General features: G+C 40.7%; 1 protein-coding gene across 1 annotated transcript; it reads left to right on the top strand.

The window, feature by feature from the left end:
* The first annotated feature begins 38845 nt into the window (after positions 1–38845).
* Positions 38846–56616, top strand: XB5760648.L (provisional ortholog of phospholipase A2 inhibitor and LY6/PLAUR domain containing L homeolog). The gene is made up of 5 exons (XM_018226653.2): positions 38846–39003; positions 49667–49786; positions 52188–52337; positions 53946–54086; positions 54461–56616. Exons 1-5 carry the CDS (start codon positions 38952–38954, stop codon positions 54649–54651), a joined length of 654 nt encoding a protein of 217 aa, XP_018082142.1. The 5' UTR covers positions 38846–38951; the 3' UTR covers positions 54652–56616.
* Positions 56617–72089: the final 15473 nt, after the last annotated feature.

Consider the following 72089-nt stretch of genomic DNA (forward strand, 5'->3'; position numbering starts at 1 on the left):
AAGAATTCTTTCCGGACTTCCATATCAATAGATTTGGCTAAAAAAAATGTTGCTTCTGTTTGCAGCTAAAATAAAATCAGTAGCTTTGGGTAATATATTGGGTTCATATAAGTATTTTTTTGTAACATAAAGAAATATGGTGCCTAGAGATTATTCCCAGCAGAAGTTTAAAGGGTAACTGTTATGTAGAAAAATGGAAGTATGTTTCAGAAGTCTTCTAGCTGATAATAGAGGGGCTGCCATAATGAAGATGGGCCATTGGGTGTTATTGTTTGGCCATTCTAGACTTTTCTGGTGACCCGGTTAACAAGGTTAGGATCAGCTGGGTCCTTCAACTGCATCAGCTGCTGTTGGTATAATGGCCCTGTGGACCTTGGAGGTCGGTACAAAGAAATAGTATTCGCCCATCAATAAATTCCTACTATAAACAGATTGTTGTGTTTCATCGTTACTTCCTTCCTCTCTCTCTCTCTCTCTCTCTCTCTCTCTCTCTCTCCTGTACCAGGAGAGTTTGTTTAAACAAAGATAATGAGCTCTGTATAAACAAACCATTCCCACCCCAGCTGTCTGTGTCAGGCCTTCAGATAAAGAGATAGTATTTGTCTATATGGACTTATAAATCAATAAATTCCTACTGTAAACAGATTGTTGTGTTTCACCTTTACTTCCTTCCTCTCTCCCTCCTAATCCAGGGGACTTTGTTTAAACGAAGATAATGAGCTATGTATAAACAAACCCCTCCCACTCCAGCTGTCTGTGTCAGGCCTTCAGATAAAGAGATAGTATTTGTCTATATGGACTTAGAAATCAATAAATTCCTACTGTAAACAGATTGTTGTGTTTCGCCTTTACTTCCTTCCTCTCTCCCTCCTAATCCAGGGGACTTTGTTTAAACGAAGACAATGAGCTCTGTATAAACAAACCCCTCCCACTCCAGCTGTCTGTGTCAGGCCTTCAGATAAAGAGATAGTATTTGTCTATATGAACTTAAACTAAATTCCTACTATAAACAGATCATTGTTGTGTTTTACCTTTACTTCCTCTCTCTCTCTCCCTCCTGTACCAAGAGAGTTTGTTTTTTACTAGGGATGCCCCGAATCTATTTTGGATTCGGCCGAACCCGTGAATCCTTTGCGAAAGACTCGGCGAACATCGAACCGAATCCTAATTTGCGTATGCAAATTAGGGGAGGGAAGGGGAAACCATTTTTTACTTCCTTGTTTTGTGACAAAAAGTCACGTGATTTCCCTCCCCGCCCACAATTTGCATAAGCAAAATAGGATTCGAATTCGGTTCAGCCGGACAGGAGGATTCGGCCAAATCCGAATCCTGCTGAAAAAGGCCGAATCCTGGCTGAATCCCAAACCAAATCCTGGATTCGGTGCATCCCTAGTTTAAATGAAGATAATGAGCCCTGTATAAACAAACCCCTCCCATCTCAGCTGTCTGTGTCAAGCCTTCAGATAAAGATATAGTTTTTGTCTATATGGAATTATAATCAATAAATTCCTACTATAAACAGATCATTGTTGTGTTTCACCTTTACTTTCTTCCTCTCTCTCTCTCTCTCCCTCCTGTACCAAAAGAGTTTGTTTAGACGAAGATAATGAGCTCTGTATAAACAAACCCCTCTCATCTCAGCTGTCTGTGTCAGGCCTTCAGATAAAGAGATTGTTTTTGTCTATATGGACTTATAATCAATAAATTCCTACTATAAGAAGATCATTGTTGTGTTTCAACTTTACTTTCTTCCTCTCTCTCTCCCTCCTGTACCAGGAGAGTTTGTTTAATTGAAGATAATGAGCCTCTGTATAAACAAACCCCTCCCACATCAGCTGTCTGTATCAGGCCTTCAGATAATAAAGAGTTGACTTGTTCTCCTACTTCCACAGCAACAGAAAGAACATATGTTCAGTAAAAGCCCTATATTGATGACACCGCCATTACACTAAAGCAACTGTTACAAGTGACTATTTAACTTTACTTGTTTCTTCGTCGTCATTTCCTGTATAAATTATATAGGGGTTAAAGGACCTTCCTGTTCTGGAATGTCACAGAGACTATTATCCACTGTTACTATAGGCACCATCTCTCCCTACTATACCTGCTATTCCACAGTCACACTCCCTTCCCAGAGACTATTATCCCACTGTTACTATAGGCACCATCTCTCCCTACTATACCTGCTATCCCACAGTCACACTCCCTTCCCAGAGACTATTATCCACTGTTACTATAGGCACCATCTCTCCCTACTATACCTGCTATCCCACAGTCACGGTCCCTTCCCAGAGACTATTATCCACTGTTACTATAGACACCATCTCTCCCTACTATACCTGCTATCCCACAGTCACACTCCCTTCCCAGAGACTATTATCCCACTGTTACTATAGACACCATCTCTCCCTACTATACCTGCTATCCCACAGTCAAACTCCCTTCCCAGAGACTATTATCCACTGTTACTATAGGCACCGTCTCTCCCTACTATACCTGCTATCCCACAGTCACATTCCCTTCCCAGAGACTATTATCCCACTGTTACTATAGGCACCATCTCTCCCTACTATCCCACAGTCACACTCCCTTCCCAGAGACTAATATCCCACTGTTACTATAGGCACCATCTCTCCCTACTATACCTGCTATCCCACAGTCACACTCCCTTCCCAGAGACTATTATCCACTGTTACTATAGGCACCATCTCTCCCTACTATACCTGCTATCCCACAGTCACACTCCCTTCCCAGAGACTATTATCCACTGTTACTATAGGCACCATCTCTCCCTACTATACCTGCTATCCCACAGTCACACTCCCTTCCCAGAGACTATTATCCACTGTTACTATAGGCACCATCTCTCCCTACTATACCTGCTATCCCACAGTCACACTCCCTTCCCACAGACTATTATCCACTGTTACTATAGACACCATCTCTCCCTACTATACCTGCTATCCCACAGTCACACTCCCTTCCCAGAGACTATTATCCTATATTTTTATAGCAATAAAAATACAGTCGTAGTCTTACAGAGTTTTTGTATATTAGATGGATTTGAAAGCTGGAAAGAGTCAGAACAAAACAATTAATTCACACACTATAAAAAAATAAATAATGAAGACCAATTGAAAAGTTGCTTAGAATTCTATAACATAATAACAGTTAACTTAAAGGTGAAGGTTAAAGTGCCCTTGTGCACTGAGTTCTAATACAAACCACCGTCTGCTTGTGCCAAACTGACATGTAGGTGGGTATTAGCAGTGAGGCCTGTTTGTTAGTGCTACAACAGTCCCAGATATTCTGCTTATATCCAGATAACTATTCCTGGCAGACATATCTATTAGCATTCTGACTGTCCGGCTCTCGGCTGCTTCAGATAACAGCACATTCCTTGGTCACTCTGGGCCTGAAATAGACGTGGTTTCATGAAGCCAACGGTTTACTGGATGTTTTATCAGAAACAAACCATAACTATAGTATAGTACAGTGATCCCCAACAAGTGGCTCATTACTCATTACTGTTTTGTTTAAAGGGTAAGGCATTTTTTAGTAGCAGTATGCACAAAATGTCTCTGTCTTAAATATATTGATAATGGGTTGAGTGCAGAGGACTTTTGTATTTGACTATATGTATTTTGTGGTCACAGCCTCATTGCACCCCCGCCTAATGGTTTTAAAAAAATAGTGGTGAGCACAACTTTCCCTTGTTCATTACTCATTAGCAACATGTTGCTCTCTGACCCCTTGGATGTTGCTCCCAGTGGCCTCAAAGCAGGTTCTTATTTTTCAATTCCAGGCTTGGAGACATGTTTATTTGCATAAAACCCAGTTGTACTGCCAAACAGAGTCTCCTGTAGGCTGCCAGTCCATTAGGGGCTACCAATAGCCAATCACAGTCCTTATTTGGCATCCCCAGAAACTTTTTGCATAGTTATGTTGCTCCCCAACTTTTTTGTACAATTAAATGAGGTTCACAGGTAAAACAGGTTGGAGTCCCCTGGTGTAGTATGTGCCAGTTCCTTGTTTTACAAGAATTTAATAAGCCTCGGACAGTAGGGGATTGAGTTACCACAACTGGTCATGGTCAACCAGTTTAAAGTTTTTAAATTGGACTGGGATTTTAGGTTTAATCCAGAACAATCCCCCCACATACCCGGCAGCACCTGCTAAATTTAATCAACATCCTAAATTCGTCCTTGGTTTTTCTTTGTTTCACAAATTGTAATTGTAGTAGTATATGGCGGCTTTGTTGCCCATTGGGAGATGGTGACAAGCTCCCAAAATACTTTGCTATTACTATGCACATAAGTCGCCACAGGTATGTCAATCAAATCCCAAAATTGCCCAAAATGTCACTGGCAACCAGACGTATGGTAATTTACGTGCAAGGCCATGGCAAGGTATTTGTCACTAGTAGGAAGTGCAATTTCCCCCCAAGGTGAAAAAAAAATGACCCATGTGCCATTGCCTTAAACATATAGGGGCACATTTATCAAAGGTCGAGGTGAATTTTTGAATCAAAAAAATTAGAATATAGAGTTATTTTGTGTACGTCGACTAGGGAATAGTCCAAATTCGATAAGAATTTGCAAAAAAATCAAAAATTCGAATTTCGAAATTTATCATGTACTGTCTCTTTAAGGGCAGATTAATTAAAGATCGAGGTGAATTTTCGAATGAAAAAAAATTTGAATTTTGAGTTATTTTTGTGTACCTCGACTAAGGAATAGTCCAAATTTGATTCGAATTTGCAAAAAATTAAAAAATTTGAATTTTGAAATTTATCATGTACTGTCCCTTAAAAATTCTAATTCGACCATTCGCCATCTAAAACCTGTCGAATTGCTGTTTTAGCCTATGGGGAACCTCCTATAACCTATTTGGAGTCAATTGCTGGACTTTGAAAAATCTGTTTTTTTGCAAAAAACTTTTAATCGAAATTGATGGAATGTGCTATTAATTCGATTCATACGTTTTGAATTCGGCCGAATACAGACCTATACGATCGAAAACTGACCTATCCAACCAAAAAAAAACTTCGACTTAATTTTGGTTGGTCTTCTTGAATTCGAATTTCGAGTTTTTTTTTTTTTTTTCAATTCGAAATTTGACCCTTGATAAATATGCCCAATAGAGACCTGATAAGTCTGACAATGTCTCCCAATTGAACAGATTTGAAAGTGGAGGGGACAGGTCAGTGCCCACAGTCCTATTTATTATATGTTTGGTAATGGTCCAAACCCTGTTAAAATATTTTTCTTTCTTATCTTATCTAGCAGAATTCTTCTGACTTTTTGGGGGGGGTAGGTCTTCCTTTTTTGGTCATACATTTGTCTGGGCTCATTTCAATCTTACAAATACAGGAATGGAATTTCATTATCTGGAAACGCGTGATCCTGAAGGCTCTGAATTGCAGGATGGCCATCATAGGTGAATTTTTATTAAGGCTTGGGAAGGCTAAGCCTCCCCAAACCTGTTTGTCTAAAAAAAATTAATTAAAATCCTCTGACTGACCAATGTGTCTATTTGAGCTAGGCTGGGGGAGGGGCAAGTGGTGCTGCTGGAGATCAGGGCCAAGAGACAAAACAGATGCTAATCCTTCAATTGCTCGTCTGGTATGTGGGGATTATTTCATATTTACATTGCACAAAAAATAAATACCATCAATGGTCAATGGTAGTTCCACTGATCTATTCAGGTAGGTTTTAGCTAAAACTGAGAAAAGTGTGAAGTGTGATGCAGCCATTATGATACCATAGTGACCAACCAGATCTCCATTTCACACCTATGTGAGTTCAATGGAACCATTGTGATTGGATATTGGTGACTGTTTCCTTAAGAGGAAAAAACTGTTTTTCAGTTCAGTTGTTTTCAGATTGTTCACCATAAACAAAGTCTATTTTTAAATGGCTTTCCATCTTTTACTTTTTACTGTTTCCCAAATTTGAAGTTTAAGCATAATGTTCGCATCTCTGGGGTTTCAGTGATCCAGGAGCATCTGAACTGTTACAGTTTTCTACAATTAGATGATACAATTAGTTAAAACATATATGAGGAATATTAGTAACTATTGTATCAATTCAATTCACCCCACCTTGTTGATTGTTGAAAGCAAGTTTTTTTCTCAACCTCATCTACTACAGGTATGGGACATGTTACCCAGAATGCTCGGGACCTGGGGTTTTCCAGATAACGGATCTTTCCATAATTTGGGTCTTCATGCCTTAAGTCTACTAGAAATTAATTTTAACATTAACTAAACCCAATAGGCTGGTTTTGCTTCCAATAAGGATTAATTATATCTTAGTTGGGATCAAGTACAAGTTACTGTTTTGTTATTATACAGAAAAAGGAAATCATTTTTAAAAATTTGGATTATTTGGATAAAATGGAGTCTATGGGAGACGGGTTTCCAGATAAGGGATCCTATACCTGTATTATATTGTGTAATTTGAAACTGCAGTAAAAAGACAGATACTGTTTTTTGCAAGGAAACCAAACTATACCTGTGTTATTCTTTCTATGTATAAGAAAACAATAAAAGAGTGCTATGCATATCATTTTCAAACTAGTCTGGGCTTTGTCCATGTCAAGTGAAAAATGACTTTGTACTTAAAGGGAAACTGTCATGGGAAAAAAAAAATATTTAAAAATTAATCAGTTAATAGAGCTGCTCCAGTAGAATTCTGCACTGAAATCCGTTTCTCAAAAGAGCAAACAGATTTTTTTATATTCAATTTTGAAATCTGACATGGGGCTAGACATTTTGTCAATTTCCCAGCTGCCCCTGGTCATGTGACTTGTGCCTGCACTTTAGGAAAGAAATGCTTTCTGGCAGGCTGCTGTTTTTCCTTCTCAATGTAACTGAATGTGTCTCAGTGGGACATGGGTTTTTACTATTGAGTGTTGTTCTTAGATCTGCCAGGCAGCTGTTATCTTGTGTTAGGGAGCTGTTATCTGGTTACCTTCTCATTGTTCTTTTGTTTGGCTGCTGGGGGGGGAAGGGAGGGGTTGATATCACTCTAACTTGCAGTACAGCAGTAAAGAGTGATTGAAGTTTATCAGAGCACAAGTCACATGACTTGGGGTGCTGGGAAATTGACAATATGTCTAGCCCCATGTCAGATTTCAAAATTGAATATAAAAAAATCGGTTTGCTCTTTTGAGAAATGAATGTCAGTGCAGAATTCTACTGGAGCAGCACTATTAACTGATTTGTTTTGAAAAAAAATTTTTTTCCCATGACAGTATCCCTTTAACCATGCAGCGTGTGGGCCTATCAGTTAGTGGCTCTTAAGTCAGACCATGTATGGGATAGATCTCAGATTGTAGTGCATTTTTACACAAAAATTCTCCGTGTGCTCAGAATTACAACTTTTGCCAATGCTTATAATATGGGGTTGAATCAGCTGTTTCCCCGCCAGTCGAAAATCACAGGTGAAGAAACTGTTGATGTAACATTAGACTTCGCCTCCCCCAACAAAAAAATCACCCTCTGCCTATGATGGCCATCTCCCCTAGACTTAATTATAACCAAATAATCCAAACTTTTAAAAACAATGTCCTTTTTCTGTGTAATAATAAAACAGTAACTTGTACTTGATCCCAACTAAGATATAATTAATCCTTATTGGAGGCAAAACCAGCCTATTGGGTTTATTTAATGTTTACATGATTTTCTAATTGCCTTAAGGTGTGAGGATCCAAGATTTGCTGTCCTGGAAAATCCCAGGTCCAGAGGATTCTGGATAATGGGTCCCATCTCTATACATAAAATTCTGGTCATAATTGTCCAGGTATATCCAATATAGTAAATAAACATACACCCTATAATGGGTGACTCTCTCACTGTTCTGGGGCCCTCTATGGGGGTTCAGCCCCTCAGTTTGTAAATTGCTGGTCTAGAGGGAATTTTTTGAGGTTCTTCTATGTCTTGGGGCAGTTGTTTATCCTTGTTTCACCTAATATTGGACAGACTTGGCTGTACATTACAAGAAGTGTTTGTGTAGTAAATACACCAGGGGGCCCATTTACTTAGTTCGAGTGAAGGAATAGAATAAAAAAAACTTCGTATTTAGAATGATTTTTTTGGCTTCTTCGACCTTCGACTACAACTTTGAATCGAACGATTCAAACTAAAAATCGTTCGACTATTCGACCATTCGATAGTCGAAGTACTGTCTCTTTAAAAAAAAAACTTCGACCCCCCTACTTCGCCACCTAAAACCTACCAAGGTGCAATGTTAGTCTATGGGGAAGGTCCTCATAGGTTTTTTTTTAGGTCAAAGAAAAATCATTCGATCAATGGATTAAAATCCTTCCAATCAAACAATTTGAAGGATTTAATCATTCGATCGAACGATTTTTCGGTATTTGCGGTAAATCCTTCAACCTCGAAGGATTTACATTCGGCAGTCGAATATCGAGGGTTAATTAACCCTCGATATTCGACCCTATGTAAATCTGCCCCCAGGTCTCATATCTTTAGTCCACAATCCTAACACTAAGGGGCAAATTCATCAAGGGTCGAATATCGAGGGTTAATTAACCCTCGATATTCGACTGGGAATGAAAATCCTTCGACTTCGAATATCGAAATCGAAGGATTTTGTGCAAATAGTTCAATCGTACGATCGAAGGAATAATCGTTTGATCGAACGATTAAATCTTTCTAATCGAACGATTCGAAGGATTTTAATCCAACGATCGAAGGATTATCCTTTGACCAAAAAAATTTAGCCAAGCCTATGGGGACCTTCCCCATAGGCTAACATTGGGTTCGGTAGCTTTTAGGTGGCGAACTAGGGGGTCGAAGTTTTTTGTTAAAGAGACAGTACTTCGACTATCGAATGGTCAAATAGTCGACTGATTTTTAGTTTGAATCCTTCGATTCGAAGTCGAAGTAGCCATAAAAACACTTCGAAATTCGAAGTATTTTTTCTTCTATTCCTTCACTGGAAGTTAATGAATTGGCCCCTTAGGGTAATCTCACCGCCAGTCAAAATGTGCCAAAGTTAACGGGATATACCCCAGTTGCCAGGGCACATATCACTACTTATCAAAAAAAACTCTCCCGTTAATCAAAAATGATTAAAAATCCATAATGTATTCGAAAATGTATATAAAAAACATTATGCATACTGATTAAATAGAAATTATCACCTATGAGTAAGTAGCAGAGGGTATAAAGCCCGTAAGGTGGATCGTCACGGGGTAAGTGTGAATAATATTTTGTTAATATACATTTTATAGACTAAATGACAAAGCCTGGCAGGTGTCATTCAATAGGTTGCACAATACCATTAAATTATTATTGAAAATGTTTCCTTGATTGACCTGTTCAACATTCAACGTCAGTAGGTGGGATGGAGGTCTTTAAGCAGTTCGGTAGACGTTGTGAATCCAAAAAGAAGTGTGACAAAGTATTAGCATCCCAAACGGCAGAGTCAAAATGAGCAACGTCTGTTGTAGGTCCGATAATTGTGATCCTAGAACCCCCAAGTGTCAGTATCTGCCCTTCTAGAACAATTGATTCCTAAGTGTCAGTATGTGCCCTTCTAGAACAATTGACCCCCAAGTATAACTATTTGCCCTTCTAGAAAAATTGACCCCCAAATGTCAGTATCTGTCCTGCTAGAACAATTGACCTACAAGTGTCAGTACCTTACCCACCATCTTGGAAAGTGTCTGTGACACTCACATGCTCAGTGGGCTCTGATTGGCTGTTGAGAAGTAGAGATGTCGCGAACTGTTCGCCGGCGAACTTGTTCGCGCGAACATCGGGTGTTCGCGCTCGCCGGAAGTTCGCGAACGTCGCGCGACGTTCGCCATTTTGGGTTCGCCATTGTTGGCGCTTTTTTTTGCCCTCTCACCCCAGACCAGCAGGTACATGGCAGCCAATCAGGAAGCTCTCCCCTGGACCACTCCCCTTCCCTATAAAAACCGAAGCCCTGCAGCGTTTTTTCACTCTGCCTGTGTGTGCTGAAGAGATAGTGTAGGGAGAGAGCTGCTGCCTGTTAGTGATTTCAGGGACAGTTGAAAGTTTGCTGGCTAGTAATCGTTTTGATACTGCTCTGTTATTGGAGGGACAGAAGTCTGCAGGGGTTTGAGGGACATTTAAGCTTAGGTAGCTTTGCTGGCTAGTAATCTACCTTCTACTGCAGTGCTCTGTATGTAGCTGCAGTGGGCAGCTGTCCTGCTTCTGATCTCATCTGCTGACTGCTGCAATAACAGGCAGATTTTTCAGATACATTTTTGCCCTTGATCCCCCTCTGGCATGCCACTGTCCAGGTCGTTGCACCCTTTAAACAACTTTAAAATAATTTTTCTGGCCAGAAATGTCTTTTCTAGATGTTAAAGTTCGCCTTCCCATTGAAGTCTATGGGGTTCGCGAACCGTTCGCGAACCGCTCGCGTTTTTGCGCAAGTTCGCGAATATGTTCGCGAACTTTTTTTCCGACGTTCGCTACATCCCTATTGAGAAGCTAAGCTTAGGGCTCGTCACTAATTATCCAGCAGAAAATGAGCTTCCCTGGCTGTAATATAAGCTGATGCTACAGGTTTGCTGATTATTAAATTCTGATGCTAATTGCACTGGTTTCTGTGCTGCCATGTAGTAATTATGTGTATTAATTACTAATCAGCCTTATATTGTGACATTTCTATTCTATGTGTACTGTATATTGTGAGTGGGTCCCTAAGCTCAGTAAGTGACAGCAGCACAGAGCATGTGCAGTGAATCAGCAGAAAAGAAGATGGGGAGCTACTGGGGCATCTTTGGAGACACACATCTTTACTGCTAAAGGGCTGTGGTTGCCTTGGGCTAGTAGAGAAGCCAACTGGTGTCTGGGAGGAGGAGGGGAACTGTCCAGAGCATAGAGGGGGTAGTCAGGAGCAGAGAGGGGCATTAAAAAGTGGAAAATACAGGGTGTGAGCCTTGATCAAAAGAGCGAATAATTGAAAAGAAGGCATTAAGTGATTTGTAAAGAATATTTGTCCTTTTCCCTACACATGGATAAACAATTGCAGCAGCACTCCGATGTTTGAAAAAACGTTTTATTCGTGCAACAACGGCAACATTTCGGACTATTCCAGCCCTTTATCAAGCCTTGATAAAGGGCTGGAATAGTCCGAAACGTTGCCGTTGTTGCACGAATAAAACGTTTTTTCAAACATCGGAGTGCTGCTGCAATTGTTTATCCATGTGTAGAGAACCTGTGCAGAGAGGAGTTCAGCGTGCACCCGAGGCTGCAAACAGTGAGTTGTGTGAGTGTGGCACTTTACTTCTGACTTTGTCCTTTTCCCTACAGGCACCATATCCACGTCGATGGAAGTACGTGGCTGTGCAACAGAAGATTTCTGCAAGATTGGGGGACAGGAGATGGAAAGCAAGTACATGAAACTAGAGGTGGATATTTCATGCAGTTAAAGGAAAACTATACCCCCCAAACAATGTAGGTCTCTATTCAAAAATACTGAGTAAAACAGCTCATGTGTAAAACCCTGCTTCATGTAAATGAACCATTATCATAATAATATACTTTTATAGTAGTATGTGCCATTGGGCAATCATAATTAGAAAATTGCCATTTTAAAAAATAAGGGCCGCCCCCTGAGATCGTAAGATTCACTGTGCACACATACAAACCACATGTAAGGTCACATGAGCCAATTAACAGACAGAGTTCTGCCTTTTGCTTCCTCACTTCTTCCTGTTACAGTTAGTGTTGTAGTATTTCTGGTCAGGTGATCTCTGAGGCAGCACAGATAGAGTCACGAAATGGTGGTTCAAGGCAAGAGATGTAAAAGGGCAATATTCATGTAAATATATATTCCAGTTTGGTAAGATTCTTTAATATGTCATTCAATTTGATATAAACTATCTGTTGCTTAAGTATTCATTTTGGGGGTATAGTTTTCCTTTAAGATGGAGCCCTCAGTCTCCAGCTAAACCATCTCCTGTTGGCCCTTTCTTGTCTCCTCCTTCTCAAATATATCTTCTAAGCACTTAAAGGGCTCACTCTTGCAGAATGAAGGAGCTTGTTCCTTATATGTGTCAAAACATGCACGTTTGCTGTAACATTATTTTAAAGCAGTATTGCCCATACTTTACTAACGCGAGGTCTACTTTTAGTGTTGTTGTCCCATTATGATCTACATCCATAAAAGCATTGTGTAATTAAAAAAATATATCTGGAACGGTCCAATTCCTATGACGGATGAATGGCTAGTGTCAGAGGGTTGATAGTTGTCACCCCCGCCCTCTATGACGCCATAACGCTATAGGGCCCAAGGCAGGATGGACTATAAGGGCTAATGGTCTACTGTGGACAATGGTCACTCATATAGCTTATACTAGGCCATACAAACAAAAGATCATCACTCTGTTACTTAAATTCCAGAGTGTCAGCATAACGCCAGTCTGTCTGGTGGGGCCCCTTCTTGCTGAAGTGCTGCTCAAATTACTTGAAATACCACAATGGACTTGGTTAGCCAATAGCTGATTGCGAGGTTGTGGACCGTTGGAGCTAGGCACAGTATGTTACAACATTCCTTTGATAACATGTAAGACTAAGTAAATCATTTAGACATTAATTGTACAAGGAGGAGTCAGACTATGTATGGTATTGGCATACTCCCATTTGTTATCACCCCCATCTATGACATCAAAATGGGTATATAAACTTATGTTATATGGGAGTATCCTTGGAAAGCATTCGGGTACCACCCAGGTGACACACGACTGCTTCCCCAGGCAAAACCTATTGTCTTGTATTTTGGACACAATAAACTACCTCATTGTATTTGAACTTGCACTATTTCGTGGTTTTTGCTTTACGTACGAGGTCATAGAGGTACAAATATAACAACAATTGTTGGCATTCTGTTCCATGGAAAATAGTACTTAAATATTACATTTATTTATGAGAGAATTGATATTGCTATATTTAACAACTATTTCTTATGTAACCTTAACATAATAAATATCTGAATGAAAAGCATAAAAACAGGAGGGTGATTTAGACAAGTTTTTTGTTGAAGGTGTTTGAGATCTACTGATCACCAGCTAAAGGTCTACTGGTAGATCCCAACGTACCTTTTGGGCACCTTTGTTTTAAAGCATCACCGGCACCTAAAAAGCAAGCATTGGTTTAAAAGAACATACTGTATATTCTTTTCAAAGGGTTTTACTATCATTTTATTTCATACCTCAGAACATTTGGACAACAGAAAGAAGGATGAAAACATTTGCCGTGCATACAAATATTTTGAACCACGCCCATTGTATGGCCACATCCCCTAATTATCGTGTCCTTTTTACATAATTGGGCAGGTTATGGAAAGTTTGAACATATTTCTGGGGGTTTTAGGGTTCAGGTTTTATGTGTTATTACAGTTTTGCTAATGAAGGTGAATTGGCCTTTAAGATGCAAGTCACAGTTTCCCCAAGAGACTTGCTTATCTTAAATTGTTACAGTTGTGTCTTTGCTGATCTTAAATTGTTATAAAAGTATCTATAAATTCACATATTCTGCCACATATTCTGGGCTCTCTGCCAAAAGCCAATTAGGTTTTAGAAACTTTGTATCTTTTTCTGGCTGTTCAGTACAGGAGATCGAGAAAGTCGGGACATTTCAGTAACAATCCGGGAGCTGCCAAAATCGGGACATGTTAATTTTTTACATGTATCTAGCTGGGGGTTTTCCAACTGGAACTTACAGATTGGAGGGAGTTATCCAATTTCTGAGGTCATGAGGTCCAGAGAAGTCTTTCTATGATGGGCCCAACCCAAACCAATCTATGACTTCCTGATATCAATAGGCACAGTGAAGGCAAAGCTAAGGTTTTTCTACAATACTCTGTTTTATACAGGGCGATACAGCTATGGCAGCTATTACCCAGAATCCTCAGCATTCAAGGGTTCTTGGATACAGTTCTGTTTCTGTAAATCAGAAACCTGCCCTAAAAATCAGATACTGGGACAGTAGATATAGGAAGAGACACATGTATCTAAGCAGGAATAGTTTGATAGTAACTCAACTTTTCAGAAATGTAAAAAGTAAAAAAAGAGTGAATCTTTACATGAAGGCATGTGGGACAATCGAGATTATGTTAAATTTTAGTATGTTTTAGAATGGCCAGTTCTAAGCACCTTTTCAATTGGTCTTCATTATTAATTTTTTATAGTTTTTTTTAATTATTTGCCTTCTTCTTCTTCTTCTGACTCTTTCCAGCTTTCAAATGGGGGTCACTGACCCCCATCTAAAAACAAATGCTCTGTAAGGCTACACATTTATTATTATTGCTACTTTTTATTACTCATCTTTCTATGCAGACCCATCTCCTATTCATATTCCAGTCTCTTATTCAAATCAATGCATGGTTGCTAGGGTGATTTGGATCAGATGGCTGAAATTGCAAACTGGAGAGCTGCTGAATAAAAAGCTAAATAACTCAAAAACCACAAATAATAACAAATGAAAACCAAGAGCAAATAGTCTCTGAATATCACTCTCTACATCACACTAAAAGTCAACTCAAAGGTGAGATCTGATCTGCTAGAAATCCAGCAAACCCTTTCTTGGCAGCATCAACTGTATCTTTCAATAAGATCTACAATTCTGTATCTGAATTAATCATGCTCATTGCCACAACTTTTTCATGTTAACTGCAGTTTTTATGTGGTTTCTGTATAAACACTGTTTCAATGGTCCAAAAAAATGCAAAAAGACAACATTCTGTATAAAGAGTCTTTGTTGAAGAAGAAAAAAAATAAAAATAAAAGCCACAACATTTCTACTAGATCCATTACCCAAAAGTAGATATTTCCAGTGAAACATCAGACCGATTACTACTACCCAACACTGGTCGATAGAGAACCCCACATGCCCTTAAAACTAATGCTTTTCTGAAGGAACCTGGATTACTGACTCATTCTGGCCTCTACATCTTCATGGTGCAGGAGCAGACTCCAAATGATGGAGGGGCTGAAATTCCAACACTAAACTTAAACACAAAGTCAATGTAATGAGTCACCAGTGAAGATCAAAGCACAGGAATCTTTTAGGGCAGAGACATACGATCAGATTCAGGGAGATTTAGTCACCCAGCGATAAATTACCTCTTGTTGGGGCAACTCTCCTGAACTGACTCCCGCCGGCTAGAATCTAAATCGCCGGCAGGATGGCACTCGGAGCAATTCGTTTTCCGAAGTCATCCGAAGTTGCCATCCTGCCGGCGATTTACATTTTAGCCGGTGGGAGGCAGTTCGGGGAAATTAGTCGCCCCGCAGAAAGGAGATTTGTCATTGACAGACTAATCTCCCCGAATCTGAGCGTGTGTCTCTGCCCTTAAGAAACACTTCCACCTAAAGCAACTTGGGTGTCCAGTGTTGTGTTCCCAAGGGAATAGGGAATTGGTTTACTCTAGTATATACTAAAACAGGGGTCACCAACCTTTTGTACCCATGAGCCACATTTAAATGTTAAAATAGTTAGGGAGCAATACATGCATTAACAATTCCTGTAGGTGCCAAATAAGGGCTGTGATTGGCTATTGGTTGCTCCTATAAAGGAATGTTAGCCTATAGCAGGCTCTGTTTGGCAAATACAAGCACAACTTGCCTCAAAGTGAGGAATGAAAAAACAAGCAACTGGTTTGAGGCCACTGGTCGGGGATCCCTGGTCTAGTACATTCTGTTCTTAGTTCTGTTATCTAGATGCTGACTGAGTCTGCTCACTCTATATTGAGAAAAATTGTTGCTGGGTGGCATCATGTGGCTCCAGATGTGAATGTTTTTATTGTGGAGGGTTCCACCTTGCACTACAGTTTTTATTAAGACATCAATCTATGATCAATCTAAATCATACCTGGCCACTGAGAAATCTTCATCAAGAGGTAAGTGTTGTAAGGGTTTAGGTAGCTGGGATCAGTTTCCTGGGGATAGCACAGCCCATGGCACAAGCACAACTCGTGAGAGTATAGTCTCTTTTTGGCAGTTTATTATCACTTGCAGCAGAATAAACAATTCAAAATAAAATCCTTGCCACTTAATGGGCTTCTAACTAATACAGATCAGTTCTCCTAACTAACCAGGAGTAGGCCTACTGCCTGTCTCCTCAAACCAAATGAAAAGGTAGTAGAAACAAAGTTCCAACCTTGTAGGGATTCCAATATCTCTCTGTGCTCACACAGACAGCTTCCCTGTGTCTTTCTTTCTCAGACTGCAGCTCTCCCCCTCTGGCTTGAGCTGCCTTTTTAATTATTCACCTGAGATGCCTCAGGATAACACAAAAACCCGGACTGGATTAACAGTCCCGGAACCACTCTGTTAGGAACCTGGGGCATAAATAAGCTCCGTCCTGGGCTTTCCCAGGTATCCTAGTATTGACCTCACCACAGTGTTGATAATTTCTAATAGCTTTTCTTAGGGGTTTCTGGATCCCCTTGCTTTCTAATGACCCCCCCTAAGAAGCTACCAATTTAAAGTCAGTTTTAAAAAGTATTTATTAAAGGAGAAGGAAAGGTTAAAACTAAGTAAGCCTTATCAGAAAGGTCAAAAGTAATTGTAGATGGAATAAACAGCTTCAAAGGCAGTGATTTCAAACTGCAAGTGCTTTCTTTATTTAGCAGTGTAGAACACTAACTGCTAAATAAAGAAAGCACTTGCAGTTTGAAATCACTGCCTTTGAAGCTGTTTATTCCATCTACAATTACTTTTGATCACTTTGGGAGTGTGACACAAACTCCTGGAATCTACAGCTGGAAGAAGTTTGAAATTATTATGCTGGTACCAAAATCTTTGCTTTACCTGTATCAGAAAGGTCCACCTAAATATACCAGTAAACCCTCAAAGTAATGCTGCTCTGAGTCCAAAGAAACAGCACATTTCTTTCCTTCTATTGTGTACTCATGGGCTTCTGTATCAGACTTCCTGTTTTCATCTTAAACCTCCAGGGCTAGGGCTTGAGCATGCTCAGTTTGTTCTTCTTCCCCCCTCCCTTCTCTGCTGTAATCTGAGCCCAGATCTATGAGTGAGCAGGGAGAGACTCAGGCAGGAAGTGATGTCACAGCAATCTAATATGGCAGCTGCTATCCTAAACAAACAGAGACAGTGTCTAGAGCTGTTTTCTCAAGTATGGTAAACATTCTAAAGAATAAATATAGCGCTCTAGCTTAAATATTGCAGCTAATATAATGGCTTCTGTAGCTTTCCTTCTCCTTTAATGTAGCAAGTAGAAATTGATAAATTCACATGGAAGCGTTATTTCTCCAGCACAAAAGCACTTGTACACTGGAAAAGCATCTCCACCCATGCTGATGTTTGTGGCACTGGGAATGGGGTTAGTGTGCAATTCAATAGGTGCAAGTAGGGTGTGTAATCATCACACAACACTCTACTAAGGAAATGTTGGTACCAGGGCTTCTTTGGTAGGACAGGGATATAAATTTGCTTTGTTAGATGATTTTGGAAATTTCCCTTAAAACCAGATGGCATGGGAGGGAAGTTGCAATGCTTGAATTGAAATGTTGAACTGGAAATATTGATTTCAAACTAATGAATCAAGCTATCCTTGTTTTCTGTAATATATCCATGGCATCAGTTAAAACACACTTATTGCAGATGAGGTTTTTATTTTTGAATATTGATTCATATTGGCTTTTAAATACCACATTATTCACAAGGGGAACCACTATGAAATAATATCCTTCTACAGTGGTCGGCTGTACAATATTCATGGATTGCACGTGGTGTTGGATTTTCATACCATTGAAAATGAATATCCTTGTTGTTGTTAAAGCTGTGTGTCGCATGAGAATTGCACAGGTGCAAACTGAGCCACGAGTTGCGCTGAGTATTTCAGATATCTGCCTGGCATCATTTCCAGTGTTTGTAGTGCGAGACGTGCTCTCCCCTGCCTGCTTTATTTGTCTGTCCTCATTCAATGATTTCATTGCAAAATTCTAAATAAATTTGGATTTTTATATATACACCTGTGCTTACAAGTCCTGCAATATGGTGAATCATCAGGTGCGTTTTTGATATTTGATGGAGTGCGAGTTCTTTAGGCACAACTGCTCTGTGGTACAGAGGGAACCATCAAGCTACAGCCTGGTCAGGAGATGCCGGTAGCTGCAGGGTTCACGTTGCATCATTCGGCAGCGACCGCTTCACTAGGGTCGGACTGGGCCGGCAGGGCACCGGAAAAAACCTTTTGGGCCCCAGGCTCTTGTGGGCCCTGCCGGCCCGGATCCGCTCCCTAGACTCATTCCCCAGATCAAGCTTACTGTCGCAACCTCCCTTTTTTGGGCAGGTTGCAGCAAATACAAAGCGCGCACATGCGTGCAGGCATATGCACCGTGCTGCCTGGGGACGGCTTGGTGGGGGGACGGCTCAGCAGGGGACCCAGAAGGAGGCCCTGCGGCAGCAACCCCGTTGGGCCCCAGGCCCTCCAGTCCGACCCTGCGCTTCACCACACTCTGCACCACTTCTCCATACGCAAATTCGTTACCACTACGCTAATTCACTAAAATGCAAAGTTGCATCTCAGCAGTCAATCGCTTACAAATTTTCGCTAGCATTCCTTCGGCAGTGCGAGCATTTCATAGTGAATTTTCGCTAGCGTTCATTTCTGCCTAGTGAAACTTCGTTAGTACACTTACGCTTAGGTCAATTTGAATAGGGCGGGTACATATAGGTCATATATATGTCTTTATTAGAGATGTTGGTGCAAATGCTTGAAGTGGCCACTTATTATTACAAAGGTCCAAGGAAGCAAAATAAAGACAAAAGAGATCCTCTAATGTCCTAGACATGAGCCCAACCCTAAAACTAATGTGGCCCGTCAAATTAGTGAAAAAAAGTTGTTCAGACATAAATCTTTAATAGTCAGTACTTTTGAAGGCAATCCAGCTTTAAAAAATGAAAAGTCGGCAGCATTTTATACAACTTTAAAGGGGGTGTTCACCTTTGTAATAACTTTTAGTATGATGTAGAGAGTGATATTCTGAGATAATTTGCAATTGGTTTTCATTTTTTATTATTTGTGGTTTTTAAATTATTTAGCTTTTTATTCAGCAGCTCTCCAGTTTGCAATTTCAGCCATCTGGTTGCTAGGGTCCAATTCCCTAAGCAACCAGGCATTGCTTTGAATAAGAGACAGAAATATGAATAAGAGAGGCCTGAATAGAAATATAAGTAATACAATTATAAAAAAAAAAATACATTCGTAGCCTTACAGAGCATTTGTTTTTAGATGGGGTCAGTGAACCCCATTTGAAAGCTGAAAAGAGTCAGAAGAAGATAAAATAATGACAAAAACTATATAAAATAAATAACGAAGACCAATTGAAAAGTTGCTTAGAATTAGCCATTCTATTACATACTAAAAGGTAGCTTAAAGGTGGACCACCCCTTTAATTAATTTCAGGCATACAGGATATGATGTCACTGACATAAGATTGAGGAGGATGTAGCTTCGTTTTATCAGTTCGCCTGGTCTTATTTGGTGAAATAAACTCTGGCAAAACAGATAACATTCACTAAGATTCACATTTTAGGGAATTTGTAGAGTCTTGTTCGCTTTTCCTCTACGCCTGTTAGTAAATTGGCGATTTTGTGCATGGGATTTCTGGCAAATTTTCGATAGAGTCAGCCACTTCGCACGTCGCATATTGCAAAATCGTAAGGCAGTAAGAACTGATTGTTGATTGTTGTTGAGTGCAGCTATGTGGTAGTACGCAGAGGAGATTTGGGCGCATGTACCTTTAATTGAATAGGTTTTAGATATTGTATTTCTAGGAATAGATTATAAAGCTGCAATTCATTAGGAGCTGCTCCAGAACATTATATGCAAAATGCATTCTATGAGCATTAACTTCAACTCCGTCCTTGATCAGAACAGTCCTAGGCTTTATACCCTGGATTCATTGAGAAATACAACTGAGGATGGATAAGCCATTTACTTTGGCTTTCCCCAAAGATTGTGCCCACAGGGGACTCTTAAGCTCCCCATAGACGCGACGATTCTTCTTGCCGAACGACCGATTTTAGGGAAGCCCGACCAATACTTCGAAATTATCATGTGGTTAGTGGAATTCGAACGATCGTACATCTTACGATTTTTCGGCCGACATCTGTCAGGAAATTGATCGGCCAGGTCAAAAAATCTTTGTCGGTCCCAGTGCAATCTATCTATGTTTGCAGGGCCAAGTAGTCAGCTCCCCTTTGTTTTCCTGGCAAATTGGTCTTTTTAGTTGATGGTAAATTCGTACGATCGTACAATCGTTCTGAGAAGATCATGGTCTCGCGATCAGGATCTGATCTTTTAAAAATCTCAACATCTATGGCCAGCTTTAGTCTAAGGGAAGGACTAATTCCCCATTTCCTGGGTTACTCTATAGGGCAGATTTATCAAAGGTTGAAGTGAAAAATCGTATTAAAAAAAATTCAAATTTCAAGCTATTTTTTATGTACTTCGACTAGGGAATAGTCCGAAATTCGATTCGAATTTGGAAAAAAATAGAAAGTTTGTGTATATATATATATATATATATATATATATATATATATATATATATATATATGTAAAGTCTCTTTAAAAATTCGACTTTGACCATTCGCCATCTAGAACCTGCCAAATTGCGGTTTTAGCCTATGGGGGACCTCCTAAAACCCATATGGAGTCCATTGGTGGACTTTGAAAAATCAATGTTTTTTTTTTTTTTAAAACTTCGAATCGAATTCGATCAAATGCGGTGTTAATTCGATTTGTACTATTCAAATTCGATCGAAAACGGACCTATTCGGCCAAAAAAATAAATTTTATTTTTTTATATTAGACAGATTAGGGCTACTTATTGAGCAGCTTTGGCTCCACCATGGAGTGATAGAAGGACTTAGATCCCAAAAGCATTGTTGTCTAGTCAGGGAATCTGAGACAGGGCCATAGGGACTTATAATAAATCCCCCCTAGGTTTCCCAGAGGAAACAGGAGAAACTCTGGGTAGACCAATTGTCAACATTGTATGTATAGACTATTATTACACCATGGTTCTCTTCTTTACCATGCTATTTTCCCATGCGGATATGTTCTAAAAAACCAGTTCACCAGTCGTGCCAGCACAAGCAGAGTAGAATCATCAGACAGGCCGGGATCAGGATTAGAGATCGTAGAATAGTCGATGGACAGGCAGAGGTCAGGATTGGAGAGTTTGGAGTAAACAGACAGGCAAAGGTCAGGATTGGAGAGATCGGAATAGTCGAGTAGGCAAGCAAGGGTCAAAACACAGAAGATCAATCAGGATACAAATAGGATAGCACCCAGGAACAAGCTAAATTAAACCTAACAATGGGCAAGGTCCTGTAGTCAAAATGGGCTTTTTATCACGCCAGTGCGCCTGCGCCTTTAATACTAGCAGAGGCGTGATGCGCGCACCTATGGAATGTGTAAGCCGGAACTAGGGAAAGGAGAGCGTTTTTTTGAGAGAGTGTTCGGCGGGCGTCCCTGCAGCCGGCCACTAGACCACCAGAGACACTATTCATTACACTTATACTTTGTTTGCATCTTACACAGAAAGTACTTATATATATATAAAACCAACAAATGTAGAAAGATCCGAACTCACAGGTCTTATAGAGAAAAATAAATAATTTATTAGTTACACAGGACTGACGTTTCGGCCTCCCCAAGGCCTTTCCCAAAGTGCCTTTTATTCACTCACTGACGGGAAAAATCAGTTATAACAAAACTCATACAATCATTGTCACAGACAAAATCAATTAAACAATTAACACATTCATTCACCATGTATTAGAAAGGCCCTGGGGAGGCCGAAGCGTCAGTCCTGTGTAACTAATAAATTATTTATTTTTCTCTATAAGACCTGTGAGTGCGGATCTTTCTTACAGTTGTTGGAGATATTTTGTTTTTGCACCCAGGCAAATTAATTCTTTTTTTGAGAGTGCTGGCAACCTTTGGAGCTATATATATATATATATATATATATATATATATATATATATATATATATATATATATATATATATATATATATATATATATATATATATATATATATATATATATATGTGTGTGTGTGTTTATAAATGAGCACTAGAGTGGCCCCATGCAAGTCCAGGGAACTGTGAGTTTATATACTGTACTGTATATATATATATATATATATAGTAGTGTTTCTGACAAAGGCAGCATAGAGTACACAGGGAAACAAACACATGACAATGACACTATTGTGCTATCAGTCTTCGGGTAGTGCCGCAACAGGTTTGAGGGGCTGTGGAATATTTGTCTCTAAACCCACTGGCATCTAAAAGTGGCTCCTAAACCTTCCCAGCGAGTAGTGCCGTAAATGAGACTCTGAGAAATTCTCTTTACCCTGTAAGACAAACACTCTCTTGCCAGAAAGGAAGTACGGAAATCACATAAGTAGCTGAAAATACATTTGCTGTGCAAGAAAAACGCATATTCCCTTTAAAGGAGAATTCTACCAACAAACAGTTTCTTTGCATAGTGAATGAAAATGTAATTCTCAGCAATGATTATTTGTTGATTGGGCACAGCCCCCCCTTTTCTCTGACAGTGCAACACTATGCCCAACACTGTGCCCAACACTGTGCCCAACACTGTGCCCAACACTGTGCCCAACACTGTGCCCAACACTGTGCCCAACACTGTGCCCAACACTATGCCCAACACTGTGCCCAACACTGTGCCCAACACTGTGCCCAACACTATGCCTAATGTTCAACATAGTTTGATACAGACAGTGGGGCTCATTTATCAACACTGGGCAAATTTGCCCACGGGCAGTTACCTATAGCAACCAATCAGTGATTAGCTTTTTAAAGCCAGTTGCAAGCAGTACAATGAATGCAGCAATCTGATTGGTTGCCATGGGTTACCCAATTTGCCCATCGTTGATAAATGAGCCCCAGTATCTCTAAAAGCTCATCCAGGACGGAGCTAGACATGTCCTATTCTTTCTTTCCCTTTATTATGCAAGTTCCTCTATTCCCACTACTTATCCATGATTTATATCTGTCTGCTATAAGGATCTTTTGTGTAAAAGGGGCCATCTTGGCACATTGTTATTTATAAATACAGGGCCCCTCCTGCCATGAGTTAATATAAGAACCTTGCCTCAGACAGCAGTGAGCAGCTAGTTACAAGGGGGCATCAAAAAGCCGACTCCTGTATCTTTAAAAGCTGTTTTTTTGGACTGGAGTGCAGAGAGCACTATAGCACTGATTGCACTAGTGATGTAGCCCCCCTGTGACCCGCTCCGAGGCTAAAGTGTCAAGTGCAGACCGTGGGGGGGGGCAGCAGCCCCATAATCACTAATGTATAAATACCCACTTGTGACTATACTACTGCGCATTTCTTGCAATACAGGACAGTGTCACAATTGGTGAAAATGCATTTTCATGCTGAAATCTGTCCTGTATGTGCAGGTGAACCCCATGCCCATTATACTCAAGATGGACTGATGGGAACAGATCTTCAAAAAACTCTTCTTCAAAATATTAATGTCACCTATAGGTAGGGTTGCCACCTTTTCTGGAAAAAAATACTGGCCTTCCTATATATTTAGCTTTTTCCTTATTAATAACATTGGGATCAACCATTATTTTTACCAGCCAGGCCACTAAAATACCGGCCAGATGGCAACCCTACTTATAGGTCATATTTTGCTGATTATTTGTTACCTGAAGTTCCTAAAAACAACTAAATTTCTAATGCTAATGGGATCCTGCTGCACAATAATGGCAGCCCCCTTATAGAGTAACATGGGGGATGAGATGGGTAACGTAAACTCATTGAGAAACTTCATTTATGGCAAAATTATAAACAGCATGAAAAGACAATTTTATGATACATGTTTAATATCAGGTGTCAGTATCTCTTTAGATTGTAAGCTCTTCAGGACAGGGACCTCCATCTATCTTACCACATGGCACTGAAAGGGGTGGTTCACCTTCAAGTTAACTTATAGTATGTTATAGAATGGCTAATTCTAAGCAGCTTTTCAATTGGTCTTAATTTTTTTCAAATATTTGCCTTTTTCTGATGCTTTCCAGCTTCCAAATGGGGGTCACTGATCCCATCTAAAGTCAAGTGCTCTATAAGGCTCCAAATGTATTGATATTGCTGCTTTTTGTTACTTATCTTTCTATTCAGGCCTCTCCTATTTAAACATTCATGTATATTCCAGTCTCTTTTTTTAATTTTTTGCCTTCTTCTTCTGGCTCTTTCCAGCTTTCAAATGGAGGTCACTGACCCCATTTAAAAACAAATGTTCTGTAAGGCTACAAATGTATTATTATTGCTACTTTTTATTATTCCTCTTTCTAATCAACCCTCTCCTATTCATATTCCAGCCTCTTATTCAAATCAATGCATGGTTGCTAGGGTAATTTGGAGACTAGCAACCAGATGGCTGAAACTGCAAACTGGAGACCTGCTGGATAAAAAGTTAAATAACTCAAAAACCACAAATAGTAAAAAATGAAAACCAATTGCAAATGGTCTCAGAATATCACTCTCTACATCCTACTAAAAGTTAATTTGAAGGTGAACAACCCCTTTACGGTAGAGACACACGCTGCAATTCAGGGAGATTAGTCGCCTGGCGACAAATCTCTTCTTCTTCGGGGTGACTAATCTCCCTAAACTGCCTTTCCGCCAGCTAGTATGAAAATCGCCGGTGGGATGGCATGCGGATCGATTCGTTTTCCGCCCAGAGTTCAAGCGACTTCGGAAAACTAAGTGTTTTGAGAGCCTTATATAGGTCCATATATAAGCTCTGTGTTATTATGTTACTTATACTCCCTGTTTGTACTTTTATATATTTTTTTATATATCCTTTACAAATAAAGTGATACATACATATATACAAGCACATTCACTTCATATTACTGTAAAGCACCACTAGCTGGCTGCCACTCATTATGTAAATGAGGATGATGAGGATGAAGCGTCAGGCTTAGTATCTGTTGGAGAATATAAACGTCCTTACAAAGTTCCATGAAAAAGGGAGGAATCTGCGGGGGGGGGGGGGGTCACACTGATTTACACACCATCCCCCAATGGTCACTTTATATTCAGACAAAGGCCCCGCTGAGCCCTATGGAAAACAAATGGACTAAAGACAAAGTAAATGTATAAGAGTCCCGATTCCTCACTGCCATCCCCTGTTATCATGACACTTTGCTGTTAAAGGGGAATTCCACCCAAAAGCTGTTTTTTTTTGCCTAATGAAAGAAGAAACTATTCTGGACAGGTTTCCAATATACATTTGTTACAACCGTTCAGTGGTTTTAAACTTCAGTGTAAATGGAATGGAAAGCTCTGGTTGTGACTCTTGAAACAATGTAGCAGGGGTCAGGTCTCCTCCCAGTCTTTTAAAGGGGTGCTTCACCTTTACATTAACTTTTAGTATGTTATAGAATTCTAAGCAATTCTAAACAACTTGTTTTTAATAGTTTTTTTAATCATTTACTTCTTCTTCTGACTCTTTCAGCTTTCATATGGGGGTCACTGACCCCCATCTAAAAACAAATGCTCTGCAAGGCTACACATTTATTGTTATTGCTACTTTTTATTACTCCTCTTTCTATTCAGACCTCTCCTATTCATATTCCAGTCTCTTATTCAAATCAGTGTATGGTTGCTAGGGGAATTTGGACCCTGGCAACCAGACTGCTGAAATTACAAACTGGAGAGCTGTTGAATAAAAAGCTAAATAACCTTAAAAACCGCAAATATTAAAAAATAAAACCAATTGCAAATTGTCTCAGAATATCACTCTCTACATCTTACTAAGGGGGTTATTTATTAGAGCCCGAATGCTCAAAACTCAAAAAATTAGACATTATAAAATTAGAGACTATAAAATCCAAATTTTTAGTGAAAAAGAAAAAAAACTCTAATTTTTCGTGATTTGCTATACCTGAAAAAAATCTGAATCCGAAAATCCAGCATCTCAGACCCGCCGTGGTTTTATATAAGTCAATGGGAAAAGTCCTGAAGATATCCTGATCTGTATCTGTAGAAATAAGTCAAATCAACTGCACTTGCTGTGTTTTTTCCTTTCAAGGAAAAAACACAGCAAGTCCAGTTGATTTGACTTATTTCTACAGTTGTACCATGACCTGGATGAATGAGAATCTTCACAAACATATCCTGATGTACACTGGGTTTCGTGCAAAAAATCCGAATCTTTTGTGGTTCTTGGGCAAAAATCCGAAAAAAATCTGAGACAAATCTCAGACAAATTTGCACAATTCGAATTTGGTATGATTTTCAAGATGTTTTTGGTTTCTTTTTGGGGGGTTTTGTAATTTTTTGGGAAAATATATTGATAAATAAGGGGAAAAAACCAGTGCAGATTTGGTCGGAGTATATTTCTGAAAAAAATGAGACAAATTTGGATTTTGATAAATAACCCCCTAAAAGTTAATTTAAAGGTGTACAACCCCCTTTAAGCTTGTTACTCTCTAGGCCAGTGATCCCCAACCAGTGGCTCATGAGGAACATGTTGCTCTCCAACCCCTTGAATGTTGCTCTCAGTGGCCTCAAAGCAGTTGTTTATTTTTGTATTCCAGGCAAGTTTTGGTTGTATAAAAACCAGGTGTACTGCCAAACAGAGCCTCAATGTAGGTTAACAAAACAAATAGGGGCTACCAAATGGCCAATCACAGCCCTTATTTGGCACCCCAAAACATTTTTCATGCTAGTGTTGCTCCCCAACTCCTTTTACTTCTGAGTGTTGCTCATGGGTTCAAAAGGTTGGGGATCCCTGCTCCAGGCTATTATAGGCTACATACATTGTCCCTGATGTTCAGCTATAAAAAGCATCTGCTCTTCTCATACCCTTCTTTCCATTTGTTTTATCTCTGCAGATAATGAACAGGAACATTATACAGTTTGGGAGGGGACAATAGGACGTCTGGTTTGGGCAGACAAGCAGCGAGACGCCCATTCATTTTGCAACTGTGATTGATGGTCACACTGATATGAATACACACGCTATGCTGCTGTTGGGTACACGTTACTGATATATATTACATGTACGTGTTTTATTCAATCATGAACTTTTATTAATCAGCAACAAACAGATGAATTTGCAGCAGGGGCCACAGCTACAACAGGTCCCCTGAGACCCAAAGAGCATGATGGGACAGCGACTTTATATTCGATGCTGGGGTACAGCTCAACTTCTTTTCTATTCCCTGAAATATTTCTAAGCTTTTGTTTAGTCTTTTCCAGACTCACACACTGCACCTGAATCAATATTTGTATTTAGAAGAGTCTTCCATAGCTTGAATAGACCAATTACAGGCACAATTAAATCTCATGAATTTTATTGCCCCCATACGGAGGAGACAACACTTTGGAATGTTTGTGTCAGGTCAGATCTGCATTGTGTGTGGCCCCTCAGTGTTCCTTGGGGCTGTATATAATGGGGTAACATAGACTGGGCAATGGCAGCAATGGAGCCCATGTAGAGTTACTGTATCTGCGATGGATACATAATCAAGCAGCCCCAGTACAGCCATCAGAAGTGGGCAACCCAATATAGGATCTCTTATCCAGAATACGTGGGACCTGGGAGATTCCAGATAAGGGACATTTCCTCAATTTGGATCTCCATACCTTATGTCTGCTAAAAATCAATTAAACATGAAATAACTCCAATAGGATTGTCAGCTTCACTGCTGCAATTTCCCAATTACTGACCCTCTCCAGGCACAGTCACAGGCTCATTGGTACTGTAGAAATCAGGGTTTTAGGTTTAAGCCATAAGTGGTTATTATCAAAGAACAAAGATTATAGAATATGACACTAGTAAAGAATTGCTGTGTTGTAGAAGAAGCTCAAGGTTAAAGGCCATTCTGTTATTAGAATGTAGAATGTTTGCACAGAACAAGGAATACATCTGTTGTCTCATGTCACAAGTATTGATACTGCAAGGCCAAGAAAGACACATATAGTTTCAGAAACGACAGCATAGAACCAGTGCACCTTATTTGGCCATTGTACTGAGACTGTGAGTCTGTCCCTAAGATAGAAATAGTGACACACTTATGCTAAAACAAGAATGATGATTGGATGCCACTGGATCAGCCCCATGGAAGAAGAAATGGTTAAATAGTCATCTGTTGTATTGCTAATTGTTCCCTCAACATCCTCACGAGCTTTCAGAACGTATGAGCTATTATTTAATCCTCTGTATTATATTACTCTGTATTAATGTATAGATCAAATACAGCTGTCTGGTTAATATCCTCAGTGAATCTGAATGGTTCAAGTCAGGCCCAGGGGGAACTTCGGGGCCAGGCTCCATTTGAGTAAGTATTTATTTTAATCCAAGAGAGACTTACTCATTGTGGGTGAGAATCATATATCCCTAGTGGGGAATCATATCGATAGACGAGCGACAATATATATAAGAATATATTATATATATTATACATAAATTTGAATGCGACATTTCTTGTACGACAGGTACTGTCTCATGTTCAGGCCCCGTGGCACTCTCTCTCTCAGGCTCAGGTAGTCTCTCTCTTAGGTTCAGGCTCTGTAGTTCTCTCTTACACACTGGGAAAAGTCAGAACCCCCAGGTATTGGAACTCACCCTTTTACATTAACAGTCAGCGTCACTGCCACCTCATATTTGCCCTATCTGCACCAGGCACCCCTGCAGCCCATATTATGTACTTTATATGCGCATTTCAGTTTAGATTTTTAGGCCAGACAGATATGTTCTCCATATACACTGTAATATTGTATAGGGCACAAGTTCACTTGATTTCACCCCCTACTTCTTCTACAGTGACCCCTTTTCTGTCTCCCCCTCTTTCCTTCTCCTTCCCATGTAGTTTTCTGTTTCTCTCACATATTTCCCTTTGTCCTCCAACTTTCTTTAACCTTGGTTCTTCACATTCTTCTCACTAAGTTTCCCCACCTCTCCCATGATCTTGTCACTGTTTCCCCTCCGGATCCTGTCCATGATGTGGGCCAGGGTGGCTCTAGTGTAGAGCAGTGGGACTGAAATTGTAGGACTGACTCACAAAGGGGCTCCTCAAACTAGAGTCCTGCATGGAGCCAATTTCTAAGACCCAGACCCAACCCGGACCTGAACCGCAACCCACATATTTAGCCACTTTGTTCCGCTACCCAACCCGGACCCACAACTGCCTTATCCGCAACGCGACCCACAACCTGCCGACCACCATCAAACAGGAAGTGACGGTGCTGCGAACCGGAAGTGATGTCATCACTAGTGGACGGGGACAGAAACAAGTTTCGTAAAACGTTAAAAGGAGTAAAATATAGACAATATTACATAAGATACAACATTTAGATGATGCAACCTGACCTGCTGGTATACCCACACCTGAAAATCCTCCCCTCATTCCGCAGGGTGCCCACTTTTTTTGCGGGTACCCGCTGATATATAGTGAATAAAGTAGCCCCTCTTGTAAAATATAAGTATATTATAAGTTACCGAGGAGTTTCATGACCATATAAAAACACGAGGCCGAAGGCCGAGTGTTTTTATATACAGTTCATGGAACTCAGAGGTAACTTCTAATATCCTCATATTTTGCAACTGGGGGTACTTTATTTATTATAATACACAAGTTTCAGTGAGTCATGTGACTGAAATGACATCACTACTCACCGTTTATAACTGATGACATCACTACTCACCGTTTATAAGTATATAATTTACAGGATATTCATGGCTCTTGTGTATTATGTGCTTTGGTATACACTGCTTTACAAACGAATGTTCCTCTGTGTAGCTTTCATTTAGCTAAAGTAGAAAACAAACTGCGCTGTCTCCCTGCATAGTAAACTCTGCCCCAAGGAAGGATGGACGTCCTGTGGACAATTTTGATCTTCCTTTTTTTTCAATTGTTATTGTTGAAGGTGCAAAAAAAAGTGAAACAATATTTTTACTTAAATCTGTGTGTCCTTTTTCTTTTGGGCTTCTTTATACAGGTATAGGACCTGTTATCCAGAATGCTGGGGACCTGGGGTTTTCCAGATTATGGATCTTTCCGTAATTTGGATCTTCATACGTTAAGTCTACTAGAAAATCAAATAAACATGAAATAAATCCAATAGGCTGGTTTTGCCTCCAATAAGGATTAATTATATCTTAGTTGGGATCAAGTACAAGATAATGTTTTATTATTACATAGAAATGGGAAATACTTTTTACAAATTAGAATTATTTGGATAAAATGGGAGATGGCTTTTCTGTAATTCAGAGCTTTCTGAATAACGGGTTTCCGGATAACGGATCCTATATATATATATATATATATATATATATATATATATATATATATATATATATATATATTACACACATAGGGGCAGATTTATCAAGGGTCGAAGTGAATTCAAGGGAATTTTCGAAGTAAAAAAATTCAAAATTCAAAGTAATTTTTTGGATACTTCGACCATCGAATAGCATACCACGACTTTGAATTTACTTCGAATTCGATTTGAAGTAAAATAGTTTGAATATTGGATAATTGAAGTACTGTCTCTTTAAAAAAACTTCAACTTCAATAGTTCGCCAAATTAAACCTGCCGAAGTGCTATGTTAGGCTATGGGGACCTTCTAATGCATTTTTTGAAAGTTTTTGGAAGTCGAAGTAAAATCCTTCGATCGATCGCTAAAATAGTTCGAATCGTTCTATTTGAACGATTTAATCGTTCGATCGTTCGATTTTACATCGACCGCAGTAACCCCAAATTCAATGAAAAAACTTCGACTTCGATATTCAAAGTCGAAGTATTTTAATTCGATGGTCGAATTTTGAATTATTTTTTACTTCGAAATTTGACCCTTGATAAATCTGCCCTGTAACCCCCAGCACGCCAAGGCAGTGTCCATGCATCAGTCCTTACTAAGTGAAAAAAGAGAATATTATCTTTGGGGGGAAGAAAGACTATGGGGCAGATTTATCGAGGTGAATTTTCAAATGAAAAAAATTTGAATTTCAAGCTATTTTTTTTGTGTACTTCAACTAGGGAATAGTCCAAATTGGAAATTCGAATTTGAAAAAAATTAGAATATCGAAATTTATCATGTACTGTCTCTTTAAAAATTCAACTTCAACCATTCGCCATCTAAAACCTGTCAAATTGCTGTTTTAGCCTATGGGGGACCTCCTAGAACCTGCTTGGAGTCAATTGGTGGACTTTGAAAAATCAAAGTTTTTTTGGGGAATTCGATCAAATTCGCTATTCTTTCGATTTGTACGATTCTAATTCGGCCGAATATGGACCTATTTGATTGAAAATGGACCTATTCGACCAAAAAAAAACTTCAACTTAATTTCGGTTAGTAGTGATGCGTCTACACCTCTTGTCAAACCGCCCACTTCCGGTAAAGTGACAGGTGCCCCATCCCCTTATTGATATGAGTGGTCTATTAACCCTCCCCTTCCCATTGTGATTGCCCGCCCCCTCCCTTTGTGTTATTGTAGGACTGTTGATTTAGGGCTAGTCCACATGAGGAGATTCGGGGAGATTTTGTCGCTTGGTGACTAATTGCCTCGTCTTTTGAGTGACTATCTCCCTGAACTGACTCTGCGTTTTTCCCCATAGGTTACAATTACAATGAAAAGTCGCCTGCGCTAATGCACACGCGGTGATGCGTTTTCAATAGTCGCCCAAAGTTGCCCCAAAAATTCACGAAATGTCGACATTTTTTTTTTGACGCCGATGAATTTTCTCAGGCGTTTCATTAATTTATTCGCTGGCAGCGAATCGCCCAAATTCGCCGCAACTTCGTGCCTGCCGAATAAATTGCCCATCACTATTTATGAAGGAATAAATGTTTGTAAAATGAGGGGTCTGCTATAAGTAAATAGACTGAGCTAAGGTCCATGCAATAAAAATGCCAAGATGGCTGAGGGTCTGAGACAAAATGGCTGTGGATCCATGGAATAAGGCTCTGCCTGTAAAATGCTATGTTAAACATTCTTGTTGTGTCAATAACAGATAGGCTTATCACCACTAAACACATGTATATACACCCAGTCATGTACACATGCCATCTCCAAATAGCACTGAATTATGCTGAGCTAGCAAATATATTATTAAGAAAATCTATAATATTCATTTCATAGCAAATCATTACTGGTTCAAACAGAGATACACTTAAAAACACATAAAACTAATTTTATTTTTTCTTGATTAAAGATAACGTATCTGTATTAAAAACAGGAATTATAAAAATATTATACTTAGTCATGAGCTAATAAGTAATTACATTTATTTTATATTTCTACATGAATCCTCGGGCAATCACAATCGGAAGGGGAGGGTTAATAGACTTCACTCATTTCAATAAGGGGGCGGGGCACCTGTCACTTTACCGGAAGTGGGCGGTTTGACGAGAGGTGTAGATGCATCACCACTTCGGTTGGTCGTTTCAAATTTCTAAGTTTTTTCAATTCGAAATTTGGCCCTTGATAAATATTCCCCTATATATTGGAGTGCTGGGGTTATGTGTTTAGTATCTATTACAAGCCACACTTATGTGCACCCAATAAAAAGAACAGGCCAGTTCTTTCTTTTTAAATATGACATAATAAAAATGAAGTTTTTTTATATATTTTTTTATATAAGTCCCAGTGTGCATCTATATTTTGTATGGATTTTTATATATATATATTTTTTTTTTTTCGGCGATGCGCAGCGCCGCTTTTGCGCATGCGTGCCGAGCGGCACAGTAGGGGGGCGGGGGCCTGGAGGGGGGCCCTGGAAAGCAGTCCCAGTGGGCCCCCCAGTCCAACCCTGCTCCAAAGTGACTTCTAATATCCTCATATTTTACAACAGGTTGTAGTTTATTTATTATAATTCACAAGTTTCACTGAGTCATGTGACAGAAATGACATCACTAAGCTTCGATTATAACCAATGACATCACTAAGAGCCATTTATAAGGAAATATTTTCCAGGATATTCATGGCTCTTGTGTATTATATACAGTATATATACATACCTCCCAACATTTTGGGGGGAAAAAGGGACAAAGAAGTTGCAGCACGTAGCGTGGCAACATTTTTTGACCATGCCCATTTTTGTGGCCACACCCCCTAATTACCATGTTCATTTTACAAAATTTGGCAGGTTATGAAAGTTTGAACATATTTCTGTGGTTTATTTCAGTTATTACAGTTTTGCTAGTGAAGGTGAATTGCCTTTTGTGCTGTGAGTCTAACTTTTCTCAAGGGACCCGTTATCTTATATTGTTACAATGACTTATTTGCTTATCTAGAAAATTGTTACAAAAGTATCTTGTCTGCAGCTGTGGCTGTTCTGGGCTCTCTGCCAAAAGCCAATTAAGGTAGAAACTTTGTTTCTTTTTCTGCCTGTTCGGAGCAGAGAAAAAACGGACTTTCCAGTACAAACAAGGGGCTGCGGGTCAAAATCGGTACTGTCCCTCTAAAAACGGGAGAGTTGGGAGGTATGTATATATATATAGTGAATAAAGTACCCCCTCTTGTAAAATATAAGGAGGCTGAAGGCCGAGTGTTTTTATACAGGTCATGGAACTCTGAGGTGACTTCTAATATCTTCATATTTTACAACTGGGGGTACTTTATTTACTATAAAACGCACGTTTCAGTGAGTCATGTGACAGAAATGACATCAGAACTCACCGTTTATAAATGATGACATCAGAACTCACCGTTTATAAGGATATCATTTACAAGATATTAATGGCTTTTGTGTATTATATATATATATATATATATATATATATATATATATATATTCACTTCTGTAATGTAATGCAGCGCAATGAACGTTTCTTCCTAAGAAATGTATGGAACCTCAGGGAAATGGAAAAACTGAAGAGGAAAAGATAAGAGAGAGTGAGGGAGGGAGGTCATAGACCTTTAGACCAATTTGGCATCTTATCTGCCAGTGTAGGGGGTGTTTGACAGGCCAAAAATTGGGCAGATATCGGTCGGGACTCGGGGAGGTTTTATTTTGGAGGACCACATTGGATAGTTGATGTAGTTCTCATCCCATCGGTGCCCATTTCCTTCAGTTTGTCCCTAGGGCCGAACGATCGGATTAACCCATTATCTCCCTGCCTTTGGTGGGCTTTTCGCCAAACAAGGTAAGTAAATTCAATCACTTGGGGGTGCCCCCAATTAAATATGCCTTTCCTTCTCCTTTAATACTTTAACCCTTTATAAACACTTGAGTGTAACTTTGAACATTGAAGCAAATTGCTTTATTCCAGAGTCTCTCCTCCTCACTGGACATTAGACACAAATAGACATTATTTGACACTACTGTGCATGGAAGTTGATGATAGAGTGCAATGGCCGGCACAAAACCTGCTGATCCAAGTGCAAGTCACAGCAAATGTGTATGTCTGAGACAGAGACTGATGAGATACAATCACCCCGAGCAGCACCCAATCCATATTGTACCTTCTGTGTAATCATTAAATTATCATTCAAGGGAAAACACTTATCCAGCTCTTCATACTCACAGGGAGTCACATATTCATTAATGATCAGTTTCTCACTATTGTTACATACCTCCCAATATTTGACTACTAAAAAGCAGGAAAATTTAGGCCCCTGGCTATGTCAAGCCACTCCCAGACATTCCTAAATCCCACCCACTTTCCTGTAAACCCCACCTCTTTTGGTGGCCCCTCAAACTGTGGTTTCCAGTTGTAGGGCTACCTCTAGTCTCCTAGTAATGCACTTTAACGAAGCCTCTATTTTTCCTTATGTCTCTGGGTTTAGCCTAATCTCTGCAGCTATTGGGCATGTATACTCTTCTGTATGCTTGTTTATGACTACTTTGAGGTGGTTGCTAGGGTCCAACTCTACCTAGCAACTAGGCAGTGGTTTGAATTTCTTTATTAAAAAGATAACATAAAAGATAATATTCTACAGTAGTAATTAACCTCAAGGCAAAGAGAGGCAGAACCAGATTGTTAAAGGGGAAGTAAAGTCTAAAATAGAATAAGGCTAGAAATGCTGTATTTTGTATACTAAACATAAACACAAACTTACCGCACCACAAGCCTAATCAAACAATTGATTTATGCTTTCAAAGTTGGCCACAGGGGATCAGCACCTTGTTACTTTTTGCAAGACCAAGACTGTGCACATGCTCAGTCTGGGCTGCTTAGGGATTGTCATAAATGATCAAAACAGCACAAGTCAAATAATATCTGCCAGAAGCCGATACAGCAAGACTGATTAATAATCAGAATATACAGACTGCACTGGGTCCTGTGTTGTCATGTAATCTAATGTGGATTTTATAGTTTTTTATTGTATAATACGAACTTTCTCCAACTCTGCAGAAACAGTGGCTGCAGCAAAATAATCCTCCAAATAGAATCCCAGTTTTTAAATATGGCTCCATGATCTTTGTCCCTGCAGCTGGAGTTGGAAACAGTAAAGGGGGTTTAAAGACAAAAATAAATTCCAATACAAATCTCTACACAGTCGCCGACTGCTCTACAGGGAAACAAACAAAGCTGCTTGAGTTCTGCATGGCTGGGAAGTAAGGCGGGGGCTCCCCCTGCTGTTCATAAGTATGATTGTTTCCCTGCAGAGCAGTTAGGGACCGTCTGACAATTCCTATCCACAGCCGTAAATGAAGGGAGAATTTCACTGCATACAGTCAGGTTTCTTATAAAAACAGTACACATTTTTTAATTAAAGTATATTGGAGATAGATTTCTTTTTCAAGAAAAAATTGGATTTTATCTTTTTGCCTTTACATGCCCTTTAAAGTGTAACACAAACCTAAGAATTAAACCAACAGCAAAGCTGGTTTGTTCTACAAGATACATTTGGGGTACATTCCCCACATTCTAAATTCTTAGCTTATAATAAATTCTCAATAATTTTTTTCCTGCCCTGCTATGGGATCAATTCAGGTCCCTCAAGCAAACACTAACAGTTCCTTTGTAACTAATATATCCTTTGCCAGTAACAAGAGCCTGGGAGCTGCATGTAGTTCTCTGGGGTTCATTTCCCAGCATGCTCTCTAGAGCGGGTACACTATGACTACAAAAGTCAGAAACTGATTTAAATATATGTTAATCATTAAAGTACATTTTTTGGATGGCAGACTATAGCCATAAGATAGAATAGAACAGAATGCCCAGGTGTCAGTGGGCCCTCCTGCTTCTAAACATTTGGCCTATTCATGGTCATTGTCTATTTCTATGAGAATAAAGAGGCTAAATAGATGGAATAATAGGTTATAGTATGTAAAGAAAAGAGAATAAGAGAATAGAGTTTGAGTGAGGAAAGAAAGAAAATAATACTTAGAGTGGGCCCCTGGTCTGAGGGTTTTTGGCTGGCCCCTGGTGTCACAGTCCGACACTGATCCGATGTATTAAGGACATGCACAGCTGCACTAAACCTCACTGCTGCGTTTACTCAGCTCAAGGCAATGCTGCTAAGGGGAGCAGAAAAGGAGAAGGGGAGGGGGTTGGCGACCCTTGCCTTAAGGTCGTTCTAACAGGTACAGGTCCTGTACAGGGACCTGTCAGGGCCACCATTAGAAATCATGTGGCCCCTGGGCCCCACCCACTCCCCAAGCCCCACCCCAGATCCCACCCACTCCACACCAGTAAAAAGGCCACACAAACATCAGCGTTAAAAACGGTAACCCCCTACCACAAGTTAAAAAACCCATTGACGGTCAGGGCCCCCCTACAAGTTAAAAAAAATTATTGGTGGCCAGGGCCCCCCTATAAATTGAAAAAAAAAACCATTGGCACCAGGGCCCCCATAAAGCTTTTTAAAAGTGCAGCACAGTTGGGCCCCCCTTTAGGCCTGGGCAAGGTACAACAGTACCCCCTGTGGCCCCCTGAAGGCGGCCCTGGGACCTGTTATCCAGAATGCTCTGGGGTTTTCCAGATAACAGATCTTGCCGTAATTTGGATCTTCATATCTCAAGTCTACTAGAAAATCATATAACCATTAAATAAACCCAATAGGCTGGTTTTGCTTCCAATAAGGATTAATTATATCTTAGTTGGGATCAAGTACAAGTTACTGTTTTATTATTACACAGAAAAGGGAAATTATTTTTAAAAATTTGGATTATTTGGATAAAATAGAGTCAATTGGGAGCTTTATGGATAGCACTTTTCTGCATAAGGAATCCCATACCGCTATACAGTATGGATGATGTGCCAGCTCACTAGGGAAATATCTGTACAATTATGTGCATAATTCATGAAATATTGAATATCTGCTATTTACAGGTATATTTAGCATGCCCAACCAATGGCATCCTACTTCCATTTGTCAAATACCCTGTTAGCCTGGTGAGACTTACAGTTCAGCAGGATTTATATAGGCTGAACATAAGGACATATAACCCAAGGGTCACAGCGTTCATTCATTTCTCTCCCACCAACTAAAGGCAAAAAAATGAATAGGACTAAAAATGGCATATTTTATATAGTGAACTTATTGCACGAGGCTAAAGTTTCAGCTTGTCAATAACAGCAATGATCCAGGACTTCAAACTTGTCACAGGGGGTCACCATCTTGGAAAGTGTCTGTGACACTCACATGCTCAGTGGGCTCTGATTGGCTGTTGAGAAGCTAAGCTTAGGGCTCGTCACTAATTATCCAGCAGAAAATGAGCTTCCCTGGCTGTAATATAAGCTGATGCTACAGGTTTGCTGATTATTAAATTCTGATGCTAATTGCACTGGTTTCTGTGCTGCCATGTAGTAATTATGTGTATAAATTACTAATCAGCCTTATATTGTGACATTTCTATTCTATGTGTACTGTATATTGTGAGTGGGTCCCTAAGCTCAGTAAGTGACAGCAGCACAGAGCATGTGCAGTGAATCAGCAGAAAAGAAGATGGGGAGCTACTGGGGCATCTTTGGAGACACAGATCTTTACTGCTAAAGGGCTGTGGTTGCCTTGGGCTGGTACAGTAGCCAAAAATATCATGTGAAACATTTCTACCTACTTTTTTAGTAAGGCTTTACATCTCCTTTAAATGTATTTTTATAGTGGCACAAGCATTTAGGGTAAGGCCAGACGAGGAGATTTGGGGAGATTTTGTCGCCTGGCAACTTATCGCCACGTCTTTTGCGCGACTATCTCCCCGAACTGCCTAAGCGTTTTTTCCCCATAGGGTACAGCGCAAAATCGCCTGCGCTAATGCACACGCGGCGCTGCGTTTTCAATAGTCGCCCAAAGTTGCCTCAATTTTAGGCGACTATTGAAAACGCATCGCCGCGTGTGCATTAGCGGGGAGATAGTCGCGCAAAAGACGTGGCGATAAGTCGCCAGGCGACAAAATCTCCCCCGAATCTCCTCGTCTGGCCTTACCCTTAAAAGAAACATAAACCAGATATGTCACAGCCAAGAGACCAGCAACAATCAGTTCCAGTATATAAATAATCACAGCAGCTCCTGAACCCTTACCCTTATCTATAAAGGGCAACTTTCCTTTTAATGATCTGTATTTCTGTCTTAAAATAACATTACTTTTATTTTAACTGCAAATGTTGATGTTAAACAGCTAGAGAGGGAGAGTGTTTGTATGTGGGGGGTGCTCTGAGAATTGGCTATATAGGTATATATTTAAAGAGTTATTATCCCCCAAATTGGTTTCTAAAACCCACTGGGCTGGGCTACATAAAGGCTGGGAATGGTCTTAGCATTGGAGCCCTGCTGAGATCCTCCCAACCAATGCAAGGCTTCACTTGGTTTTATTACCCCTTCCCAGGACCCCTTTCCCTCCCACTCCTGCACAATGTTAAGCCAACGCCCCTAACAAAGAAGCAGAACACAAGGGAGTCAACCTTGCACAGCTGCTGTACTTCTGCTCCACTCTCACTTCTGGGGATCCAGGAATTATGGGGGCCCTTCTCCTGTTCACCTGTCTTCTCGCTTCCATCATAGCCAAAGGTGAGTGATTTGCATGTACTATCTCTTTAAGGAGAGTCACTGCAACTGTCACCTAATAACTGACTCTGCCCTGATGCACTAAAAGGGGGCAAATGCTGAACACACTGAATATACCTTTGATACAATGAGAATTTGTTGTTTTGGGTTAGTTTACTGGATTTCACATTTTCATTGTGTTAAAAATGATGTGAAAAATATTTCAGCAGCATTAAATAATAACCTTTATATAACTGTATCCAATATGTGTTGCTGTCTATCCTCTACTGCCATTGTACAGCTCTGCGCTATATGTTGGAGCTTTATCGACTGTTTCTTCATAAAAGTGCATGCCCATGGGATCAGTGAGACAGCTCCAACTCTTTGTGCTGCACACATAGCCATTAGATTGTTAGCTCTGTGGGGCAATTGGATGCTCAGCTTCAATAGATGTTTATAAAACAGCTGTATCGGTGATGTAGATGTTTGTAGTGTGTCCCTATTCCTTTTATAGACGGTTTTATACCGCTTCCATCCAAAAATACTAATCTAAGCGGATAGGAGGGAGACTAGCGGTGCTAATGAACTGGAAAAATTAGGCAGTTGCAGATCTCTTACACGTGTCCCTCTCCAGGACAAGAACAACTCCAGGGTTCCTCCATATCATACGCCAATTTCACCAGCTGCTGGTACTATTATCTTTACTACTCCAGGTTACACCAGTTTATTAGACCTGCCATTTCTTGGACCCTCCAGAAAACTGTCGGCTGGTGGACTATATTTAGTTGACAGTTGGAATGATTAACAGTCCAGTGATCAGAAGGTCACCCAACCCCCTCCCAGGCTGGTACAGATGCATCTGGTGTAGGTTAAACAACAGGAACATGTTGAGTGCAAAGGAATTCCATGCAAATGAGTTGTATCAGCTACACAATGTGCTGCATGGGTTGTACAAGATGTAATAGTGTTGCATTAAAGCGGTTGTTCATATTTAAATGTACTTTTAGTATGATGTAGAGAGGGATATTCTGAGACAATTTGTCACTGGTTTTCATTTTTTATTATTTGTGGTTTTTTAGTTATTTTGTTTTTAATTCAGCAGCTCTTCGGTTTTATCAATCTGGTTGCTAGGGCACAAGTTACCCTAGCAACCATGTACTGATTTGAATAAGAGACTGGAATAGGAGAGGCCTGAATAGAAAGATGAGTAAGAAAAAGTAACAATAACAATACATTTGTTGCACTGCAGAGCATTTGTTTTTTTTTTACATGAGGTCAGTGACCCCCATTCGAAAGCTGCAAAGAGTCAGGAAAAAAAAAGGCAAATAACTAAAAACAACTATAAAAAATAAATAATGAAGACCAACTGAAAAGTTGTTTAGAATTATAACATTCTAAAAGTTAACTTTAAAAGGGTTGCAAACACTTTTTTCAGATCGGTTGGTTTCAGATTGTTCCCCAGAAATAAAGACTTTAGATAAGTACTTTTTTATTTTTTATCTTTTTTCCAAAATCTAAGTTTTAAAGTTGGATGTTTGTGTCTCTGGTGTTTGAGTCTGGCAGCTCAGTAATTCAGGTGCAGATTTAACTGTTACAATTTGCTCCATTAGTTGATCCATTTCTCAGCAGCATCTCTGGAGTATTAGTAACTATTGTATCAGTTCTAACAGCTGCCTGTAATGAAACCCAGAAATTCTATTCAGCAGGGACAAAGATAAGAAATGTATCAGTTTAGATCAGTTTACAGGGTCGGCGACCCCCCCTTCCTATAGCTTCTTAAGGGCAGAGACACACGGTCAGATTCAGGGAGATTAGTCGCCCAGCGATAAATCTCCTCTTCTTCGGGCGACTAATCTCCCCGAACTGCCTCCCCTGCATTCCTGCCGGCTAAAATGTAAAATCGCCTACAGCACTCGGAGCGATTCCATTTCTGAAGTTGCCGGAAGTTGCCTCACAAGGAAACTTCGGGCGACTTCAGAAAAAAAATCGCTCCGAGTGCCAGGGGAAGGCAGGGGAGGCAGTTTGGGGAGATTAGTCGCCCCGAAGAAGAGGAGATTTGTCGCCGGACGTCTAATCTCCCCAAATCTCCCTGTGTGCCCTGACCTTTAGGGGATTTGGGGAAATTAATCACCTCTTCTTCGGGGCGACCAATCTCCGAACTGCCTTCCCGTCGGCTACAATGAAAATCGCTGGCGTGATGGCACTGTGAGCGCTTCATTTTCTGAAGTCGTCTGAAGTTTCCTCATAAAGGCTTTTCAGGAAGATTAGTCGCCCGAAGAAGAAGCGTTTTGTCGCTGGGCGACTTAATTTCCCTTAATATAATATTATAGTTTCAGATGTTACGATTTTATATAATGGTTTTGGTTTCTCGGAGTTACCTTAGGCTTCTTATCTTATCTCAGATGCATCACTAAAGTAAGTGCCCTGGGGAGGGGTATGAAACGCGTAGGGCCAGTGGAAATATTGTTCCTTTTTTGAATGAATCTATAATAAATAATATATTTTTTGATGTTATCTTTGTCGTCCCTTGTGGAATTTTTCCCTCAAGGAATAGATATTCCAACAAGCTAGCGCAGGAAAGGAAAACAAAAGCCGTGAGACTGTCATTTGGAACACACAGACCATATATCCTGAGTCCATTCATACAGCCTGGTGTCTGTCTCTGTCTAAGGGGTCCTGGGGCAAAATATTCTTTTGTTATTTATCATGCAACTTGAAGCTCCCCAGTCACATGATACTAAACTACAACTCCCAGCACCCACAGCACTAACAACTGTCTTGCACTGCCTTTTAAGGGGTGGTTCATCTTTAAAGGAGAAGGAAAGGTTAAAACTAAGTAAGCCTTATCAGAAAGGCCCATGTAAATATACCAGTAAACCCCCAAATAATGTTGCTCTGAGTCCCCTGTCAAATGAAACACCACATTTCTTTCCTTATATTGTGTACTCATGGGCTTCTGTATCAGACTTCCTGCCTTCAGCTTAAACCTCATTGCCCTGGGCAAGAGCATGCTCAGTTTGCTCCTCTTCCCCTCCCCCCTCCCTTCTCTACTGTAATCTGAGCCCAGAGCAGGGAGAGACTCAGGCAGGAAGTGATGTCACACCATGTTAATACTGCAGCTCCTATTCTAAACAAACAGAGAGTTTCTAGAGCTTTTTACTTAGTATGATAAAACATTCTACAGAATAAATATAGAATTCTAGCTTGCACTATTGTGGCTCATCTATTGGCAATAAAATGCCTCCATAGCTTTCCTTCTCCTTTAAGATATTTTTCTCGAAAAAGTCAGAGCCAAAAAACGCTGTATGATTAACGCTCCAAAAACTCGATTTTATTGAATTGTCGCAGCAAAAACTCGACTTTATCAGATTATTAACAACTTCAGACACTGACTTCTACATGACCTCGACAGGCTTGAGATGGAGTATTTCAGATTTGGATTTTTTGCAGCTTTGCGGTATGATAAATTTCTAAACATTCGAGTTTTGGTTTTTCCATGAAAAATTTGAGTTTTCCCCCTAAAAACAAAATCGAGGTTTAATTAATGGGTCCCTAAGTGTTATTGACACCTTGTCTTTCTAACACAGTCTCACCCCATATAATACATATACATGAGTAATCATACACATATATAATAATACACATATAATAATACACATATATACTCATACTCATATATACTCATATATACAAAGGAGGGTACAAATAGAGATTAATGCCCTGAATCTGTAGGTGGGGGAGATCAGGGGTTAGCAGGTATATGAAGACAAAAACAGAGGCAAGATGGTGACAGTAAGTCAAGATGACAGTAAGTCAAGATGACAGTTAGTCAAGATGACAGTAGCTACATGTTATCTTAGGGCTGTCTAACTGAAAGCCCCTGCGCCAGTTTTGACCCTCCAACATGACCCGCACAAGGGCTGTACAGGTATGAGATCCGTTATCGGGAAACCCGTTATCCAGAAAGTCTGAATTACAGAAAGTTCGTCTTCCATAGACTCCATTTTATCCAAATAATCCAATTTTTAAAAAAAATAATATATATTTTCTCTGTAATTATAAATGGTACCTTGTACTTGACACAAACTAAGGTATAAGTAAGGTATAATTAAACCAGCCTATTGGGTTTATTTAAAGTTTACATGATTTTCTAGTAGATTTAAGGTATGAAGATGCACATTACGGAAAGATCCATTATCCCGAAAACCCCAGGTCCCGAGCATTCTGGATAACAGGTCCCATACCAGTATTGACTTTCTTTGCGTGACATAATCATATAATAATCAAGCCCCCAGGGGAATATATATAAATATATTGTGAATACAATACTCACTGACATAGTTCCTGGCGACTGGGAATCCAAGGGCTGCGCTGAATCTGCTCGTCACTCACCATCTCTCATGATAAGAACAAAACACAAAGCTCCCTCCTTCCTCTAGAGCTGCTCTCAAGGCATTTCATAGCCTGCTCTCATAGAATGTACATCCTTACTGTCTCTCTTGGGGGCACAAATACAATATGGTCAGGGAGGAAGGAAGTAGGTGCACATACAATGGGTGAATACAGGACAGGAAAGGAGGTCTGGACTGGGAGTCAAAATAGGCCCTGGCATTCCAAGTACTCAGAGGCCCAAATAGTCCTCAAGCAGCCCACTAATTAGTGACTGTCTATGGGACCTTACAGCAGACCCTCTGGCATTTGCCAGAACCCACAGATTTCCAGTCCAGGCCTGCAGGAAAGTGTGGACAATGTAAACTATATTTTCACCCCTTCCTGCTCCCCAAGATTGTATTAAATCCTTACAATTTATTCGATCCAAAGCCTCTGAGCCCTCACTTGCATGTACTTTGTTCCATGGGTCTGTGCAGGAGCTCTGTGTGATGAGCTACACATAGGGTTGCCACCTTTTCTGGAAAAAAATACTGACTTTCCTATATATTTATCTTTTTTCCCTATTAATAATATTGGAATCAATCATAATTTTTACCGGCCAGGTGGCAACCCTAGCTACAGACCTGACCGGTAAAAATGTTATTAATAGGGAAAAAAGATAAATATATAGGAAGGCCGGTATTTTTTTCCAGAAAAGATGGCAATCCTGGCTACAGAGTTTGTGCAATGTACTGCAGTGGCACTTGGGGGCTGGAAGATAAGTGGCAGTTTAATTCTAACCAAGTGGACTGTCAGGGACCATGTGATGTAGTGCAGTGACACATGGGGGAATTGGGCAGAAGGAGAAACAAGGTTTCTATGTAAAACAGATAAAGGGGAGCTCCCTCTTCTCCTGGAGGCCCAGTGCAAAGGTGATTTAGGATGACAGTTGGGGTAAACAGTGATTTGGTATCCTAGACATTCTTGTACCAGCAGTTCTTGTCCCGCCGGCCATTTAAATTCCAGCTGGCGGGAAGGCAGATTAAGGCAGTTCGGGGTGATTAGTCGCTAGGGTTGCCACCTTTATTAAAAATTTTACCAGCCATTGGGGGACGGGCACCAAAAGGGGGCGGAGCTACATGATGTGCCGCTAAAAGGGGCGGAGCAACATCGCACAGCACTGGAAAAAAGGTAAGTTATTTTTTAATTTGGGGCAGGCCAGGGGCTTTTTTTAAAGGGTATTTCAAATTACCGGCAATTGCATTGCCGGTAAATTTGTAATACCGGCCCCGGCCTTGGCAGGTGTTTTACTGGCTAGGCCAGCCGGGTGGCAACTTTATTAGTCGCCCCCAAGAAGAGGAGATTTGTCGATGGGCGACTAATCTCCCGAAATAGCAGCATGTGCCCTTACCGTTAAAGGGGTTGTTTGCCTTTAAGTTAACTTTTAGTATGATATAGAGCAGTGATCCCCAACCAGTAGCTCATGAGTAACATGTTGCTCACCAACCCCTTGGATGTTGCTCCCAGTAGCCTCAAAGCAGGTGCTTATTTTTGAATTCCAGGCTTGGAAGCAAGTTTTGGTTGTATAAAAACCAGGTGCATTGCCAAACAGAGCCTCAATTTAGGTTGACAATCCACATTGGGGCTACCAAGTGACCAATCACAGCCCTTATTTGGCACCCCAAGAACATTTTTCATGCTAGTGTTGCTCCCTTCTGAATGTTTCTCATGGGTTCCAAAGGTTGGGGATCCCTGATGTAGAGAGTGATATTCTGAGATAATTTGCTATTGGTTGTCATTTTTTATTATTTGCGGTTTTTGAGTTATTTCATTTTTTTATTCCGCAGTTCTGCAGTTTGCAATTTCAGCCATTTGGTTGCTGGGTCCAAATTACCCTTGTCACCACGCATTGATTTATATGAAATAGGAATAAAACAGAGCTCAAATAGAAAGAGTATTACAGAGCATTTGTTTTTAGATGGGGTCAGTGACCCCCCATTTGAAAGTTGAAAAGAGTCAGAAGAAAAAGGCAAATGATTAAAAAACTTTGTTGAAGACCAATTGAAAAGCTGCTTAGAATTAGCCATTCTAGTACATGCTCAAAGCTAACTATAAGATGTACCAGCCCTTTAAAATATGTAAATAGATGAACCAATCAGAACGCAGAATTGCTAATGCACATGGCATTTTTCTTAAAAAAAATAGTGATGACAACATACCTTAAGCATTTTCTCTACTTCTCAGCATTCCTACACTAGCCCCTCTGTATCATGCCCAGCCCCTGCCCAACTGGTTTATATCGATTCTCTGCAGCAAAATCATTGCTTTGTCTTTTCCAGCAGCCGACATTCCATAGGGAGTCAGTGAAATAATCTTCATAAATCAATACAGTGCAATCACTTTGCCCCTGAACCTGCTTCACATTTGTCTTGATAAACATTGTTCAATACGGGATTCCGCCCAGGCAATAATGAATGCACTGAGGCTGCAAGATCGGTTGGGGTGTAATTTGGTTGTTGTTTATAGTTCTTTATGGTTCCGTTACCTTCTACTTTCCCAAGTCCATAACAAAAGCAGGAATGCTGGGATTTACGGCTTCCCTCCCATGGGCATTGAATACACAACTTTGGCACCATCCCCCATGCTTGCCCTTGCCTAGTTGCCTGCTAAACATGACCTCAAATGAGATTTGTAAGCTAATGCCGACCTGGAATTCTGGATTCTCTTTCCCATTATATTTTCCAACTTGAAGCCTCACATTGAGAATGATGGCAGTTATTGGATCTTGAAGGTGTATAATTACAGGAAATATTCAGAATATTCATAAAGTCTAGAAATTGAGTCGTTGAGGTTGAAACTGAATAATACACTGAATCTGTAGGCAGTGATCTCTGGGGTAATACTGGAAACACCTCAATACTTTGTGATGTAGCAAATGCGGCAATGACTCAAGTGTGTGGATGGACCCCTAAAATTATTGGCAAAAATTAAAAACTGGACTGAACAATGAGCTTTTATTAGAGAGATGTGTTGTCGTCAATGGTTGATATGACTAGTGATGAGTGGGTTGACCTGAAACTTCAGGCCTCACTGATTGGGTGGCTTTTGGCCAAGAAGATGAATCCAAGGTGCTGGTTCAGGCTGGTGGTGGGTCAAACTTCAAGCAGGCCTTCTCCCCTTTTAAAAAAAATGCAGAAAGTCTAAAGCAGTGATCCCCAACCAGTAGCTTGTGAGCAACATGTTGCTCCCCAACCCCTTGCATGTTGCTCTCAGTGGCCTCAAAGCAGGGGCTTTTTTTTCAATTTCTGGCTTGGAGGCAAGTTTTGGTTACATAAAAACCAGATGTACTGCCAAACAGAGTCTCCTGTAGGCGGCCAGTACACATAAGGGCTACCAATAGCCAATCACATCCCTTATTTGGCACCACCCAGGAACATTTTTCATCCTTGTGTTGCTCCCCAACTCTTTTTACATCTGAATTTTGCTCACGGGTGAAAAAGGTTGGGGACCCCTGGTTTAAAGTTTGGTGATACGTTTTTATTGGCTAACTGAAGTAACAATTGCAAGCTTTCGGAACACACAGGCCCCTTCATCAGGCAATATGTTGGCGCTATATAAATACATGTTAATAAAATACAAATGAAAGCTGAAAAGGCACATTATATATACTGTTAGATCACTGAAAAAGGGTTTATGGACAATACATTAGAAAGTTACAGATAGACAGAGATAACTTGTAGAGATAATAAAAGTAATTAAGGGTGGGTTGTAAAAAAAAAATCCAGGGGTCTGGATTCAGTCAGATCACATAGTTTGAACTAGACCCAGACAGAATAGGGGAAGGATAACACAACAGTGCACAATTAGAAAAAAAGTGAAGATACAGTTAAGGTTTGCACTGGGTGGGATAACATATGGAACCAGATCTACTTCACACATTCATATCAGATTGTAACAAATAAACTAAAGGAACTGTGACCTGTAAGAATAAGACAATATTTCAGCCCAAATATTGATAAGCCCCCCCCCCAAGATGAGCACTTTAGCTTCCTTGTGAGGCAACTTCGGGCGACATCGGATAACGAAGCACTCCGAGTGCCATCCATCTATCCGGCGGGAAGGTTTTACGGGAGATTACTGTTACTTCTGCGTGAGTTTGCGCCCTAGGTACGTGCCTACCCCTTGGCCCGGCCCTGTTAATAACATTGGGATCAACCATAATTTTGGGAAGTAGCAACTTAGGGTCAGGTTGAAATATTTCTGACTGGCTCATCACTATTACCTGCTGATGTGACCAATCAACACTACAATTTGGCCATCAACATGTGCCCAACTGCCCTGGTATCTTGAGGATTGGCTGTGAGGAGTCCATGTTACATTGCCATTCAGATTAGAGAAGATGGAGATTGTTAAGACATCGTTATTTTGTGTTCCTGTCCTCCATCCCTAGTCTTCATCTTCCCCAATGATGTTTTGCTCATGTACAGAACTGGGAGTCACATATGATCAGGCTTCTGGCACCACATGACCAGCACAGGATCTGAGAGCTTCTTCCTGGAAGTGGTCAATTCAGTGGGGCAGTCTGGGAAGAAATTTACTGGACCCTATTTATAAACTTCTGAAAATGGTCAATTATGGTCAATTTTTTTTTTATTTTTCACTCTGGCCGGTAAACATGACGATGGATCCCAATGTTATTAATAGGGAAAAAAGAAAGGCCGGTATTTTTTTCCAGAAAAGGCGGCAACCCTAGTTGTCAGCGGTCCTCTGGGTTTGTGGGTCGGGGGTCGGGTCCAGGTGTGGGTTCGGGTTTAACCAACTGGCTCCGTGCAGGATTCTACTGGAAAGTCACGACTTTCTCTGCACTGAACAACCAGAAAAAGAAACAAAGTTTCTAACCTAATTAGCTTTTGGCAGAGAGACCAGAACAGCCGCCAGGTGCAACTGATACTTTGTAACAATTTTGAGATAAGCAAATAAGGAATTGTAACAATTTAGATAAGGAGGTCCCTTGGGAAAAGTTAGACTCACAGTTTAAGGGCAGAGACACACATGGAGATTTGGGCAGATTTAGTCGCCCATTGTGAGGCGACTTCGTAAAACAAAGCATTCCAAGTGCCATCCCATCTGAGATTTAGATTCTAGCCATCAGGTAGACATGTGCCCAATGAAGAGGAAATTTGTCACTGGGCGATGTGGGGGAATAGCTCAAAGCAGCGGGTAGGGCTCAGGTGAAACAGTTCTTACAGAGGAGACAGGAGACTTAGGTTTGCAACACAAATGAAACAGGCTCCTGCCTGGGGTTTTATTGTTCAAACCGGACAACTTAAACAGGCACAAGTTCCGTGCTATAACAGTCAATAATAAGGAAAACCTCACCGGTTTGCAGTGTTACAGTACACAGGAAAGTTCCTTGCGGCGGTAACAAACAGTCGCTGTTTTGAGTTGCAGTTAAATTCACAGTTTGTGCAAATCACTTCACAGCGTGTGTTCAGAGGTTCTCTCTGACTCCCAGTACAACACACTCCCACTCCCCGCCAGGCTCTCTTAACCAGTCCCACCTGCGGACTAATTGGGCAGCATATTGAACTATCCTTGCTCCAGGGTCCTAGCCTGTCTTACCCTGGAGATTTAAAGGAGCCAATACCTCAGGCTGGGTGCTATATACCTCCCATCATATACAGGCAATCCTATTTTGGGACATAGCTCTCCCCCAATTAGCATCATGTGCCTCCAGAGCTGGAACTAGGGGTAGGCAGAAGAGGCACGTGACTAGGGCGCAATCAAGTGGGGGCACCAAGCGCGTACCTCTTTCGTCAGCCTACCCCTTGTCCAGACCCTTTCTCTCCCACCGGCACTCTCTTCCCCCTTCACAAATTAAAATATTTCTGAGATGCGCATGCGTGCGTAGTTTATTCCACACGCAGTTCCTGACACACGCATGCGCACTCGAAGTCCTGCACGCAAGGGGGCGACGTGGGCTGCCGGGTTGCCTTGGGCGCCCGGGTGGCTTGGCCCGGCCCTGTGTGCCTCTACCCTAAAGGGCAATTCACCTTCATTAGCAAAACTGTAATAACTGAAAAAAAACACAGAAATATGTTCAAACTTTCATAACCTGTCAAATTTTGTAAAACGAACATGGTAATTAGGGGGTGTGGCCACAAAAAAAAATTTTTTTATTTAGTTTTTATTTACAAAATGTTGGCTGATATGATATCAGTATCATAGTGCTGTCCTATGTAGTCATCTTGCCCTGTCTACAGAACCAGCAATGCAAATTTCATAAATGTTCCAACTCTGTGTGTCTTTTTTGCAGGTTACTCCCTCAAGTGCGTAGAATGTATGAATCAAGATGGTGAATCCTGTACCGGGCCCTTAGTGACGTGTCCAGTTGGGGATTATGTCTGCTCCTCGACCTACACTCTGACCACAATGCGTATGTACAAATTATGTTCCAGATGTATTAATACTACCAGTTTGCCCCAAATTGTTATTTTTATTAGTATCCGTACAACCTGCAAAGCTGCATGCTCCTCAAACTGTATAGCAGCATTAAGATTAAAATTAACCTTTAAATTAACTTTTGATGATTTAGAGAGTGATATTCTGAGACAATTTGCAATTTGTTTTCATTTTTTATTATTTGCGGTTTTTGAGTTATTTAGCTTTTTATTCAGCAGCTCTCCAGTTTGCCATTCCAGCAGTCTGGATACTGGATCCAAACTCCCCTAGCAACCATGCAATTATTTGAATAAGAGACTGGAATATTAATAGGAGAGGACTTGAGATGAGAAAGATGAGTGATAAAAAGTAGCAATAACAATACATTTGTAACCCTACAGAGCACTTGTTTTTTAAGATGGGGTCAGTGATCCCCTTTTTGAAAGCTAGAAGAGTCAGAAGGAGGGAAATAAATCAAAAACTACGCAAAACGAAGACCAATTGCAAAGACACTAAGGGGCATATTTATCAAGGGTCGAACGACAAATTTGAAAAACGTTGAAATTCGAATTCAAAAAGACCAACCGAAATGAAGTCAAAGGTTTTTTTTTTTTTGGCTGAATAGGTCCGTTTTCTGCCGAATTTGAATCGTACAAATCGAAGTAATATCGCATTCAATCACATTTGAATATGTTTTTCCCAAATAAAACTTCGATTTTTCAAAGTCCACCAATTGACTCCAAGTAGGTTCTAGGAGGTCCCCCATAGGCTAAAACAGCAATTCGGCAGGTTTTAGATGGTGAATGGTTCAAAGTTTAATTTTTGAAGAGACCGTACATGATAAATTTCAATATTCGAATTTTCGAATTTGGACTACCGTATATACTCGCGTATAAGCCGAGTTTTTCAGCACCCAAAATGTGCTGAAAAACTCAACCTCGGCTTATACGCGGGTCATACCGTAGATACGCTCCTTCCGCGGCCCCAGCAGGACTGTCTGTGACTGACTGTCACGATCGCCGCCCGGAGCAGGTCCAGGAGCTCCGGGCGGCGCGTCCTTCCCTGCCGGCGTTCGCTCCCAAAATGGCGGCGCCCATGGCCGCCACGTGGGTAGCGGCGCCGGCTCGCAGGGTGCTGGGTGTAAAGGGGAACATTTCTCCAGCCAATTTATAACCTGGCCCACACTGATCCTTCTCAGGGTAAGCATATTTTTGCAGTGTCATGTTCCTGCTGATGGAATTATGGGGAGGCTCTTTTAAATAGTTTTAGATAGATTTCTATGCCATAAAACATGATTACACATTTACACACACATTTTGAAATCTGACATGGGGCCCCTAGGCTTATACACGAGTCAATAAATTTTTCCAGTTTTCTTAGGTAAATTAGGTACCTCGGCTTATACACGGGTCGGCTTATACACGAGTATATACGGTATTCCCTAGTCGAAGTACAGTTGAAATTCAAATTTTTTGAATCGAAAATTCACCTCGGCCTTTGATAAATCTGCCCCTTAGAATTCACAATTCTATAACATACTAGAAGTTAACTTGAAAATCAACCACCACTTTAAGAGAAATTGGAGGAAAACTAACATATGTTACATTATTTTAAGAGTCTGAACTAGAGAAGGATAAACAATAGCTATTATATGTAAAAGAAAAAAGAAAAAAAGCATTTTATCTTATAATGCCAAAAGCAGGTTTTGGGTGAAATTCTCCTTCAAAAGAAAGTTTATATTGGCTGTGTTGGAATTAACAACAGCAAGGAATGATTTGCCCTTCCCTTTCATTTTGAAAGTTAGGATGTTTATTAGGGAACTTTTGGGGCATTGCCAGGTAACATGAAAGGAGAGGATCCCTCCCCCTCCCCCCCCGTTTCTGTAAGATTAGGGCCAAATTTATACACCAGTGTAAAAAGTGCTGCCAAATAAAGGAATTATTTATATAAAATGAGTATTTCTACATCTGTGCTCTTCTCATGAGATTGTGTATAAATACAGCCCTAAATTTAATATTCTGGTTTCCAGCCCGGTTATTTTTATTTTAGCATATACCCTCCAAAAGGTCCTGGGCCAATTTGGTGAACTAAATTTTGTTTTGGTTGCTGAGGTCAGTGACCCAGACAACCAGACAGCATTTTCATTTGGAGACTAAAAATAATTATAAAAACCATACAAAAGAAATAATGAAGTTCCCTTGAAAGGTTGCTTAGAATAGGTCCATCCTAATAGAAATATAATATTATGGTGAACTTCCACACTTTTGCTTATATTTCTGCCCTTCAGACTTGGAACATTCCTGATGAGGCCTCTTCTTCCGAATCCAAGTAATGTGGCTGCTGCCATCTTCCCATAGTCCTTTGCAAGTGATGTTTTGCTCTTTGCTTTTCTGTAGAGGGGGCAGGTATCTCCAAGCAGTTTATCAGACAGTGTGAATTGCGATTGAGTTGCGGAAAAGCCGGAAGCATCACCATGCCAGGGGGTAGGATTAAAAGCAACTCCGCGTGTTGTTCCACCGATGCCTGTGATACCGGCCCAATCTCATGTAAGTATCTTCCATTTAAAAGCACTGCCTGTGTCTGGGAAGCACTGGATAAAATTATACTATGGATTTTAATGGTAGATTATTACATACCAGAAATTATTATTATTATTATATTATTGTTATTTGTATATTGTGTCGTTTTTTATGCTTCATTTACATATTGTGCTCTTAACTTGCCATGGGTTGGGCCTTTAGAATGTTGAGTAATGCCTGTTCCTTGGCACCTTTAAGTTATTGTGCTTTGTGGGTGATGGAGTTAAGCCTTCCCTGTTTTGTGTAATGCCTGTTCTATAACACCATTTAGTTATTGACCTAAGGTTGGTGGCCATAAGCCTTCTACGTGTTGATTTATGCCTGTTCCATAGCACCATTAAGTTACTGACCTGAGGTTAGTGGGCATTGGCCTTCCCCATGTTTGTTTATGTCTGTTTTATAGCACCATTTAGTTACTGACCTAAATCTGATGTCCACTGGCCACCCCCATGTTGGATAATGCTTGTTCCATAACATTATTATGTTATTGTACTTTGAGAGTGGTAGTCATAGGCCCTTTCCATGTCCCATAGCACCAATTAGTTATTGTGCCCTAAAATTGGCAGGTGTGGGCCTTCCCAGTGTTAATTAATGTCTGTTCTATGGCAACATTTAGTTATTGCCCTAAAGCTGGTGGACTATGGACTTGCCCATATTGGTTAATGCCTGTTTAGTGTAGTTATTGATGTTTCCTTTAAATATTGTGCCCTTAAGTCTCCAGGGGGTGGGCCTTCAGCATGTTGAGTAATGCCTGTTCCTTGGCACCTTTAAGTTATTGTGCTTTGTGGGTGATGGAGTTGAGCCTTCCCTGTTTTGGTTCATGCCTGTTCTGTAGCACCATTTAGTTATTGCCCTAAAGCTGGTGGACTATGGACTCGCCCATATTGGTTAATGGCTGCTTCCTAGCACCATTAAGTTATTGTGGGGCTGGAGGAGGCCTTTTCATACAGTCTGGGAAACAGAGTGTATAAATGAGAGAGAAGGGTTACAAGGTTCGTGGTCATTGGCCTTCCCCGTGTTGACTTATGCCTGTTCTATAGCACCATGAAGTTATTGACCTGAATCTGATGGGCATTGGCCACCCCTGTGTTGGATAATACATGTCCCATAGCATCATCCATAGTTATGAAACTGTGAGCAAAGTGGTGATGGGCCCTTCCCAAATTCAGTAGCACCAATTAGATGTTGTGCCTCAGGTTGATTAATGCCCGTTCTATAGAACCATTTAGTTATTGACTTAAGTTTGATGCACATTGGTCTTGTCCATGTTGGTTAATGCCTGTCTCCTAGCACCAAGTTTTTGCTGTATGAGGGTGGGGAAGGCCTTTTCATTCAGTCTGGGTCAGTGAAACAGGGTATGTAAATGAGAGAGAGGGGTACTGGTGCCATTTTGGTCAACAAGTGTAATAGACAAGTTTAAACATTTTGGAGAGGCCACTGTAGGAAGGGTCTGCTCCTTGCCACCCCTTTGGGCAGTTTCAGACTTATTCCTGTACCACCAAGGGACATTGGATTATGGGAAAGGACCAGCTTTTGTTTTAGACTTGAACCTTCACTTCTCCAACTCTTCTTCAGTTCCAGCCGATAAAACTGACAAGAACGGGCAAGTCTGCGAAAGCTGCTTATCTATTGGCTCCGAGACTTGCAGCTCAGTGAGTCCTATGGAATGTGCCGGAGAAGAAACCAGCTGTATTACCCAGATAACTTCCATAACAGGTACCGTGCCACCAATCATATCTACAGCAAGTCACTGTTCATGATGATACTGTCCCTTTAGTATCTCAGTGTCAGATGGAATAAAACTTTTGCATTCAATTATTACAATTGTGTCATTTACTTGTGACCCAGTTTTCAGTAACAAAGTATTATGAGGAAAGGGCGAAATTCTGGGATCTAATAAACCCCCAGTAGATAACTTTTACACTTCTCTCTGTTGATAGGACATTGCCTCACATCCAAGCAGCTCATTCATGATCAACATCTAAAGTCTTGAATACAGAATCATCGTTCTGTAACATTTGCACATCAGAGTCATAATTTGGTTCCTAAAGAATGAAAAGATGTAACCCTACTTGACCATGTCTCCACAGGTCCCGTTTCCACTAAAATGGCAATTCGGGGTTGTTCCACAAAAGAGATCTGTGATGTTGGAAGATTGGATACCGATCAGGATGGGATGAAGATGAAGATTACTGTCACATGCAGCAAAGCCATTGGCCTTCAGCAGAGTCTGTTTGTTCTGGTTCTTTCTGGACTGGTTCTACTGAACCTGTTGTCTTAGGACTATGGGCAGTTGTGTTTATAGAGCCACACATACCTTGTGTTGTTCACTGTATACCTATGATAAATACTTTAATCATTTTTAATGCGTCACAATATTTTGATTGCGTAGTATCCATAATAAAAATATGGGTTTCCGAGTGGAAATCCCTCCAAATCATAGATATTTGGTATGGCCAGATAAGCTTTCATGTGTTATGCTCTTAGAGAGAGTCACCAGTCTGGCAAGAATGTTCACACTAGCAATTGACTACATGAAGCAAAGCTAACCTAACACATTTTATTTCAAGAGTTCTTGGGTCAACAACTGTTCCATCTTGCCTGCTGGCTCCCCCAATCACTTTGTACATGGACTTGCTCTTCATTAAAGCAAGATGTGATATATGTGCCTGTTCTTGCACTTGTGTATTTAGAAAGATGGACAAAAAAATATATATATTTTTTTTAGAGTGACATCTCTGGGAATTTGAATGTAATTGTCTGCTTTCAAATCAGAAAATGTTACGTCTTCTGAAACCCTAGTGACCCTTGATGTGGACCAACCACAGAGGTGCCTACAGGTTTCCTAGTCATTTTTTCTCAATTCGTTCCATAAAAAAACTTGGCTTCAAAGACCTGTTTCTGTATAAAACTTGTTGCCTCTCTATATATACACAGATATATTTTTTTACTAATGATCCTGACTTTTTTTGTTACTGTACTCTGACTCTGAGATGAGAGCTCCCATGACACCATCTTACTTCACTAAACACAGTATCACATAGCTCTCCTTTTGCTTAAGCAGTGCTGCTAGTTCTGAATGTAAGCATCTGATTGGTTCCTAACATTTACCAGTTAATTTTGCCTCGGTTCCTGCCTAATCTTGTATAGGGTTAGGATCTTTTTGAAGACCTCTCTTTGAAGGATCAACACAATACATATCTTTAATTACATGCTTAAAGGAGAAGTAAACCCTTCTCCCTCCCTCAACCCCACCCCCGAGCCTAGCTGCTACCCTGGGTAAATGCCCCTAACTTTTTACTCACGCCATTGGAGTTCACGGCAGCCATCTTCTTCTCTTCGGTCTTCATCGTTGATGTAAGTTCCATATCGGCTCATGCACAGTTGGAACAGTCTTTGGGTCTTTGCTATCTATAATAGAAAATAATATATGTGTAATGGAATTCCACAATGGGTGGTCCTTTTGCTGTCAGTTTTTGCTATGTATGAGTATATTTCAGGCTTAGCCACTTTCTCATGCCTATATGAACAACTCAGGGATACCTATTGCCTTCCAGCATCACCAACCTCATAAGCTTTAAGCATCTTTCTTCCTGCATTGGAATGTAGAACATTTCTACAAGGTACCTGGGCCGGCGGAAGGCAGGGGAAGGCAGATCAGGGAGATTAGTTGCCGCGAAGAAGAGGAGATTTGTCGCCTGGCAACTAATCTCCCCAAATCTGCCCATGTGGCCAGACCCTTATGGTTCCGTCTGACTGTCCAAAGCATAACAAGTCCCTGGTATAGTTATAACCAACTTGACCTTCAAATGAACAAAGGCACCATGTGCCTGGACATAAGAAACTCTTTGGGGCTCATTTATAAACACTGGGCAAATTTGCACCCGGGCAGTAACCCATGGCATCCAATCAGAAGTCTGCTTTCATTGCTCAACCTGCAGGTGGCTGGAAAAAGCCACTCCCTGATTGGTTGCTATGGGTTACTGCCCAGGGGCAAATTTGCCCAGTGTTTATAGATGGGCCTCACTAAGTCATGTAGCTGAAATAACTTTATTCTTCTACCCTAAAGTATGGAAAGAGATGTATCACAACCCCCATTATTGTCTATCCTCGCTCCCATCACTGCTTTCCTGCACACCCACCAAAGTCTGTATATTATCTGTATTTGTCATGTTATTTCTATATCGTTATGCGGATATCTCCTTATACACTGTTTTTACTACACAATAAACAAATCACATATCCAGAGTGTTGTCTATCATTTTTAACTAATTATATCAATTTAATTCAAGGTTGGGTTGAATAATAAAACTGGTAACAGAGCTTTGTGTTGGGGAAATGTTGCCTAAGTTACTGTGAAAAATAGGATATAGTATTATAGACAGAGGGTTTTTTTTGTGTCTGGGGAAGCTATTAAATGCATTTTCTACACCAATTCCTTTAGAGTTTCTCAAGGCTAACCTGGGCCGCTCCAGCTGAGGCGGCAATGAGTGGTCACTTACTAGGGGCACTAGTTATGTGCCCTTCCTCCTTGACCCGCTAATATGCTAAAGTTTTAAAGGATAACTAAACCCTAAAAATTAAAATGGCAAGAAATATCATATTTTATATACTGAACTTATTGCACCATCTTAAAGTTTCAGCTTGTCAATAGCAGCAATGATCCAGGACTTCAAACTTGTCACAGGGGGTCACCATCTTGGAAAGTGTCTGTGACACTCACATGCTCAGTGGGCTCTGATTGGCTGTTGAGAAGCTAAGCTTAGGGCTCGTCACTAATTATCCAGCAGAAAATGAGCTTCCCTGGCTGTAATATAAGCTGATGCTACAGGTTTGCTGATTATTAAATTCTGATGCTAATTTCACTGGTTTCTGTGCTGCCATGTAGTAATTATGTGTATTAATTACTAATCAGCCTTATATTGTGACATTTCTATTCTATGTGTACTGTATATTGTGAGTGGGTCCCTAAGCTCAGTAAGTGACAGCAGCACAGAGCATGTGCAGTGAATCAGCAGAAAAGAAGATGGGGAGCTACTGGGGCATCTTTGGAGACACAGATCTTTACTGCTAAAGGGCTGTCGTTGCCTTGGGCTGGTACAGAAGCACAAATTATAATGTACAACATTTCTAGCTACTTCTTTAGTTAGGCTTTAGTTCTCCTGTCAGGAGAAAGAAAGAAGCTGCTCTGATGTTCTTCTGCTTAGGAAAGATGTGAGAAAGGTTTCTAATTATTTCCTAAGCAGAAGAACATCAGCCTCTTTCTTTCTCCTGACAACTTCCTTGACTACTTGCTGGTCAGACTGGTGGGAAAATGACCAGCAGGTGGCGCTGTTGTAACAACATTCATCCACATCAACAGTACATGTATCCCTTAATATCGTGGAATTTAAAAATAACTAATAATGAATGTTTATCATAAAAGTGCTTAGAATAGCACCCTCTTTAATTAAACTACTATATTAATAGCATTTTTTTATTTTGCACAGCCTATCTATTAACTCAGTTTTTATTGAACAATTGCTTTAACTCCTGCGAGTGGACAGGAATCAACAACTGGGTCAGGATGGAGCTTGGCAATTGCTCCAGGAGATGGATGGACTCACGTCCCATAAATCAGTTCAGTGAGGGGTCGCATTTTATGACTACGATAATGACTTTCGGCAGTGGTGTAACTAGATATTACTGGGCCCCACAGCAAATTATTTTTCAGGCCCCCAAAATGTTTAGAGGTTGACTTGTTTCTCCAATATTTATTGAAATTGTATATGAATTAGGGCCTCATGGGGCCCCTATACCTCCTGGGCCCCCCTGCAGCCACAGGGTCTGCTTCCTCTATAGTTACGCCCCTGACTTTCGGCCTTCCAATGCTATCAATATACTTCATTGTATTTAATATATATCACTGTATAGAATAATGTCTGCAAAGAGATATTTAAATATGTTGACACTATATAAATAAAGGATAATAAATCAAAATATGACTGCTGTATTGATATGGAAGGAATGGGACATGCTTCCATTGACCATGCACTGAACAAGTATGTCCTTAATTTAAGTGTGATAGAGGTATGGGACCTATTATCCAGAATGCTCCGGACCTGGGAGTTTCTGGATAATGGATCTTTCCATATTTTGCATCTTCATACCTTTAGTCTACTGGAAAATCATATAAACATTAACAAAAAACAAAAGGCTGTTTTTGCTTCCAATAAAGATTAATTATATCTTAGTTGGGATCAAGTACAAGCTACTGTTTTATTATTACAGAGAAAAAGGAAATCATTTTTTAACATTTTATTTATTTGTTTAAAAAGGAGTCTATGAGAGACGGCTTTCCCGTAAATCAAACATCATCAGCTATGCATTTAACCTTGGCATTGCCTCCCAAACTTTCTTGGTAACAGGTTTCCAAATAACAGATCCCATATCTACATAATAAAGCCTCAATGATACAATAATCTCTGTATGTAAGATAACAGCAAGATGGTTGACTTAGTGCTTGGAATCACCAGCAAGTGTATTTAGTTGTAATATTGGTGTGTAGGTGCATCTCAGGTCATTTTGCCTGGTCATGTGCTTTCAGAAAGAGCCTGCACTTTAGGATGGAACTGCTTTCTGGCAGGCTGTTGTTTCTCCTCCTCAATGTAACTGAATGTGTCTCAGTCAGGGGCGATCCTGGCCCCTCTGCCGCCTGAGGCAGCAGCAGTTGCTGCTGCCCCCCCTCCCCCGGAAATTCACTCTTAAAGTACCAGGAGCAGCATTTTTGCTGCCCCTGGTACCTAGTGGGGTGCTGCCGCCTGAGGCGACAGCCTCAACTCGCCTCATTGGTGAAGCACCCCTGGTCTCAGTGGGACCTGGATTTTACTATTGAGTGCTGTTTTTAGATCTACCAGGCAGCTGTTATCTTGTGTTAGGGAGCTGTTATCTGGTTACCCATTGTTCTGTTGTTAGGCTGCTGGGGGGAGGGGTGATATCACGCCAACTTGCAGTACAGCAGTAAAGAGTGACTGAAGTTTATCAGAGCACAAGTCACATGACTGGGGGGGAGCTGGGAAACAGACAATATGTCTAGCCCCATGTCAGATTTCAAAATTAAATATAAAAAAATCAGTTTGCTCTTTTGAGAAATGGATTTCAGTGCAGAATTCTGCTGGAGCAGCGCTATTAACTGATGTGTTTTGAAAAAAGCACGTTTTCAAAAAAAAAATTGCACAGTATCCCTTTTAAAGGTGAATCCACCCTTTTAAGCGACTGCCACAAGAAATATCTCTTGACCCTCTTGGTTCTATTGCAACTAAGAGAAAAACTATTATTACAATGGAAAAAAAGTTATGTATATTACAAAAGTGCTTAGAAGAGCAGTCTGAGCAATATTACATTCATTTGGATGGGTGGGTATAGTTCCCCTTTATTTGCCATATATAACTGAGTTTAAACAAACAAAAACTAGGGGTGCAGTGGGACAGCTTTATCATTTGGTTTAGTGTCTCTATAACCTGCCTGTCTGTTTTTAGGGTTGTGGGAGGAAAGTACCTGGAGAAAACCCACACAGTCATTAATTAAAAAATGAATAGAATCTCCATGCAGGTAGTGCCCAGGGTAGAACCAAACTCACGACCCCACAATGCAGTAGTGCTAACCATTGAGCCAACGTGCTGCCCTAATAATATTATGATGTATCCCACTAGTTTAGGGCTAATGGCCTGTGAGACACATGACCCAAAAAATGTTTTGGTCGCTCCACATGCCCAATATTTCCATATAAAATCTGTCCTATGTGAAATAGCTGACAGTTGGCTCATGGATAGAGAATCTTGGACAACGCTGCCCTAGTTATTAGCAGGGAGTTGCAATAATAAAGGAGTTTGTGGAGTCCTGGACCCTGGTGGGAGGTTTGGGATGACAAAGGGGATTAATGTCTTTGTTTGTACAATGCAGGACATGTGCTAGTCTGGAGCCAGAGATCAGATATCAGAAAAACTGACACTTGTGTAGGATTCTGATATCTCTTTCAAGCCAACTTGTGAGTGATACAGAGGAGAATGTTACTTTTAGGGTAAGTGCACACTGGGTGATTCAGGGAGATTTAGTCGCCTGGCGACTGATCGCCACCACTTTGCGGCAACCAATCTCCCCGAACGCCTTCCCTCACTCTACGCTGGATATAATGAAAAATGGCCGGCGCTAATCACCTCAAAAAATGAATCGCCGCGTGTGATTAGCGCCGGAGATTTTTCATTTTAGCCAGCGCAGAATGAGGGAAGGCGTTCGGGGAGATTGGTTGCCGCAAAGTTGCGGCGATCAGTCGCCAGGTGACTAAATCTCCCTGAATTGCCCAGTGTGTCTTTACCCTTAGGGTTAGGGCACACTGGGAGATTTGGTAGATTTAGTCGCCTGGCGACTTATCACCTCTTCTTCTGGGCGACAATCTCCCTGAACTGCTTCCCCTGCCTTCCCGCCAGCGTGATTCGTTTTCCGAAGTTGCCCAAAATTGCCTTACGAGGAAACTTCAAACGACTTCGGAAAACGAAGCGCCGTGAGTGCCATCCCGCTGGTGATTTTTCATTATATCTGGCTGGAAGGCAGGGGAAAGCAATTCGGGGAGATTGTCACCCAGAAGAAGAGGCGATTAGTCGACAGACAACTAAATCTCCCCGGATCTCCCCGTGTGCCCTTACCCTTAGGGCAGAGACACACGGTCAGATTCACGAGGAAACTTTGGGCGACTTCGGAAAACGAAGCGCTCCGAGTGCTATCCCGCCAGCGATTTACATTCTAGCTAGTGGGAAGGCAGGGGTAGGCATTTTGGGGAGATTAGTCGCCCCAAAGAAGAGACGATTTGTCGCCAGGCGACTAATCTCCCCAAATTTGACCGTGTGTCTCTGCCCTTAGGGTAAGGGCACATGCTAAGATTTGGGGAGATTTAGTCACCCGGCGACAAATCGCCTCTTCTTCGGGCGACTAATCTCCCCAAAAAGCCTTCCTGCTGGCTAGAATCTAAATCGCTGGCGGGATGGCATTCGGAGCAATTTGTTTTATGAAGTCACCCAAAGTTGCCTCACAAGGAAACTTCAGGCAACTTCGGAAAGCCTAAGCTAACCGATCGCCATTCTAGCTGGCGATTTACATTCTAGCCAGCGGGAAGGCATTTAGGGGAGATTAGTCACCCGAAGAAGAGGCGATTTGTTGTTGGGCGACTAATCTCCCCCAGTAACAGCGTGTGCCATTGCCCTAAAGGAGAACTAAAGCTTAACTAAAGAAGTAGCTAAAAATGCTGAAAGCACAGGTAGCACAGAGAATATCATAAAAGGAGCATACATGTGTGCAAATATAACTTTTCAGGAAAAAGTACAGAAAAAAAAGCCCGGTCTTTATATTTTGATGATGATGTCTCTTTAAGATTGTTAAACATTTAAAGGGCACACAAAAACAGCCATTGCAGTTGCAGCACAAGAGCTCGAGGAGAGGCAGAAGGTTTCAGGAGGAGGAGAGCCGCAGGGCTGATCCTATCAAATGTGGGGCCCAATTGGGACCATGTTGGCGGGGCCCCTAGACAAAGTGTTGCTGGCTACTGACACACCAAGTATTTAGGAAAATAAGGGCATACAGGCACAAAATAGAAAGGAAAGGGGCAGACAAGGTAAGAGAGTGAGAGGGATGAAATAGGGGCACATAATAGGGGCACACAGGGTAAGAGAGAGAGGGAGGAAATAGGAGAGTGGACTGGGCCAATTAGTTTGGGGCAGGCTGGGCCGACAGCTTGGGAGCAGGCTTGGTTGGATTGGGGGCAGGCAGGGCCTATCAAGGTTGGAGGAAAGCTGGGCCTATGAGAGTTGGGGGGCAGGCTAGACCCATGGAGTTGGGGGATAGGCTGGCTTATCAGAGTTGGGGGTGGACTGGACCTATGGATTTGGGGATGGGCTGGACTCTGAAAGTTGGGGGCAGGCCAGGCAGCATCATGTGCTGAGGGAAATATTATCTGTGCTGCCCTGTGGTGTGGGGCCCCCAGAGGTGCGGGGCCCTATTGGGCCCAATTGGTCCAATAGGCCTAAGGCCGGCCCTGGAGAGCCGGGTTGCTTTTCAGGCATTATTATTCTCATATATATTGACTTCTTTCACAGGAGGAATGGACTTGAAAACCTCACGGTGTTTTTCTACAATTCCTTTTATTCCAAAGAAATATTCCAGGCTGACGGGATTACTGCAGGTTTTAAACTTCAACATTGTCTATATGAAGTCAAGAACATTGTTACTCAATTAACTGGAAAACTAACAATGGTTTTGTTTACTCTTATCACAGGTACAACTTGCATTTGCATCATTTAAAAAGGAAGCAGTGTAAATATTATCAGTTTTTAGCAGCTGCTAATATCATACTTATAACATGGAGCCACCCCTACTGTTTTGTGCAGCCAGGCGGCCGACCAAGAGAAGCTTAACGGGTTGTTTGCCTTTAAATTAACTGTTAGTATGATGTAGAGAGTGATATTCTGAGACAATTTGCAATTTGTTTCCATTTTTTATTATTTGTGGTTTTTGAGTTATTTCGCTTTTTATTCAGCAGCTCTCCAGTTTGCAATTCCAGCCATCTGGTTGCTAGGCTCAAAATTCCCCTAGCAACCAGGCATTGCTTTGAATAAGAGACTGGGATGTGAATAGGAGAGGCCTGAATAAAAAGATGAGTAATAAAAAGTATAAAAAAAAAATACATCTGTAGCCTTACAGAGCATTTGTTATTAGATGGGGTCAGTGACCCCCATTTGAAAGCTGGAAAGAGTCAGAAGAAATAATAAAATAAAAAAATATACAAAATAAAGACCAATTGAAAAGTTGCTTAGTATTGGCCATTCTAATATACAAAAACTTAACTTAAAGGGATTCTGTCATGATTTTTATGGTGTCATTTTTATTTCTAAATTACACTGTTTACACTGCAAATAATTCACTCTACAATATAAAATTTAATTCCTGAATCAGCAAGTGTATTTTTTAGTTGTAATATTGGTGTGTAGGTGCATCTCAGGTCATTTTTCCCGGTCATGTGCTTTCAGAAAGAGCCAGCACTTTAGGATGGAACTGCTTTCTGGCAGGCTGTTGTTTCTCCTACTCAATGTAACTGAATGTGTCTCAGTGGGACCTGGATTTTACTATTGAGTGCTGTTCTTAGATCTACCAGCTGTTATATTGTGTTAGGGAGCTGCTATCTGGTTATCTTCCCATTGTTCTTTTGTTTGGCTGCTGGGAGGGGAAATGGAGGGGGTGATATCACTCCAACTTGCAGTACAGCAGTAAAGAGTGAATGAAGTTTATCAGAGCACAAGTCACATGACCAGGGGCAGCTGGGAAACTGACAATATGTCTATCCCCATGTCAGATTTCAAAATGAATATAAAAAAATCTGTTTGCTCTTTTGAGAAATGGATTTCAGTGCAGAATTCTGCTGGAGAAGCTCTATTAACTGATGTGTTTTGAAAAAAAAACATGTTTTCCCATGACAGTATCCCTTTAAAGATGACCCACCCCTTTAAGCGACTGGCACAAGAAATATCTCTTGACTATCTTGGTTTTCTTGCAACTAAGAGAAAAACTATTATTACAACGGAAAGAAAAATGAATTAATGTATATTGCAAAAGTGCTCAGAAGAGCAGTCTGAGCAATATTACATTCATTTGTGTTGGTGTGTATAGTTCCCCTTTAATTAAGCAAAACCATATTAGTTACAGATTCACGTATCTTCTTTTTACCTTGTCTCACCACAGTTCCTCTGTAATCCACGCACAACGTCTCATCGCCTCTGCATTTCACTGTGCTGTCAGCCTTACACTCCTCCAGCGACCCTTCTTTATAACACGAGGGACACAATATTCCATTTGGGCCTTCTCTGTCTACAGGAACTGGAACATATGATCAGTACAGTATTCATTCTAAGCACATGGAATATGGAAAAAGGATTTAGTGAAGTCAGTTTGGAGACCCTCTTGCTACTCATTATATGTGACTCCCTCTTAGCTGGGCCCTCACACTAATGTTGGACTTAAAGGAGAACTAAACCCTAAAAATGAATATATCTAAAAATGCCATATTTTATATAGTGACCTTATTGCACCAGCCTAAAGTTTGAGCTTGTCAATAACAGCAATTATCCAGGACTTCAAACTTGTCACAGGTGGTCACCATCTTGGAAAGTGTCTGTGACACTCACATGCTCAGTGGGCTCTGATTGGCTGTTGAGCAGCTAAGCTTAGGGCTCGTCACTAATTATCCAGCAGAAAATGAGCTTCCCTGGCTGTAATATAAGCTGATGCTACAGGTTTGCTGATTATTAAATTCTGATGCTAATTGCACTGGTTTCTGTGCTGCCATGTAGTAATTATCTGTATTAATTACTAATCAGCCTTATATTGTGAGATTTCTATTCTATGTGTACTGTATATTGTGAGTGGGTCCCTAAGCTCAGTAAGTGACAGCAGCACAGAGCATGTGCAGTGAATCAGCAGAAAAGAAGATGGGGAGCTACTGGGGCATCTTTGGAGACACAGATCTTTACTGCCAAAGGGCTGTGGTTGCCTTGGGCTGGTACAGAAGCACAAAACATAATTTGCAACATTTCTACCTACTTCTTTAGTTAAGCTTTAGTTCTCCTTTAAAGTAGCACTAAACCCCCGCGATGTTAAGTCCCCACTGGCCTCTCTCCGTTGCCCCCCCCTCTCTGTCTCCCCCCTGCACAGTCTTGCCCCAGAAATCTGTCCCCTCTTGAAATAGTAACCGCATATGCCGAGTGCAGTGGAGCTCACGGGCGCCATCTTCTTCTCTTCGGTAATCTTGGTGAAGTGAACGGCGTAATGGCGCATGAGCAGTTGGAGCAATATTCCGGTTTGCGACAACTGTGCATGCTCCGAAAGAGACGGAAATTTCCGAAGGGGAGGAAGCAGACCCAAGAGAAGAAGATGTTGTCCGTGAGCTCATTTACACTCACTCTGCATGTGCGGTCACTATTTCAAGAGGGGACAGAATTTTGGGCAAGACAACGGAGGGGGGCCAGTGGGGACTTAACATCACGGGGGGTTTAGTTCTCCTTTAAGGGTCACCAGGGTACATGCACACTTCATGGTTCTTTACAAAACTGTGCGCCAGTGGTTCTTAAAACTTGAAAATAATTGGTGGATAACAGGTATGTCTTTTAATACTGAAGATACAGACTTAAATTAATACTAATACCATCCATGCCAGCAACCAGCCCTCACAGTGGTACCTTCAAGGTTATCTACTCTACCATGTTCTCTTGAGCCCCCCCCCCCCCCCCCCCGGCAGGGGACCATCTGGGGTTCCAACCTTTTGGAAGAGCTCAGGACCACTCACACTAACTACACCATACCTATCTCTCACTTGTACAATAAGTGCTAGTGCTTAAAGGGATACTGTCATGGGAAAACATGTTTTTTCCAAAACACATCAGTTAATAGCGCTGCTCCAGCAGAATTATGCACTGAAATCCATTTTTCAAAAGAGCAAACAGATTTCTTTATATTCAATTTGGAAATCTGACATGGGGCTAGACATATTGTCAGTTTCCGAGCTGCCCCAGGCGTGTGACTTGTGCCTACACTTTAGGATGGAACTGTTTTCTGGCAGGCTGTTATTTCTCCTACTTAATGTAACTGAATCAGTATCAGTGGGACTTGGCTTTATACTAATGTTCTTAGATCTTCCAGGGAGCTCTTATCTTTGTGTTAGGGAGCTGTTATCTGGTTATCTTCCCATTGTTCTGTTGTTAGGCTGCTGGGGGGGGGAGGGGGTGATATCACTCCAACTTGCAGTACAGCAGTAAAGAGTGACTGAAGTTTATCAGAACACAAGTCAAATGAATAGGGGCAGCTGGGAAACTGACAATATGTCTAGCCCCATGTCAAATTTCAAAATTGAATATAACAAAATCTCTTTGCTCTTTTGTAAAATGGGTTTCAGTGCACAATTCAGTTGGAGCAGGACTATTAACTGATGTGTTTTGAAAAAAACATGTTTTCCCAAGACAGTATCCATTTAAACTAACTGCTCCTCATTCAGGCTCCTCCCATGTCAAGTGCACTCTTCCAAGGTGTGGAGTCCAAAATAGATCTAACATGGTTTACCCTTGCTACATAACTGATGGGCCATACATAGTATCAGTAATTTATGTTTAGTGGTTTGAATAGCCATATTCATGACTGATTTGGAGACCCAACAGTGATCCTTGGATGACCACTGAGATAAAGAGGGTTCCAGAGTTCCTGGCACATATAAGACTTGCTGATAAATGGGGCAGTTGTTTTTGTTTAAGAATGAGAGAGGAGCTTACTAACTGTAAAATGGATCAGTGTTACATTCCTCGCTGGAGCAGCACTCGATGTATGCCTGGAGTTTTATGCTATTGCCATTCAAGCAAACCCAAGTGCCACAAGGTATATCCATTTGGCAACCCTTGTATATCGTGAAATGCTTCTTGGGGGCTAAAAAAAAATTGAACAAGACCAGAGTACCTATATATATTTATATATATATATAATACACAAAAGCCATGAATATCCTGTAAATTATATCCTTATAAACGGTGAGTTCTGATGTCATCAGTTATAAACAGTGAGTTCTGATGTCATTTCTGTCACATGACTCACTGAAACTTGTGCATTATAATAAATAAAGTACCCCCAGTTGTAAAATATGAGGATATTAGAAGTTCCTCGGAGTTCCATGACCTGTATAAAAACACTTGGCCTTCGGCCTCGTACTTTTATATGATCATGAAACTCCTCGGTAACTTATAATATCCTTATATTTTACAAGAAGGGCTACTTTTTTCACTATATATATAGAGAGAGAGAGAGAGAGAGAGAGAGAGAGAGAGAGAGAGAGAGAGAGAGAGAGAGAGAGAGAGAGAGAGAGAGAGAGACATCTCATCCCTTTCTTAAAACCTGTGCATAGTGCAGCCAAGAGAAGAAAAACTGGTTTACCTTCTATAGGGTAACTTGTTTCAACTGTGCCATAATCTGGAAAACAAACAGAAATGAAAGTGATGAGTATATTTTACCATATGGGCCCTGATACATGCTGGTCCCTGTACCAGCCGCCCTCTACAGCATCCAGGGGGTAGTTGGCACTGGTGTATATTTAAAGGAAAACTATACCCCCAAAATGAATATTTAAGCAACAGATAGTTTATATCAAATTGAATGACATATTAAAGAATCTTACCAAACTGGAATATATATTTACATGAATATTGCCCTTTTACATCTCTTGCCTTGAACCACCATTTCGTGACTCTATCTGTGCTGCCTCAGAGATCACCTGACCAGAAATACTACAGCTCTAACTGTAACAGGAAGAAGTGAGGAAGCAAAAGGCAGAACTCTGTCTGTTAATTGGCTCATGTGACCTTACATGTGGTTTGTATGTGAGCACAGTGAATCTTACAATCCCAGGGGGCGGCCCTTATTTTTTAAAATGGCAATTTTCTATTTATGATTACCCAATGGCACATACTACTAAAAAATATATTATTATGATAATGGTTCATTTACATGAAGCAGGGTTTTACACATGAGTTGTTTTACTCAGTATCTTTTAATAGAGACCTACATTGTTTGGGGGGTATAGTTTTCCTTTAAGATATTTAAATGTCTAAGGCTGTTAATACCAGGCTTTTGACTAAATTTTAGTCTCTCTGAATGTGAGCGAATCAGCAAACTGTCTACAAAAAAAGTATTTTATTACCCCTTTGAAGTTAAAGTTTTGAGGCTTATAATAACAAGCTGCTATGTCAGCCTGATGGTGGGGGGAATGGGGGGCAAACTGCTGACTGAGGGGTCTGAGACTAAATATTTCCAGCGACACCCCCCTTAAGATGTGTTACAATTGTTGTACTAAGTTTGTTCTTCTGTAGAACATGATGAGGTCTCACCATAGTCCACTAAGCTTGAAAGAGTCAGGCATCCGGTCTGGTTCCCACACTCAACGGTGGAGAGTGATTCACAGGTTTCTGAATTGTTCTCCAAACATTGCTTGCACTTCAGATTCTGCACTAAAAGAGGAAAAACAAAGACAAACAGATCATATCTTATCATTAAAATAACATGAATCCCTTTGTCATTTTTCTTTGTTATGTTCCTGAAGAAGCAACACTATAAGGGAAGCCTGGAAGAAAAACCTTCTCTGGAAGTAAGACCTTCTCTGAAAGTAAGACCTTCTCTGGAAGAAAGACCTTCTCTGGAAGTCAGACCTTCTCTGGAAGTAAGACCTTCTCTGAAAGTAAGACCTTCTCTGGAAGAAAGAACTTCTCTGGAAGTAAGACCTTCTCTGAAAGTAAGACCTTCTCTGGAAGAAAGACCTTCTCTGGAAGTCAGACCTTCTCAGGAGAATTCCAGGGCTTCTATGCATCCATGGTCCCTGTACAACTTGTATGAAATGCACCCGAGCCAGGATACTGGAGCTCAGTGTAGGTGCGAAGAGATTACCTTTACGTTCATTAATGAGTCAGACTATGTTTGGCATACAAGGAAATAGCCAAGAATCATCAAGAAATAAACTCCTCTACTGGAAGTATAAGCATTTTGCTGTCATTTTCCACAATAAATAAGTAAATCACCTCTTGTTCCATTAAAAATATTATTATTAAAGGTGATTGTAGCCTTTAATGAATGTTACCTGCCATGATAAGTGCCCAGAAGATGCAGAGGGAAGATATAAGATATGCCATTGTGATGGAATCTAGATTCTGTGCTTCTTCCTTTAGATGACTTGTCTATATTGGTTATATATTCCTATATATATATATATTTAGCATATGTTTCCCAGAACAAACATTAATCATATGGACCAACAGGTAATTTTATAAATGTAAATGTTTTCCAGGACACATGATGCACATGTGGGGAGCTGGGAACGAACCTTAGGGGACATTGTCAAGCAGAAAGATAAATAATATTTGCAGAAGAAGTCATGCAACAGTCTCCTGATCTTCACCAGACCATTAACCTTTTTGGTACATGTTAGATTTCTGTTTTGGCTGAATTGCCTGGTTCCTGTGTCTGTATCATATGAGAACCTATATTGACCTTTTAGACACACCCCAGGGATCCAAGTCAACTCCACCTTGCTATTAATGATCCCTGATGGTTTCATGTATTCATGTGCCAACACTGGTCCCACGAAAGCCAGGGCCCACCAGGTTTTTCCCGGTGTCCCGCCGGCCCAGTCTGACCCTGCTATTATACAAGAGCTTGAGGAACAAAGCAAGATGGAATAATTATACATTTCTGTGTCCATGGGATACAAAGAGCAGGGGCCCCCAAGCTTTTTTACCCATGAGCAACACTCAAATGTAAAACGAGTTGAGGAGCATAAAAAAGTCCCAGAGGATGTCAAATAAGGGTTGTGATTGGATATTTGGTAGTCCCTATGTGGACTGGCAGCCTACATGAGGCTCTGTTCGGCAGCACACCTGGTTTTAATGCAACCAAAACTTGCCTCCAAGCCAAACATAAGCACCTGCTTTGAGGCCACTGAGAGCAACATCCAAGAGGTTGATGAGTAACATGTTGCTCTTGAGTCACTGGTTGGGGTTCACTGGCATAGAAAATATAATAAATTATCAAAACTTGCCCATTCATTCATTGTTACTCAGTGCTCATGGTTTGGTAACAAGCATGGAGCTCACCAACTAGCTCAAACCAACAGCCTTCAACAATTTGGGAGGGGAAGAAGTTATGTTGGTTATGTAATTTATTTGTGCTTTCTTAGTTTGATTCAAGCGAGAGAAGGGCACAAAAGGCATATCTGGTATCAAAAACATCTTCAAAATGCATTGGATCTAACCAATCTCTCATCATGGATAGTTCTTCTACAGAAAGTGCTATCTTCTGTTTGGTTCTTTAGGCTTTTAATGGCATGTTCATGATTGTTATGGTGGAGCCTATCCACCTAGCTGCTGATCAACGTCTTGCTCTTTTCCCAGCATAATTGAACTGGGACTGTAACTCATAATATGTCCAAAATAAGACAATTTTAGCCTTGTCCTTTGAGCTTCAAGTAGAAGGTCAGCTAGATTTGCTCAAGGATCCATTTGTTTATTTTCCTTGTTGTCCACTGTATTCTCAACAGTCTTCTCCACCAACAAAGGTCAAGTTCAATAGTTTTCTTATCCTGCGTCTTCACTGTCCAGGTTTCATATGTCAAGATCCAAATAATATAGATATACTCTACATGGGCAAAAGTATGTGGACACCTGCCTGTTTAAAGTTCCAAAACCCAGGGTATTTACATAAAGTTGCCCCTTATGAATGCAGACAATGCCCCCTTGTGGAGTAATGGAACTGATAACAATTGCAGTGTTATGGCAGTTATTATAGATATCAGGGACAGACGGGATGAGACAGCAGAGACCATTGGGCTGACAAAAGAGAATTACAGGAGCTGAAACTCCTAATGATACTGTACGTGAGTCACGGTTTCCTCACAGATACACAAGACTGGTGCCAACTGCTCGGAGCTTGGAAACTGGATTAGAATCCGCAGCAAACAATAAACAATCTATTTCATAGGAATTGTGTTGTGCATATCTTTCTCACATGCCATGACTCAAGTCTTACTCCTTCAGGGGTTCCTTGAGGTTCAGATTGTTCCAAGGAAAGTAAGGTTTGTTGTCTATATACCAACATACTGTTACACAATCACAGCTTCCTAACTGAAGCCAAGACATGTGAGCAGCTGAGAAGTAGGGATGTAGCGAACGTCGGAAAAAAAGTTCGCGAACATATTCGCGAACTTGCGCAAAAACGCGAGCGGTTCGCGAACGGTTCGCGAACCCCATAGACTTCAATGGGAAGGCGAACTTTAACATCTAGAAAAGACATTTCTGGCCAGAAAAATGATTTTAAAGTTGTTTAAAGGGTGCAACGACCTGGACAGTGGCATGCCAGAGGGGGATCAAGGGCAAAAATGTATCTGAAAAATCTGCCTGTGTGTGCTTGGAAGAGATAGTGTAGGGGGAGAGCTGTTAGTGATTTCAGGGACAGATGATAGTAAGTTTGCTGGCTAGTAATCTGCTTGATACTGCTCTGTATTGGAGGGACAGAAGTCTGCAGGGATTTGAGGGACATTTTAGCTTAGGTAGCTTTGCTGGCTAGTAATCTACTGTTCTCTTTAAACAACTGCCATACGTTGACCTTGTAGGCATTGTTTGCCCAGTTTTTTTGGACGCAGCCACTGAAGCACAGTTGCCAGAAAAAATATGCCATATAAATGCTGAAAATAGTCATTTTTCGCCATACGTTGACCTTGTAGACATTGTTTGCCCAGTTTTTTTGGACGCAGCCACTGAAGCACAGTTGCCAGAAAAATTATGCCATATAAATGCTGAAAATATAAATTTTTTTGGTTGCAGCCACTGAAGCACAGAGGCCAGAAAAATTATGCCATATAAATGCAGAAAATATGCATTTTTTGGTCGCAGCCACTGAAGCACAGTTGACAGAAAAATTATGCCATATAAATGCTGAAAATATAAACTTTTTTGGTTGCAGCCACTGAAGCACAGAGGCCAGAAAAATTATGCCATATAAATGCAGAAAACATGCATTTTTTTGGTCGCAGCCACTGAAGCACAGTTGACAGAAAAATTATGCCATATAAATGCTGAAAATATAAATTTTTTTGGTTGCAGCCACTGAAGCACAGAGGCC

Source organism: Xenopus laevis, chromosome 7L (genome assembly GCF_017654675.1).
Source record: "Xenopus laevis strain J_2021 chromosome 7L, Xenopus_laevis_v10.1, whole genome shotgun sequence".
NCBI lineage: Eukaryota > Metazoa > Chordata > Amphibia > Anura > Pipidae > Xenopus > Xenopus laevis.

What these genes read in the sequence shown, in the direction of transcription:
- XB5760648.L (XM_018226653.2), top strand. Translation starts at nt 38,952, where the DNA reads ATGGGGGCCCTTCTCCTGTTCACCTGTCTTCTCGCTTCCATCATAGCC. An exon ending in CTACACTCTGACCACAATGC is followed by an intron (nt 49,787 to 52,187) that starts GTATGTACAAAT and finishes GCTTTTCTGTAG; the next exon opens with AGGGGGCAGGTATCTCCAAG. An exon ending in TGATACCGGCCCAATCTCAT is followed by an intron (nt 52,338 to 53,945) that starts GTAAGTATCTTC and finishes ACTCTTCTTCAG; the next exon opens with TTCCAGCCGATAAAACTGAC.